This window comes from Rhipicephalus microplus, unplaced genomic scaffold (assembly GCF_043290135.1).
Source record: "Rhipicephalus microplus isolate Deutch F79 unplaced genomic scaffold, USDA_Rmic scaffold_107, whole genome shotgun sequence".
NCBI classification, from domain to species: domain Eukaryota; kingdom Metazoa; phylum Arthropoda; class Arachnida; order Ixodida; family Ixodidae; genus Rhipicephalus; species Rhipicephalus microplus.
The window spans coordinates 1-60438 of NW_027464679.1; the positions used below are offsets into that span (position 1 = coordinate 1).

Here is a 60438-nt window from a genome sequence, read left to right on the forward strand (position 1 = left end):
ATGATTATGAGAGACGCCGTAGTGGAGGGCTCCGGAAATTTCGACCACCTGGGGTTCTTTAACGTGCACCCAAATCTGAGCACACGGGCCTACGACATTTCCGCCTTCATCGGCGTATAGAAGTCGAGTAACGGACACGCACGCACCAGGTTAAAAAAAAGAAATGGTTGTGAAAATTTTGTCGTTGCGTGGTGCCTATGTGTTTCTTTCTATAGTCGGTCACAGCCTAAGAATAAATGTTAGCTCCGCCCACAGCGGTCACAGCCTCATCCAGGCCAAATTTTAATGAATGTTCCTCTAATCGCCAATCGCTTAGGGCATTTCACCTATTCCTGGAATACGAATTGGCCGTGTATAGGCGCGTATTCACTTCGATAGTTCTCGGTCGAAAAATTTTACTTCTTGGCGAATTTCATCAAAAATTTTGACGCCACTGCTCAGCCAAACGTAATGTTTTAACAAGGAACGAACTTTTGATTGATAATATACACAATGTTTGCGTTATCAGCGAAAAAAAAAGTGCTTATGGATTGAACGAAAATAACCAATCATTGCTCTGTTGCACCGGTAAATGACAGGCGTGCTTCAGTACGAGGGGCGGAGTGGTTATTTACTCTTAGGTTGTAACCAACTATAATTAGCAACAGATCATTTGCATTATTACTAAAAAACAAAAATAAACAAACGACCTAACACTCTGTACAAATGGTCAACCAGCGAAAGCTGAAATGTACGGCCCCTGTGTTTAGCAGTGGGTTATCCGTGGTCGAAGCCAACGTGAGACCGAAGCATTTCACAATTATTGGTCACATGTTCGTGCTTCGAATGAGGTCAGACACACGTTTGGCTTGGAATTACCATAGTGCTAATTTCCGATGCTGCACGTTGTGCCTCGCATTATCACAGTCATGCAGAAGTGAGCGGTTAAGTGTCATCTAACAAAAGTAATTCCCAAAAAAAAAAAAAAAAAACGCTAGTGGCAGTGGAGCGGGTCGCACCGGCCAGCATGCTCCATCTCTCTAAAAAACGCGAGCCCCCCCCCCCCCCCCCCCCCCGGGTTGGTGAATGCGAAACTGTGGAGAGCCGTCAAGTAAACGGAGAGTGAATATAAAAAAATGAGAAGGGTTTGTTTGTATATTACTCTTTAATGTGTTCGCCGCACCAGTGGACAAATTCGATCTACGCAATTCGACTTGGCCAGTAGGAGGCATCCCTCTACTGCTGCTCTGCCCTTTTCAGTCATGCCCAAAAGAGACACCCAGGAGCGTGTTAAATGGAGAGCGGGCACTTACTTGCCAAGCTGCAGAATGAATGGAGAGACCATGTTCTACGAACACGGCATAATCAAGGACAATGGCAGGGTTACGTTCAACCGTTGGCGCATTTTTTGTCATCATAAACGATAAATGTATTTGTTTCCCTGTCGTAGATTCGAATCGAACGCGTTTTCGTTCGCAGTTATTTGCATTGATTTAAAAATCTATTGTACATTTACTTTCGATCGTGGAGGCCTGCAGCGTCGTTTTGCCCACCTATTTCTCACGCCTTAAACACATTTTTTTATAGATCCACATCCTAGTAATCACTTTTGATAGGTATATAACAGCAGATATCAATGGGTATAGCACAACTGGCAATTTTTTAGTGAGCTCTGCTACATCACTTTTCTTTAATGAACGACAGCGATCGCAAGACCACATATACAAAGCTGGTGTCACCGTCTATTCACCGCGCAAACCCATTTATCTATCTACCCGACAGGACCAGCCTCAGCCAAGCTTGCAATAAAGCCCCCACACATTCGGTTGGGGGCTCGCGTCTCAGGTATCCGCTATCTCCTCCACGATCACCTGTTATCACCAGCGGTTAACGCAGGTATACCTACACGCTAAATCTCGAGGCTCGCTCAGCGAGTTCTATACGACCAAGATAAGGCCTCGTCGTGGTACTTGGTGTAGATATACTGCCAGCCTGATTGCGAGTTCTTATCGGAGGCCCTCTGGAAACTGTGCGTAATTCTGACTGCCTACGGAGGCAAAGAGCGGACCTGTCTTCTACACTCCGCAAGCAGCTGCTTATGTGACGCTAACAGGTAAGTGAGTGCACGTACATCCAGCGAGGTTGACTTGTTAGTTTGGTTGAAATACTTTAACGTCCTGTTGCTACTGTGCGGAACAGGAAAGTCGTGTCGAATATGATTTTGAATGTTACTAACCATTTATCCCCGTGTTCAGTGCATATTGTACTTTTTTTGGTTGAAATATTGGCGTTTGCTACCCATCGAGGCTGCAGTATGTTGAAATAAATACAATAAAATAAATTCACGTAAACAGCACTTTGTGCAGAAAAATATGGCAGGCAAATTATCGGCAGTGTTTTAAGCTAACTTATGCATGATTTTAAATTATTATGAGTGTACAAGGAAAGAAAATCGCGTGGTCCTTTCGTATGGAACTCTGCGTGGATGAATTGTTACGATTACGTTCCAGCACCCGACGTTTTTCTAACGTGTACTGCTGGTCTAACGAGTGTTTTAGCGCACAGCTCTTAGGCAGGGGGAGGGGTGGTAGTGGTTTCGAAACAGTAGAACAGAAGGGAAAAGTGAGCCCCGCTGCTGTCTGCTGCAAAGTACGACACTTCGGCAGTAGTTTACAAGGGACTGGGACAAAGAAGGATTAAAAGGGATAGAGTGAGAAGTGAAGATTGAGAAAGGCGAAAGATCGGAACGTGGTCGAAGGAGTCCGAGGACGGGGCACCACTCGGCGAGAGCTGCACGGCACCAGGAGTTCGCGGACGACACAACCATTCAGCACGAAGTCCAACAAGCGAGTCGTCCTCTTCGGCGCCCGTTCCTGCTTTGAGATGCGTCACCGTTGGAGTTGGTTGTCGGCGTAGGCTTAACCATTAGAGCGAACCAGGACGAAAGAGAGCGAAAGCGAGGTTTGTCGGCATTGCGAGCCACCGGCCTCTATCCTCGCTTTCTTCCTCAGTCATGCGCGCTGGCAACTCGAGCGGAGCTCGAGTGCACGCAGGGCTGGAACATACAGTGCGGCTGGCTTCGTTTGTTCTAACGGGACTGTCGGCGTTTTGCGTGGTTGGTGACGCCTGAAATGCACAGAGTGGTGTGCACGTAGCATTCGAGCACGGGCAGTATCGATGGATATGCGTAACGAATGTTACATTGCTATACGAATGCGCATAGCCAAAACTACAAACGAAGTTGTCGTTAACCTTACACGAAGCTGAGCTCAGCATTCGCATCAGGGAGTTGTGTAAACGGCGGTGAGTTTTTCGAATTCCGCCCGTGTATGCAATGAGGAGCAGTCACCTACGGAATCGAAGCTCGTGACCTCGCAACGGGCATGTTGCTCTTGGACCACAGTTGCTAGTTCTCGATTTATTGAGTCTATAATCCATGCCGCCTACCGCCTTCAATGTAATTTTTTTCGCCGCTTTTAAGGAAAAAGAAGTCATGTTTGAAATCTGCAGTTACTTCATATCCACAATGTACAAGTTCCTAAAATCCCATAAATCATCGTATTATACGTAACCCGGTTATTTAAACTGGTTAACTGTGTGTTCATAAAAAACGTGCGTTTGCAGGCATCTTAGAATGACCCCCTATTTCTTCCTCCGCTTTGGATGGTGGAACATACTTGTATAAGACATGAGTATACATCTGCACTCTGTACCTGTGGCGGGATGTTTGTATTTAAGACTAATGCAACTGAATGACATGTCCCAATTTCTGATGCACAAATTCCGATAGAGTTTCATGAGTTATCTCCAAGAAGTGACTTACTACTGAGCGGAATGTAATGGTGTCGTTCGTTCGTGGGTCACAAGTCAGAACCACGATACTTAATGACCCGTCACCAAGGCAAGCGCGCAAAACCCAGTGCACCATTACGTACACGAGTACAGACTCCCCACACAATAGCATGGATCACGTCAGTGCGTGCCGAAATCGCTGTCTGTGCCGTCTAGTGGCGAGTCGTTTGCCAATGCTTTCAACAGCAAACGGCTTGTCAGCAGACGGCGCAGACGGCAATGGCGGCACTCGCTCGAGTCGTGGTCCGTATTATCGTGCGGCGGACATTTCATGCACGTCGTGCAAAGAGGCAAGCCCTTCTCAATCGACCTTCTAAGAATCATTTACAAGTGAATGTGGTCTCGCCCGCAGCTTGCCAAGGTTACTCGGGGTGGCCATGAGCGACGTTGACAGCGGCCAGGCGGTCCGAGACCGTCGCCTGGTGCTGGACGTGGACTGTGGCGTGGACGACGCGCTGGCGCTCATCCTAGCCCTGAGCCTGCACTCGACCGTGGAGGCCGTCACCTGCGTCGCCGGAAACACCACCGTGCAGAACGTGGTGAAGAACGTCCGAAGGGTGCTCGCCGTGTGCGGCAGAAGCGAGGTACATACAGTGAAATCTTGTTCACATAAGATTTACATGACAAAGTGGGAAAAAAAGCTAGCATCCTAAAATTGTACTATCGAAAGCAGGTTTGAAAATATAACTTTTTTAAAAATGATTTTCTCCAGCTAACAGTGAGTATTCAGTACAGATGCAACGAATGGCACGGTTTTAAAAGGCCAATAATAAATAATGCTACCAATAATGAAGCATTTTTAAAGGTCTCAGATTAGTATGTTTATTCAATTTTGGATAGGGTTAATGTAGTGTAAACAGTATCACGAAGATATATAGACACCTGTCTAATCCTACGTTTAAGACAGCTAAGAGAAGTATTGACAAAGAAAGAGAGAGAGAGAGAAAGAAAAGCTATGTAGATATGCCTGGAAGAATATACAGAGCTTCAAAGCCGGGCTACTTGGGTAACACTCAGAGTAGAGGCATTTTAACCGCGCTAATGAACACGAACAAGAAAACATGCAAGAATGGACGTGTGCGGACTCAACTTCCCCGATTCTGCGCCGTATACGTCATAGCGACCGTCACGCTCGGGAGCTTTTATAAGCACATATGAATAACACACGTGGTTGTACAAGTGACCCTTCGGTGACAGTCGCTAATTGAGTATTGTCGTTTTTAGGTGCTATTTTGTGACGTCAGCGTATACCTCGTTTTAGGTGACCAGTATACTATGTCATCTTTCATCTATTAAACCTTCAGTTTAGAGCCTGCGCACGATCATTCTACAGTCTTTTTTTCTCCGTCTCTGCGATAGCGCAGTTAAAGAGTCTTTACATTAGGAGGGTGTTGTTCGGGGCCCTTATAGTCAAGAGGCTAAATAGCTGTTGCCACGTTCCGTTCCCGATGGACGAGTGCACGCTGGCTATCCAGGCTGCCGTCACGCAGCATGGTCTTGCAGGGTACGAATATATAGGAGAGCGTTGATACCGCATGCAGTGCCACGTGCGATAACGTCAGTACGGCTCTACAGAAAGGGCACATGTCAGGATGGAAAGTTGAATAAAGGATGCGATGGAAGTGTAAGGTAGGAAAATGTGTTGGCCTGCAGTTGGCGCCCGGAAGCGACCTCCGCGCGTCCACTGCAGGCCAACACATTTCACTTCCGCGCATCAACTGCAGGCCAACACATTTCCCTACCTTACACTTCCTTCGCATCCTTTATTCAACTTTCCATCCAGACATGTGCCCTTTCTGGTGACCGTACCGACGTTATCGCACGTGGCACTGCATGCGGTATCACATCTCGGGTCACTGTGTGGTGTGATGGAGGCCCGTAGTAATTTCATAGCGCATTGGTGTCATAGAAGTGAAAGTGCCCTACCAGATGGCAAAACGTCGCGCAAAAAACACGAGCACTAGAAGGAACACTTAAAACAGATGAGCGCAAAGACAAGTGCTTTCTTTGTGTCCTCCTCGATCGTCTTAAGTTCGACAGCTTTTCTTCCTGATTCCGCGGAGAAAGGCATGCGCAGAACAGAACGGGAACTATCTGAAGCAGGCGTCGACAACCCGCGGAGAAGCTTTAAGCTGCCCCACGGCAGGATATGAGAACGCCTCCCTCTCTCCCATGTCACTTCCTATCTGAAGGTCGATATGACAGTTTTGTACTCAAATAAGGGTTTCGCTTGAAAAGACAGATGCTTGGGCTAGTTGGTGAATGGGAATCAGCATATCTCTTCTTCTGTAGTTACGTCGTAACTACATGTAGTCTTGCACTCTGCAAATATGTTGTTTCGCTTGAAACATACGTTTGCACATTTGCAACCTTCTGATATATGTGCACGCGATGGGCACGGTTTTGTTCCGGTTTCACATTCTTGTCAATTCGAAGCATGTTCTCCGCTTGCTTGGGAAATTTTATTGCACATGCAAAGCTTTATTCTACATATAACTTGTGCATAAACAAACAAAACTAAGAAAACAAGCAAAATCAGTATACACGTTTCAAAATGGGCTCCAGAACACCAATTTGTCTCTGTGCACACGAATGTACACACTTTTTATTGTTGAGGAAGTTTATTTATGCTGTGTAGAAAAAGCAAAAATTTGATGACATTTCAGTAATCAGGGGTACATACACATCGGCACATCTATGTGCCACGACAAACATCACTATGTTGTAGCGAACACATCATTACTGCAATGTACATGACAGACGTGGCATGCATGTGCAAATGTACTCAATGGGACATGATACGATGGATACAACGGTGCGTATAGAAAAACGTGTTCAACGATTTGAAATACTTGGTACTCTATACTATGGGAGAGCATAAAGCCGTCTCCCGTTACGTAAGGTTAAGCAACCAACACGCTACATGGTATGTGTTAATAAAACAAAAACTCGACGATTCGGAGTATGATGTACTCTGCTATGGGAGAGCACTACGCTGTCCCGATAAACGAAGACTTAAAAAATCACAGGATATCGATGGAGTGCATGATGATCAGTGGGGCGAAGCATCCGCCAGTCCGTCCGCGCTTCCACCCGTCCGTTCATTTGTTCTTGCTTCCATACTTTCATGCGTCCTTCCATATGCGTCCGTCCATCCATGCATCTGTCTCTATGTCCATCCGTCCACCCGTGCGTCTGTTCATCCCTGTGTCCATCTAGTGAACACTCCAAGTACCACCATCTCGCATATTTTCATCATGTATTCATCATGCAAAAGTACCGCCATCTAGTGGACATTCCAAAGACTAAACGAGAGGGGGCACGGCTGGACTAGAGGAGCGGCACGCGCGCATTCTCTTACGACCTGCGCTTCGTGTCTAGTTCCTACCTTTCACCACCGCTAGCTCATGGCACTGCGGCCCAACCCACGCTAAACCTTGCTAAAACTAAGGAGGTTACGCCCAGCGAGCTTAACGCAGCCACCTTTTTTGGTCAGATGGTGCTCAAAGTGCGTCCTTCTGTTACTAGTTTCGGGTGAAGCTCCTTAAGGCGTGGGCTGAGCGTCTCGTCGTAATCGTATGTATCCACCTCTCGATAGTTCTTGAACCGGCCGTAGAGGGCGGTACTTGTACATATAAGGGAATGCATATACGCTGAAAAAGGCAAAAGATATAGAGGACGTTACTTGTAGTATGATAATAAATAAACATCACAGCATATTCATGGAGCGAATGATGATGAGTGGGGCGAAGCGTCAATCAGTTCGTCCGCGCTTCCGTCTGTCCGTTCGTTCTTGCTTCCGTCCATCCATGCGTCCGTCCATCCGTCCGTCTATCCGTTCATCTGTACGTCTATGCGTCCATCTATGCCTCTATTCGTCAGTACACGGGTTTGTCCCTGCGTTCGTCCATGCGTCCGTTCGTCCGCCCGTGTGTCCATCCCTGCGTTCGTCCATGCATCCGTCCATACGTCCATCCGCTCACTCGTGCGTTCGTTCATTCTTGTATCTGTCCGTGCATACACCCGTCCGTCCGTCCCTGCGCACGTCCATGCGTCTATTCATCCGTCCGTCCATGCATCCGCGCGTCCATCTGTGAATCCGTGCGTCCGTGTGTTAGTGCATCCGTCCATGCGTCCGTCCGTCCACTTCGACCCACTCGTCATCATTCCCCTCGTGGATATGCTGTGATATTTTTAGTAAGCATCAAATTCAAGGAAAATTTTAATGGAAGATTAAGTCATCAATAGTCGTCTCTGTAGGTTATTTATTCAGAAACAAATATATTTTTAATTATGATTAACGTGCGCGCGTTTCCTCTTCAATTCGAATGGGTGCGCGCGTGCCGCTCCTCTAGTCCGGCCGTGGAGGTGGCTACTTTACTATTACTACGACGACGACTACTACTAATACTACTACTACTACATACATCGCGCGGACGCATGACGCATGACGCATGCATGGCTTAAGGAGCTTCGCCTTTATAAAACCTGCAAACAGCACACAAGGGAGAGCATAAAACCGTCCCGTGGCCTCACACTTGATGAGGCCGCGTCGACAAAAATTACAGAGATTATCCGCAGTAACTGTCCTATACGGATTAAAAACATGTGGTTAACGAGAGATCACAAATTTATGCGAGAGGAAAGCATTGTGATATTGCAATAAAGATTATAAATGAAACCGGCTATGAACTGCATTGAACGGCAAAAATATCTCCGATCAGGGTTCATGATCTTCACCAAATTATTTCTCGTAATTGTTAAAATTCGTCGGTATCTGGTAGATTCTCACGAAACATTCAATTTGCGGCGTATATCTTTCATTTTAAATTTTCTGAGCCATTTAAAAATGAAAAACGATGCCAGTACTCATAACTTGAAAAGTGTACTTTTTTTTTGAAGCACGCCGGGGTCAGTGCTCATTGACGAAAACGACAGTGGAGCCTTTGCACCTCGCCTTGTGATGACAATGCGCAGGTGCTCCAATATTCTATGGAAGAAAAAAAAACGAGGATTCATGCCTTTGTCCCGTGGCCACAGTGACGGAAAGGTTGCCGATGCCTTGGCGAATTTTATTAAATCTTCGAGTAGATTTAGGTCGTAGAGCTAACTGATCCTCCCATTTTCTAAGTAGTCTTTTTTTAATTTCTAAATATTTTTTTCTCAATTACCCAGCTCAGAGTACTATATACGCTTTTACTCATCTATTGGGAGTATTTGGAATTTCGTTTCACTATTACTTCCTTAATATTTAACTAGACGACATTTAATCTCATAATTACGAATTTCTTTCGAAAACTAACCGATTCTTTGCCCATCCCCCAGCGTGGGTGTAAACGTGCCACTGTCCGAGGTTCTACTATGTACCCTACCGTGCACAAGACAATCTCCTCTGAAGCCGCTTCTCCCCGAGTCTGTGCTCATTGGCCATGATGCTCCTGTTTCATTTCCTTTTCTGGTGGGCTCGTGAATAGACAGACAGACAAACAACTTTATTTTAGTCCTGAGAGGTGAGATAGCGTCCACAAGCCGACCCACTCTGACGCCGCTCCCCCCCCCACCCCTCTTGTTCTTCATACGGTGGCCTCAATTTGCAGCATGCTCCTGGTAAATTTTTTAGTGGCTATTATTTAAACATTTTCCCGTGACACTCCCTTCATTTTTTTCTTTTTTTTACACCGAATGCTGTTCTGTGATATCACAAGGGTCGTGGTGCCGTAGTTGTCCGCCGCTGCCCCGGAAATAGAAAAAAAAATGTAGCTTCAAACTCCGTTGCAAACTCACCCTAGACAGGCCTCAGGTTCGTAAAAAAAATCGCGTTAATGTGTGTTATACAGCATTTTAAAACAGCAAATCAGTAACCTGGAGTCACACAGTGTGAAGGCTGCAATCTATTACAGTAGCGTTATAGGAGTAATTCGTCATCGTAGTCAGCCACAGCACAGAAAAACTGCACCGAATTCCTCGCAAGTGTGTAGCGGGTACCGCGAGGAATGACGAAAAATGACACAGCCGACATACTACACAACAAATATTATTTATAGAATAGTAGAGACCGTACAACGGGGCTTGTACACAAGCCCCGTTGTAGCGTATCTTTGGGTAACTGCTATAGCAGTTACCCAAATGATGTAAAAGAAGCCCTTAGAAATGTCTCTCTTCCAGCTTTCGATGTGACAGTGCTGTATACAAGCCCCGTTGTTGCGTATCTTTGGGTAACTGCTATAGCAGTTACCCAAAGAATGTAAAAGAAGCCTTAAGAAAAGTCTCTCTTCCAGCTTTCGATGTGACAGTGCTGTATACAAGCCCCGTTGTTGCGTATCTTTGGGTAACTGCTATAGCAGTTACCCAAAGAATGTAAAAGAAGCCTTAAGAAAAGTCTCTCTTCCAGCTTTCGATGTGACAGTGCTGCGCGTTCCGCGCAGGCTTGGTGTTTTTTTTCTGTGAAGTATTCCATAAACATAGCACACACACGCATGCTTTACAACTAGCTGGTTATCACTGGTTCGGATTACGTCGACTGTGTTATACATTCGCAAAACGCTGTATTGCTGTAACGACTCTTACCGTTTATTTGAGGCAGCGCGCGCGCACCGCGAGTTCCGAAGTTTTTCTCCAGATGACGCTCGCATGCAGATAACGGAAGGACTTGAGTGGTGTAATTGGATCCCGAAATCGCCCATTGCGCTGACACCTTATCGCCACAGCCGTCGTCGAGTGGCCGTTTCTTTGCAAGGAAAGGCGGTTTCGTAAACATTTTCAAGCGGAGATTGTTATGAGTTGCAGATTTCAGTGAAGGACTTGTACGTGAGAAAGAAAAAAAAAAACAGTATTCGGCAGATACCATGTACCTTGAGAATCGATGTTATGTGAAGCATGTGAGGAAAGGTGACTGCGTTGTAATTTTTTTATTGAGCGAAACGTTTCGAAACTTGTGACTCCAGAAATGTGAAAAAATTGTATACGCACTGGCGTGCGTTAAACAGTCACGTGTTTACTGTTGCGTAACGATGACAAGAGCAACATGATTTCTATAACATCAGAAGCGGTAAGCTGATACGTAGCGCTTGTGCCAGCCAGGATGGTGGCCGTGGATACCGCTAGATTAATGAGCATCAGCGGACGGCGCTTCACTATAATTGTCGTTAACCCGACGAGAGGGCTGTGTATGGTATGAGTACGTATGTGTACTGTTTAGAAGATTGGATAGCCAGCACTACAACCACAATTGACGTTTCACGAACATTACGGTCTGCTTGCAAAAGCAGTTTTGCATCCTGTTGTCGATGCCAGCTTTTAGGGGCGAAGCTCTTTAGGACCGACTTAGTTTGCGTCGGTCACGCCCTCCAAAACACAAACCGACACTAAACACCTTTATATTTATTTATTTATTTATTTATTTATTTATTTATTTATTTATTTATTTATTTCACCGCCACTGTGCCTCCGTAGAATTGAGCGCGTCACGCATTGAAGATGGAAAACGACGCCTACCGCGAAACGCTACACGTAATCACCTAGTCAACTGCAAGTGAGTAAAAAGGTATGTGAAAATGATAGGAAGCGCATGCACACTCGCGACGTCAGATGGCGCGGCGATGCAGTTTTATCGTTTTACAGGATCGCGGTCGTCGCTCGTGCGTTCTGACTCGTTTTGCAGACGCGCGTACCTAAAAGCATTTGCTTTAATCGAGTGAATCGAATAGGACGTAATCCGTGACCCACACGAAATCATCTCTCGCCAGATACCGGTGTACCGTGGCTGCGAGCAGCCGTTGAGTCAGCCGCTGGACCTGGCTGACGAGTACCACGGTTGTGACGGCCTCGGAGGAGTCTCGGACCAATTTGCCTGCAGCGACGACGGCGACCTGGAAGACGAAGAGGACGACGGCAGCGTGGCTGGAAGGTGATACAAAATGTTTCATCGCTTACGAGGGCTGCAATGTGCGGGAGAAATGCCTTAGCACAAGTTTTGGTTACCCCTGTATTACGTCGATAGCCAATAAGTACACACTTGCAAACCTTGGTCAAAGCTAACTACGATCATTAACTTCTAGAGAGAGAGAGAATAAAATGAGGGAAAGGCAGGGAGGTTAACCAGAAAATGGAGCATTCGGTTTGCTACCCTGCACTAGGGGAAGAGGGAATGGGGAAGAAAGATTGGAAAGAAAGCGAAGAGGGAAATAGACGCGCGCAAAAAAAAAGGGGGGGGGGAGCTGGGGTGCTACAGTCTATACAATAGGCCGCTGCCACGCAAAAAGTTCAGTAAGGCCTTCACTGATTTTCTGTGAGCACACAAATCATGTCGTCTTTCCAGCACTGATTGTTCAGACAAAGGTCTGTCGTCAAGGCGAGCTAACGCAGCAGCTAGTTGCCGTCTTTGCACGCTGTAACGAGGGCAGTGACAGAGAACGTGCTCTATCGTTTCATCGCTGCCGCAATGACCGCAAGCAGCACTGTCTTCCATGCCGATTCGGAAGGCAAAAGCTAGTCAAGCGTGTTGGAATGGACCTTTTTCACGGGCGCTGTCTGCGCATGAGCACCGGGAACACTTCAACGGCGCCACCCCGAAACAAAATTTGGTGGCTCGTCGTGGCCTCCGAAACCTGTCGGCACGCCATCTCGGAGGCGATGGGTGCAAAGGAACGCGCAAGCTGAGACGCAGTCGCGTTGACCGGAAAGCCACCAAATTTGCTTTTGGCTCTCGCCGCGAAGGGCGCTGTACCTGTCGTGAAAAAGGTCAATTGTGCAAGTATATACGGTAGACTTCACACAGCACGCTATAGGGGGAAACCAAACATTTCCGGCGAAGACAGATCTACAAGCACACACGCAGACACATGTATGAAATCCCCCCCACCCCCCCACAAGGAGGTATGATCCACTCGTCGGACACCTTGTCTTCAGTACAGAATAGACAAAGATACACCGCTAAGTGACACCACTGATCACAAAACACCGATATACTACAATATGCTTCGGTAAGGAAGCATTTGTCCGAGTAATGGTGATGTAAACATGCACGTAATAGCTCCGATTTGAAATAAGAGTGTGGTCTATATTACGCGCGAAGCTCCTTATGATGGGGGCCGTTCTCTCGCAGTACTAGTATGTTGCAGTAGTAGCCATGTCTAGTTAGATTAATAATCGCTCATTAGGTGGCGTTGTGCGTATATGTCCTTGGTATCACTAGACGCCGTCAGTAGTTTTCGTAGAGAAATTCACAGCATGTCCTTCGAATGAATGATGGTGAGTGGAGCAAAGTGACCATCACAGACAGACAGACAGACAGACAGACAGACAGACAGACAGACAGACAGACACAGACAGACACAGACAGACACAGACAGACAGACAGACAGACAGACAGACAGACAGACAGACAGACAGACAGACAGACAGACAGACAGACAGACAGACAGATAGATAGATAGATAGATAGATAGATAGATAGATAGATAGATAGATAGATAGATAGATAGATAGATAGATAGATAGATAGATAGATGCATGCTTCAATCGCCATTCATCATCATTCACTCCGTGGATGTGCTGTTAATTTTTTTTTCGCATTGACCACTCTTCCTTTATAGACCCTTTCACAGTTGACAAACGCAGATCCTTGATGACATCCGGTTTCGTCCACCGATGTGCCTGAATAGCATTGGGGGCAATAAGAGCGTTAGAAAATAGACCGCAGATTTTCTACACTTCTCTTCCTTAATTTGGCAAAATATGTTCAAATAAATGTTCTTTTGAGCTTCATAAAAGCTACGAGAAATTGTCTTGAATATTACGCACGTTCTCTTTGTCTGAAAAACTAATAATTGACCTTGTTTACACTTAAAAAAAAACGCGAAAACGTCCTTTTAGTTTCGCCCGCCGTGGTGGCCTAGTCACTAAGGTATTCGGCTGCTGACCCGCAGGTCGCGTAATCGAATCCCGGCTGCGGCGGCTGCATTTTCGGTGGAGGTGAAAATGCTGTATAGGCCCATGTGCTCAGATTTGGGTGCACGTTAACGAAACCGAGGTGGTCGAAATTTCCGGAGCCCTTTACTACGGCGTCTCTCATAATCATATGGTGGTTTTGAGACGTGAAACCCCACACATCAATAAATCAGTCCTTTCAGTTTCGACGCTACGAGCAGGTAAATCAGGTGACCGGAAGTTCTTTTGGCGCACAACGCTGGCAATCTTGAAACCGTCTATAGAGGTGATATCCGCACCTCCCCACCTATTCCTTACTAAAGTACGCGTGCAGTGTCAGCATTAAGCGTTCATTGAGCGTATAAGGATTTCGTGCTTGTTGGCGACACTCTGTTACCTCCGTTTGAGATGTTGTGAACGCACAAGACGAAGGGAAATCATGCAGTTGGTCACGCACGCTATTCGTTCGAGACAAGGAAGAACGGGTGGGTGATTGCATGGCGAAGCAGGGTAGAAGACGACTCACAACGGATGTATGTCGTATATGGACCAATCGGCAATTACTAGCCTAGTTATACGCCACGTGATTCGCCCTTTTTTGGCGGCACGAAATGCGCCGAAAAGACGAGAAACGCCAGGAGAGAATGACGCGCTTTTTATGTTTTGTGTGTGTGTCTTTCGGGTGGTATTTAGCGGCCCTTTAATGACCTCGCGAGCTCAAAAACATTGAAAGCAGGAAGGGTGCAATCCAGCGTCGATAACTGTTGCAAGGTCGCGTGATCGAACCCCGGCCATGGCGGCCGCGTTTCGATGGAGGTGAAATTCCAAGTCATGTTCACATAGATCAATGTGCACATAAAAAAAAAACGCTAGGTGGTCATAGTTTCCGAAGCCCTCCGCTATAGGCCGCTTGCACGTGACACCATGGCAATCTTGGTAGTTCTCTACTGTTTGAGGCCAGGACGGGAGTATTGCGAACCAAGACATGTCGGGCCAAATACGAAGGGGTAGACACGGTATGCAGTGCATGTGGAGAGGAGGAGGAAACTGCCGAACACTTGCTAAAGTTCTGTAAAGGGCTTCACCCTATAGTTCAGGATGATGGCGCAGTTTTTCGAAGCACTGGGGTTTAGGGACAGGGAGGGCAAAATAGACTTTAAGCGGGTAGACTTAACTAGAAGGAGGTTATCTGATTGGTGGCTAAAGTCAAGGCACGAGTGAAAATCAAACCCTTCACTGCAAGGTACGAATCGTCAACGTCACTATTAAAAGGGAAAAAAAAGATAAATTTAATGGTTAGTTTACTGAGTATTACGGCTAGGTGGCGTTAGCCGCCGCCCGATCTAAAGGGTACAGCCATATCCATCCATCCATCCATCCATGGATGCACAACAAGACCCAAACATCGTGGCTTAGATGTCGTCAAGGCAGTATAATCACGGGCTGATTAACCTGCTCGAGTGTGATAACGTCGTCACTGCAGAACGTTATCAGGCCATGGTGCACGAATAGCGAAATAACCAACATGTGATGTACTGATAGCACTAACGTTACTTCACAGTTTTCGTCACACAATGTTTGTCCGCCAACGTGGCTGTTTCAGTGATGTCAGTGCAAGCCATCTATATGGCACCCCTCATAATCAAACAGTCGTTTCGAAACGTAAAAACCCAACAATTATTATTGTCATTTGTATTACTACTAACTTTTGCAGGCCCGTGCACGCCGCCGAGAAGCTAATCGCAATGGCACGTACAGACCCTGGCCAGATCACGCTGTTGCTGCTGGGCCCGTTGACCAACGCGGCTCTGGCGCTTACGTTGGATCCCCGATTCGGGGCGAACCTGAAGGAAATATTCATCCTCGGAGGAAACGTCGAAGGTGGGGACCATGTTCGAATCGATTCCACCTGCACGTGCCCTGTATTGAGAAAGATTAGCAGATGGCTGGTACCTTTGTACGCGTTGTGTTCTCACTGCTCACTTAATGCTCAAGCGACAAACAGCACGGAAGTCGCCTCACTCGCTGCAGCGGCCGCTTTCCCTTACGCCAGCGCTTTGTTGAGTTAGACCAGATCGAATCGATTCCACCTGCACGTGCCCTGTATTGACAAAGATTAGCAGATGGCTGGTACCTTTGTACGCGTTGTGTTCTCACTGCTCACTTAATGCTCAAGCGACAAACAGCACGTAAGTCGCCTCACTCGCTGCAGTGGCCGCTTTCCCTTACGCCAGCGCTGTGTTGAGTTAGACCACATTGGACGCTGAGTTAGTTGGTAGCCTTGGTTCGCATAACGTTCCAATCTATAGGGCGTACGGGTTCAAGCTGGCGCAGCGCCGTTCACCTCCCTAGCGGAAAGAGGGCAAAGTTCCGGTTGCTCGGAATGGCCTCGCTTGCAGGGTTTTCACTTTGCGCGCGCGGAAAACGTGTTCCTTGGAGCGCTTATCTCGCATTTGGCACGCTACGGGCAGCGCTTCTTCGTCATTCTGGAAAGTAGGCAAGCACTACTGCTGCATTGTTAGCTGCTACAAAAGTTTAAACAGGACGAAGACCTGCAAAGTGTCCGTCAAGTTCTACCGTTTACAGTGCAAGCAGTGCGAGAAGCAAAGGCGTCAAGAGTGTATTATGGCAGTTCGCCGATACTCCGCGGTCTCGTTACTTTGAATTTTTTTCTGTCGTGCGCAGTACTAAAAACTATTAATTAACTAAAAAACGCGAAGACCGGACTCATAATGAAAGAAGCGTGCTTGTAAACAAACTACAGCAAATAGACAACCACTGTACATTTCGCGATTGGCGGCTCTGGCTTTCCGAGACAACCAAGCGTAGTGCGAAAGCGTGGACTTTGCTAGCCTAATACACTTAAAATACCGTGTGAGCCCTTTTTATTTAGCTGACGGCTGTAGACTTCTCGTCGCCACTCAGTGTAAACAGATTTGTGCTGTGGGTTCGCGCTGATCTTTTATACGAACAGGTGTCTTGCAAGCAACGCCCACCGATAAGTTAGCATGATGAGGTGTTGTGATGCTAGGATCGAAGTCATGAGTTTGATTCCCGCATACGCCAGCCGCATTTCCACGGGAGCGATACGCCGTAACAGTGCACTCAGATTTTGCTTCAAGAATGACAGACAGGGCGTGTTGATGTGGTATATTTCAAGCGTACACGGTGGTATGACGCTCAATGTAAACAGAAGTGACACTCGGTGTGTGTGCACTCTCTGTCCGTTATCGTCGCGCCGTATACACTTTAAATAGATTCAGGAGCACGTTAAAAAAGAAAGAAAACCTCAGGTGGCCGGAATCAATCTGTAGTCTCAATCCACGGCGTGCCTCCTAATGATTTGATAGTTTTGTCACGTAAAATATTATGCCCTTCCATGCGCCCGAGCCACGGGTGATAAACAGCTGCCGCTGTGAAAACGAGTTGAAAAAGAACCAAGGCAGGTGTAAAATTTTCGATGGCTTCGCGAAATTTTACGTGGCTATCAGGGCCAAATCTAGGCGTAACTAAAAACATGCTCGATTCTAGTGGGTATTGTGTCATATAACTGATATGACGACGACCAAGTTAGCTGTGAACACAAAAACACATTCGAAACAGTGAACACGCTGCGTGATCAGGCGTGGATATTATCCAAAAATGGAATATGTGCTGCAAGAAACACGCATGTGGACATAAAATACTTTTTTTTGTGCGCATCATCACACTTTTAAAAGATGCAAAAAATCAAAATTGTCATCGAACTTACGATACGACCTTGTTAACATCCGATGAAAACCTCGGCAAAAGGGGAACTCTTATGAAACGGAACACACCGCATTAAATGGTGCCTGGGACTGAACAGGGCAAACGTAAATTCAGTTTCTTCACACTGACCTCCTACTAAATTGAAGGCCGCAAGACAAACTTGACCTTCAATCAATAGAAACCTGAACGCTATATACAAATGCATGCGAAAGCGAGGAGGTAGTCTGCCGACAGCTCCGAGAAGACATGAATGCCTCAGCAAATGCGTGTTTTTTGGTAACATACATATAAAATTCACGCCATCACCTCACTTTTAATGTAATATAAGTGCAGCTGTTCACGGTCGACTTTCACATAGCACTCGCTCAAAGACATCGTGTTTGATTGGTCCCGCAAAGGTTGTGAATGAATCGCTCTCGGTTATAATATGCTCACCGTGAAAACGGTTTTATAACCTTTTTAAACCTTCGGAGCAAGTCACAGATGACGCTGCGCGTGAAGGGCGACCAGATAACAGCGCGTGCAGAGCACGTAAGCGTGCTGAGATAGTGCAGGCAGAAGGCGGGAGCAGAGTACCGAACGACCGGTTTTGCGGCGAAGGATGGATGGATGGATGTATCCGGCTGTGCCCTTTAGATCGGGTGGTGGCTCACGGCACCTATAGCCATAAAGTTAAGTACTATCACTGTGTGTTTAAGCATTGAATTTCACTCGCGCCTCGATTGTAGCCACCAATCAATTAGCCTCCTCCTGGTTATTTCTACCCGTTTAAAGTCTATTTTGCCTTCACTGTCACTAAACCCCAATGCTTTGAAAAATTCGACGCCATTATCTGCAACTATAGGGCGGAGCCTTTAGAGAACATTATCAAATGTTCAACCGTTTCCTGCTCCTCTCGTGCGGTGCAACGCCCCCTGGCCGAGTTTGGGAGACGAAAAGGCACAGCTTTACCTTGCGGTGAAACTGTCTTTTTGCATCCTATTTCAGCTCTAAACAATCGTAAAACGGAGGATCACAAACCTCGCGAAAGAGGACGAGTGACTATACCCCTGTAACACGTGGCAACTTAAGTGCACTTAAGAGCGAGTGTACTTACGCTCACGAAATGTCACTTTGGTGGTTCGCTTCTACACAAAAAAAGTGAAGTGTACTTTGCAAATGATGGCAGTGGCGATTCGTGGATTTGTAGCACAACGTATATTTGTTATTTTTGCGCCTGTGCCTCATCGTCGGACCACGTTGTCTTCGTGGAAGTAGCACCTGTGGCGCATGCCATCTTAAATGATCAGAGAACCACTCACTTACACATGTGCAAGTGTACCTAGATGTAAACAACGCGACGGAGACAGCCATTGCTGTGCATGTGCTGCCGCATCTCCCTAGCAGACGGGGCCGCAAACCGCCCGACAGTGCAAGTAGCGAGGTTATTATTGTATTTTATGACTCGTTTTATACATAATAGTCTCTATCATAACAAAAACAATGGTTTAAATATAAGCTGTGTTCCAATCATCACCGTAGACGGCTAGATAGACAGCTAAATGGACGGCGGCCATCTTAAGTCCCATTCCAATTCTCACGTAACCGGCAAAGTAGACAGCTCCGAGAAGACCGCATCGTAGATAAATACGATGCAGGCTACTTTGTGGTTTAAACAAGATGGCAGCTCAGCGAATCGCTCAGATAGATCAAATCTCGCCAGAATGGCCGTCTGCACACAAGCAGACGCTTTCCCAGACGCTCGATGTGAGGAACGTGTATTTGTTTTTGATTTTAACACGAAATAAGCCAGAAATTACGACTATTACGTTTGTTTCTTTTAGCTTTTTTCTTCTCGACGCGAGATGACGCATCGTCGCGTAAAACCTGTCTAAACGTGTTCCAATTTTCGGACAGCATGGGCTTGGTACGGTCTTTTAAAGCAGTCTGCGTGAACTGTCTACGTGCTGTCTTAGAATTGGAACACAGCCACAGTATGAGCGCCGCTTTAGGCAACAGCGTTTTTCTGTACAAGCCACTGGTACCGAGGCTACACACTTCATCGCAGCCGTCGTAGGGAAGTGAGGTTGGGGAACGCACTTGCCGACAAGTCTACTTTGCAGCGAGTGACACTAAACTTGCCCGTGTGACAGCGCGCAAATGACACTCGCGGCTAAGTGTATTCGCTGAAAGTGCGCTTAAGTTGCTGCGTGTGACAGGGGTATAAAAAAACAGTTGATGCACCGACGCTTCTGCAGGTCGTGGAAACGTGCTCCCCGGTGCCGAGTACAACTTCAAAACGGACCCCGAGGCCGCCAACGTTGTGCTCACGGGGGCCCAGTGCCCCATCACGATCGTTCCATGGGAGGCAGTGGTCAAGTCGCCTATTCCTTGGGTGAGCCTGACTGCTTCGAAGCTGAGCGAGTGCGGCACGGATAGTACACAAAGACATATGGGAATGACGTTGTACAGTCTCAACGGAAAAAGATGAGCTCAAGTGATCGGGGGCCGGAGTCGCAAAATTACGACACGCGGCTCTGCGTTTTTTTTTTTTTTACGATAGCGAGACTGCATGGCAAAACACATTCCATTTTCCGAAGCAGCAGGGGTGGCCTACAGACCGGCGGCAAGCAGCTCATATTGCTTTGGCTCATCTGAAAGCCCACAATAAAAAAAAAAAACACTTGTTCATTGCATATCGGTAGATGTGGCTATGCACACAATATCTCTTTTCGTTTTTTTTTATTCTATCGCGGATGTTGCGATTCCCCGTATCTTTATTGCAGTTGCCTGGAAAAAGCTGCTTGTTGGAGTGCGTTCCGCTGGCCACCTCTTCGTAGGAAAATGGAATGGGTGGGCACTGTCCATAGCGGTGGGCTCGGGAAAGACGCAGCGCTGCGTACTGCAATCTTGCCGCTCCGGCAACCGGCCACTTGTACCAACCTTTCAACGTTGATAATGTATGTAGTACCAGTGCCTACTTTATTTCTTTCAATGCCAGTGCAAACGCGCGCTTCTCAACGGGAGCCGTTGGTCCGCCTTAGTTCAGGGAGTGGTCGCGATGAGGCGCGACATGAAGGGTAGCGCTTGAGTCGCCGTATATGCTACCTTTGTGTAGCATATAAAGTAACTTTAGGTAGCGCTGCTCTCGTCACGCGTGCGTCTGAGCGCTTTCCCCCGTAGATGCGATGACGTGTTTCCCCCCAACAACATCATACGCCCGTCAGATTTGTTCTTTCGGGCTCCTTGCTTGTGGCTCGAAGCGATGCCGCCGCTGCATCGCAGCGCTCTTCAAGTGAGCGCATGCAGTAGCTTTGCAGTGACGCTTCCCCATTGGTTGCCCGCCGCGAACGGTGACGCGCTATCTCAAAACACCGCATCTTTTACAGAGCCAGTGCGACAGCCAACGTGTTGAACACGAGTAGGGTGCCTCGATGCGCGCGCCCCCGCTCAGGGTGCTGCCACCTTTTGTACTGCTCCATCCGCCATTGTAGTGCCTGCAGCATTTCGCCAAGCTAAAGGGCTAACGTGCCGGCTTTTTTTCGGTTAGTATTGGCTAGACGTTGAGTTCGTCAGAGCTAAAATCATTCGCGTTAAGCTATAGTGGACCACTACACGCAAGAACAAAATCTGTACGCAGCGGGAGTGAAAATGGCGGCCGCCCGCAGATGTCTTCACTCTGAGCGGAGGAACCGGCATCGAGGCACACTAAACACGAGGAATGTAAGATGCCACGCCACGGATCTGTACGCAACTGAACGAAAAATTACTTTATATGATTTCCATCGTGAGGCGCTATATGATGGGCTCTCTCTCCCATGACCGCAAAGCACAGGCGAAATGCAAGTGATGGGCGAGAGCAGGAAAGGGCTAGAGAAAACGGTGGTGAACGGCTGGATCGGGCGCATCTGGCTGGCATTGATAAAATAGAGGAGGCACTGGTAGTTCATACATCTGTCACCAACGGTGTGCGGACCGGTGATTTGCCAACAAAAATCGAAATCGCTTGTTTTACTCATCTGTTCATACCCCAGGGGTCTTTAAAACAGTATTTCTTAAAGGGTTCTCGCCTCGAACGGTGAGACTGAGAAAAAAGGAGGTGAGAAAAACGTGAACAGTAATTTACTTGGTGTGAGTGCTGTCGTTCTGTTGCAGGCACAAGCCTAAAATTAATTTGTTCCCATTATTGTTCTAATTGTCACAGGGATGAATAGCACATTTATTATGATGATTTAGGAAGGTCAACATACGACTGACAGTCACACTGCGCCATATTCGCTATGCTTGCCAGAAATTCAGTGGATATTTAGTGCTTACGTGTTATAAGGAACCAAAAAATTTAGTTTTTTTGTTTTACTTTTCCTTTTTTGAAAACACTTGGTAAGCTTACTTTAACTAATCATGCGTGATCATAACTGGATTTCCGTCAGACTGCAAATGAATAATTCTGCATCAAAGCTACTCAAGCACCCTCTGTTCTCATTTTACGGCAAAGGCTGCGATATGCACTCTAGCCTACATTAACTATGAATTAGTGGTGGGAGGCGCAACCCGCCAAACTGGACTTGGCAAGCCAGTTGGTGACTCTTGTCCAGGCCCGGCAAGCCCGCATCAGCCAGTGGGGTCCTGGACGAGGGCCTCTGCCCACAGTAAACAGGGGGCCTTACTTTATTAGTTCTCTCTCTCTTTCCTGCAAACTTCTCTTGGAGCAGGAGGTGTACTCCATGATGACGCGCCAGGACACGGCCAAGTCTCGCTTCGTACGTGCCATCACCCGCTTCAGCCTGGGCTACTACGACAAGAGCGGCTCTTCGGGCTACGAGGTGGGCGACGCGCTGGTGGTGGCCGCGGTGCTGGCGCCGGACTCGGTCGCCTCGGCGCTCGAAGAGCGACGCGTGGCCGTCGAGCTGAGCGGCACGCACACCAGGGGTCAGCTGGTGCACGCCTGGACGCCGGACCTGCTGCCCGACGTGAAGCGAACCGTGCGCGTGGTGACGTCCTTCAACAAGGAGCGAGTCTCCGAACTGCTCATGCGAATGGTTGTCTGACAGCGGCCATTGCGTAGACGGACGGTTTGGTGGAGACTCTCGAAGAAAAACCGTAGCGTAAAACGAACGACGACACACGAACTCGGGACTGGCGATGCTTGTGTAGTGCTTGTTCGTTTTGAGCTACGGTTTCTTCTTCACATGCCATGAACAAACTCGTTGAACAAGACATTTTACTAATGCTGTAGAGACTTAATTTTACCGAGGTAGTCTGCAACGAAAGTATGCTTCTTCTTAATTAGTTACGAATCAGTCGGAACATGTTTCAGTGCAGCCTCCTTCCCCCCCCCCCCCATCCTTCAGAACAAGCTCTAAAGAGAACTAGGTTCGAAATTATTGCAATAATAAAATGAAACTATGACGTGTATTGACCATCAACATGCCATTGGTGGCCGGCTTTGTGGGACCAAATATTTGAAGTAAACAGCCCTTTTAATTCAACACCAGCAGACCACGACAGCCCTCATCGTGGCAAAATATTACTGTGTAAAGGTATGATGGACCAATTTAGATGATAAGGACAGGGGGGGGGGGGGGAGTCGGTAATCCCGTACCTGGCATGCATTGTCAACCATTCTCCTTTCCCCGTCCTTTAAATAAACACGTTTCATCGTCACTAAGATTAAGAGAAGATGACTTGTCTTAAACTCAAAAACATTTAGTGAGAAACATGTAACGAATCTATTTGGTTACTATACGTAGCCTTAGCCCCGCCGCAATGGTCTAGTGGCTATGGTTTTCAGCTGCAGGTCGCGGGATTGAACCTCGGCTGCGGCGGGTGTATTTTCGATGGAGGCGAGAAGACGCTTGCCCTTGGCTTCCTTGCCTCGTGTCTCGTCGGTGTTACCCGCGCGCCATCTGCATTCTCGAACGCGATCGGACGCATGCACGGACGGATGGACACACGGATGGATGGCCGCACGCACGGATGGACACAGAAAGACAGACAGACAGACAGACAGACAGATGGAAACGAATGGACGGACAGACAAACAGACAGACATATGGACGAACGGACGCACAGACAGACAGATGGACGCACGCACGGACGGGCGGGTGGACGGACGCACGAAGGATGCATGGATGGACGCACGGATAGATGGAAGCGTGGACGAATGGACAGACAGAAGCACGGGTGGACGTACGGACACTTCACCCCACTCATCATCATTTACTCCATGGATATGCCGTGATTCTTTTTACTGAAATATTATTTTGCAGTGCGTTTTTTCCATGTACGTGTGTTTATACTAGACGATCTACATTTACTTTTCGCTGAAAACAGCTAACATTTGGGTGACTAGGTCATGGCCCTTTTAAAACATTTAATTGGAAAAGGCTGCGAATTTCGAAGTGACGGTGAAGTCAGTTTATCGCACACTGTATTCATGTAAGACAAGGGAGAATGGGCATGCGACAGCATGGCAAAGTAGAGTAAGTGTAAATTCACAACAGATGTCTTTCGTATATCGAACAATCGAGAGCTTATTTTATCCTGATGTCACGCGAATGAGCCCCTGACGTTACGTATTGTGCCACGAAAACTGGAAACGCTAGCTGGGAGAAAATAAAGCATTTTTTAATGCTTTCGGTGGTTGTTTAGGGGCCCTTTAAAAAATAATTGATAAAAAGAACGCAGAATCGGTTTCATGGCAAAAAATAATCATCTGGGAGAAGTGGGTTGCTCTTGGTGTAGGTTTATGAATAGGTAGTGTCTATATTGCCGGCATCCGGCAGAGTATATCGACAGACAGGGTGCCGGCAGTTCTTTTTTATAGGAGGGTTTCAAGTGACGTTCTCTGGGGAGTGTGCCGAGGCCGGTCTGGTGCTGCCGAACTGCGAGGAGCTGCCCAGGATAGGGGAGTACCGCTACCTAGGTGTAATATTGTCCACCTCAGAGAATTTCGTCTCACGACATGAAGCACACTTGAAACAAGCGGTACTGCGAGCCAGCGGCATACTGTCTGTAGAATGCCTGTGAGACTCGTTAGGTTAGGTTAGGTTAGGTTAGGTTACGTTACGTTAGGTTAGATTCAGTTGGGAAAGCTCAGGTCTTTGACTATCCTTGACAATGGTGATCACTGTTTCGAAATGTTGGAGAGCGAAAATAGCTAAATGACGGCTTAAAGCTAAAAATACAGCAGGCTGACATAACAGGCTCACCAGAAATGTGCCGGCAGATAAGTCACATGGTAATGGGCAGCCAATAGAAGAAAACTGCCGGCAACTTCTTTTCCGGGATAGTATGCCGGTTACCGGCAATATAGGCGCGACCTTATTAATAAAGCAGAGAATCCTACCGGAACCGGCAGGTCGTAGATAATGCACTTGCTGCATAGCTTCCATCAGCCAGCCCAGAAATCACAGCGTTCTTCCACTTCTGAACTAAGAAATCGCGCAGGTTGTCGGGCTGTTGGCCCGGCCGATGACGCGGTAGGCGAAAGCGTGGAGGAGCAGCACTATGACTGAGAAAATGGAGCAGTGCAGCACTGGCTTCTGAAACTTGCCATGACCTAGGATGATGTTTCGGACAGCACAAAGTCCTGCAGGATGGTAGGGGATGTTGTGTTGGCGCTAACGTCGTCGAATATGTCCATCTTTAATGACGTGTCCGAGCCGTTGTGACAACATTAGATGGACGAACGCAGGATAGTTATTTCTCGTAACTGAATTACGGGAAGTCTAATTGGCCAGTCAACCTTTTAGATAACGTCACTATCCCGTTGATGTGCTGTGGTCCTGAGGTCAAAGCTGGAGGAATGGACGACGGAGTTTCAGGGTGGTTACAGAGATTCAACGGCTTCAAGTGAGTGGCATACGCTTCCCACAAGGAGCAGCTTCGGCGTATTTTCGGCAGGGGATGTCCGAATGACAAAAAAACTTAATCGCCAGTTATCCCTGCTTATTCTAGCTGCCACGTCTCACCCACTTGTTGTTTCCGATGACAAGAGCAAGTCAGGTCTTGATGATGATGATGATGACCATCATCATCATCTTTTGAAAAATTGGCACCTACCCACTCAGGAGGAACGGCCAAGAATCGGGCGGATCATACAGACTAGATATATGATTAATAATGATTTGTAAGAGCTAAAATATGGCAGACATGAAGTTATATTGTAACCATAGTCACTCTTCTAGGGGGAAGGAGGGATAAAAAATAGTGGAAAGATATGAAGAAATATAGGACGAGGTAAGCGACAGAAAAAATAGCAGCATATCCATGGGGTGAATGATGGAAAGTGGGGCGAATGATGGAGAGTGGGGCGAAGCATCCGTCCGTCCATGCGTCCGTCTGTGTGACCGTCTGTGCGTCCATCCGCCCGGCCGTGCGTGCGTCTGTTCGTGCGTCCACACGTCCATCCGTGCGTCCGTCCCTGCGTTCGTCCATGCATCCGCCCCTACTTCCGTCCATGCGTCCATCCGTCCGTGCAGCCATCCGTGCATCCGTCCATGCATCTGTCTGTGTGTGCGTTCGTCCATCTATTCAACACTCCAAGTACCACCATCTCGCAGCTTTTCATCATATATTCTCCATATAGAAGCACCGCCATCCAGCGTACATTCCAAGGACTAAACGAGAGGTGACACACGCACACTTTCTTACGGCTTGCGCTTCGTGCCTAGTTCCCACCTTTAACCACCTCGAGTTCATGGTATATACTAGTGCACTGTATTCGGGGCACTGCGGCCCAACGCTCGCTAAACCTTTTTAAAACCAAGGAGGTTACGCATAGCGAGTGTAACGTAGCAACCCTCTCTTGTTGAATAGTGCTCAATGTACATGCCAATGGCCGCTAATGGGCAATGAGAGACAGAAGAGTTTGGCTTTGGCACACGCACACTTTCTTACGGCTTGCTCTTTGTGTCTACTTACCACCTTTAACCACCTCGAGTTCGTTGTATATACTAGTTCACTGTATTCATGGCACTGCGGCCCAACGCTCGCTAAACCTATTTAAAACCAAGATGGTTACGCCCTGCGTGTATAACACAGCAACCATTTCTTATCAGATAGTGCTCAATGTACATGCCATTGGCTGCTAATGGGGAATGAGAGACAGGAGAATTCGGCTTTTAGTTAACGCACACGCTGTGAATTTTTTACTGTTCAACAACGCACAGAAGAAATCTCCCACTGGCACCACCTTGCAGGTCAAAAGTCTTAACCAGTCGTAACCAGTCGTAACCAGTCTTAAGTTTTGACCTTGCAGGTCAAAACTTAAGACTGGTTACGCACTACGATGAGGGATAAACTGGTTAAACGAGGATAAACTGGCTAACCTCCCTGTCCTTCTGCTTCTTACTTCCTGCCTTCCTTTTTCCAGAGCTGAATCTTTCCCTGATTCATTGGTTTTCCCGCAATGTGTGTCAAAAAGCAGTCGCAAAAGTTGAGGCCCTTATCACCCCTGATAAGGCTCAAGTTTTGTCTGACGTCACACCATGCAACGAAGGTTATTCTGTACGTTTATATACGAGTCTCTCGAACTGAAGCTTCCCCTAATGCGTTGGCTTTCCCGCAATGAAAGTAAAAAAAAAAAACTGCCCAAAAAGTTGAGGCCCTTATGACTAAGAATAAAACATTTTGTTGACATCACACTGTGCAACAAAAGATATACTGTACGTTCGTAGTCTCGCGAGCTGAAGCTTCCCCTGATGTGCTGGCTTTCCTGCAATGCATGTCAAAATTGGCAGTCGAAAAATTTAAGGCCCTTATCACCCCGCATGAGGCTCAACTTTTGTCTGACGTCACACCGAGCAAAAAACGATATGCTGCACGCAAAGTCACTCTAAATAGGTCGCGAATGTCGGAATGAAAAGTGGTCCGAAACCTATTGCGACAAACATCAACAACCGCGTGACGACTGAAGCACGACTTAGTGAGGAGGGGACAAATATTGAAAACCAAAAAAAAAAATTAATTAAACCTTTATTTTCAATAGTTTTACTTTTATTTGTTACAGAAAATTAGTAGATTACATTAATAAAACTTTAGTCGTTGTTATGTGGTTGAGCGCCCGCTTTCTTCGTTGAGTTTTAGAAACAGTGGGCACATGCAGACAGTCTGGTAACATGAGCCAACGGTTCTACCTTGTAGCGTTGGTTTAGTTATTTGCCTACTTTATTCGTGTCACTTTATAATTATCCGCACTTATATTCCCTAGACGACTCAATATTTATTTTTCTTCTGCGAAATTTAACAATTCGTCTTCTCCATTACACTAACCGCTGGTTTAATGGCCAATACGCCATAGTGATTACGAGCCAAAGCAAATAGGAACAAGAAAACAAGCAAAAAATAAAAATAAAGAAGTTATCAAAATCAAGCATATTCATTAAAAATTTAACATTTGGAAATTCTGAACATCCCCTGTAAATAGCAAGGCACCGTTCGTTTCATAGCCGATCCCCCATAGTGGGTAGCGCTAGGATAAAAGGGACAAAAAAACAAACAAGCTCGACGTGAAGTGGTAGATGTTTTCTGGACGTGTTCTTTGGTTCGGCGCATTGCCAGGCTATGGCCGCTCGATCAAATGCGCTTTGATTCAGTGACCGTGGCCAGGCTAACGGGGCATCGTTCCCTTTTCCGGGGTGACTTAGTGCGTACCTTCAGCACTTTACTTATTTTTTATGCGATGTTTACTGGTGTGGCATTTCAGAGCGCAACAAGCTCACGGAATGTATCTAGAGCCGCTCCTGCGACAGCCGACTTCTCTCGCTAGCACACGGCCAGCTTGCCCTCGCCTCTGGTGACGGTGAACACGACACGCTAGGCGAAGAGACCCTGTACTCTACGGCTGCGAAAGCTGTGTTTTCAAAGCTTCTCTCTCGCTGTAGTAGTTTTCGACGATTGGGCAACGTGAGTTTTCTAATTATCATGCTGTTGTGTTAGTGAACAATTGTCTCACAATTGCCTTTGTGAGTTTCTTGTGCAGATTGCAAGTACGTCATTTGGCTAATAAAACATTATCTCTCGTATGCAATTAGCCAGACACAATTAAGGCGCAACAAAATTACGTAGTAATAACGGCACGTAAAAGGTCAGCAGTTAAAAAAAATGACAATTTCGCGCCATGTAGGACAAATACACGACGTTGCTACCGCTTCTGGTTATGACGTCATTTTTTATTTTTCATTTTTTGTTTGCTCTTAGTTGTCCCCTCGTAACGTAGATGGCGATGGTGGCAACGAGCCGCGGACTACTGGATCCATGGGCTTCTATGGAAATTACGCTACCAGTTTACATATACGTTGCTGTACGTTTATATTAGTCTCCCGAGCTGAAGCTTCCCGTGATGCATTGGCTTTCCCGGCATGCATATAAAAAAAGCAGTCGAAAAAATTGAGGTCCTTATCACCACTGATAAGGCTCAACTTTTGTCTGACGTCACACCGTGCGACGAAGGTTATACTGTGCGTTTATATTACATTCTCCCTAGCTGAAGCTTCTCCTGGTGCGTTGGGTTTCCCGCAATTCATGTAAAAAAAACCAGTTCGAAAAATTTGAGGCTCTTGTCACCGCCGATAGGGCTCTACATTTGTTTGACGTCACACCTTGAAGTGGCGGACCTAATATTGCCACTTTTTGCTTCGCAGATGTCGGAAACGTCTAAAAAATCTGATGACGTCAGACAAAAGTTGAGCCTTATCAGGGGTGATAAAGGCCTCAACTTTTTCGACTGATTTTTTGACATGCATTGTGGGAAAGCATACGCACCAGGGGAAGCTTACTCTCTGTAGGTTCCAATACAAATGCACAGTATATCTTTCGTCACAAGTTGTGACGTCAGACAAAACTTTAACCTTATCAGGGCTGACAAGAGCCCCAACTTTTTCGACTGCTTTTCGATATGCATTGCAGGAAAGCAAACGCACCATGGGAAGCTTCGTATCTGTAGGCTCTAATGTAAACACACAGTACATCGTTCGTTGCACGTGGTGACGTCAGACAAAAGTTGAGCCTTATCAGGGGCGATAAGAGCCCAAACTTTTTCTACTGTTTTTCGATATACATTGCGGGAAAGCAAACGCATCGGGGGAAGCTCCATCTCTGTAGGCGCTAATATAAACGCACAGTATATATTTCGTACAAGCTGTGACGTCAGACAAAAGTTGAGCCTTATCAGTGGCGATAAGAGCCCCAACGTTTTCGACTGCTTTCTGACATGCGTTTCGGCAAACTCAAACCATCAAGGCAAGCTTCTGCTCGGGAGGCTCCTACACGCACAGGAGGTCCATCTTTGCATGGTGTGACGTCACACAGTTAAGCCGATATCGCAGTTTCTTACAATAAATTTTACACCTAATAATCACCTTGAGCTTGCAGTTTGTAGCCTTGGCACATATCCTGCCTATTTACCCGCACTGTATTACCCGTTTTCTTACTCAACTAACAAAGATGGATTGATGACTTGATTTATTTACACTACTAGAAAAGGAGACTGTGAGCAGAGCTTCTGTATACGTCGATGTCATAGAAGCCACCTCGATAATTAAAGGTGTCTGTCGATCCATCCATCCCTCTGCCATGTAATAGAAATCGCGCTGAATGAACATACATAAAAATTAAATTTGTAGGCTGCATTGAGTTTCGAAACTACTGGATCAGGCTCCAAAGGCGAGTGCCTTAACCACTGGGCAAAAGGACAAGTTGTGCACTGCATCACTATCTCAGAACCTCGTGAATGCGCCATGAAGGAATTCACGTACAAAATAAAAAAATTGCTAAGCTGTGCGGAGATTCGAACCTTGAACCTCATGCTTCATAGGCGCGTGTCTTACCCCCTGGGCTAAAGACCCAGACTTGCGGGACGTGTGTATCTGTCAACCTTATTATTGCGCTAAAGATAAATAGACGTATAAAATAAAGGAAAATTTTGAAGCTGTGCCGAGTATCAAACTCATGGTTCCATACTCTTATGTCGAGTGTCTCCGCCACTAGGATAAAAAAGCACACTTGCAGAAGTTAGACCACACTTTTTTTAGTGAAGATATTTTACCGCGTGAGCCATTTTTCTGTCATGAAATTTTGGTTCAGTAGGGTAGCCCAATGACTGAAGCCCTAGCTTGATGATTAACCTACCTGCCTCTCTCCTTCGTTTATCTTTCTCTTTTTCCTGCATTTAGAAAAGAATCAGATTACGTAGACGAAATCGTCCCAGTTGAAAAAAGAATTTGTCCTGGTCCGGGAACCAGGACGAATTTTCCTGAAGGTCTTAGTTCCGAGAAATCGTTGCGGATTCCCTCGTGGGTTCATGCTACAAATGAATGGCTGTCAGTTCTCCTTTTCATAAGCCTTCGATACTTTGCGGGATTCCGCAGAACTCACTCGCTGTAACAAGGCTCACCGATAACCACACCGATTTAAAAAGTAGCACCTTTAGGTAGCTCCATATAGCGCACTGGTCCACGTGAACATTTTGCAATTAAGTTTCAAATTCCCAAGCCATCACTAAATAGAATGCTTCAAATTGGACTCGTGTGTTACCTGTGTGATGAGTACCCAGAGTTAGGCTCATTACAAACACCTTTCTTTGCTGTCACAGAATTGCTTGTTGCGGAACTCGCTCAAACGACCCTCTAATGACACAAGGGTGCAAGAATCACGACAGCAGCAACAAACTTGTCATAATCTTTCAAACATATGTATTTTGAACAGGAGAAAGTGAATAACTTTAATACAGTAGGTCATGGAACAATGACATCGCGACCTTATGTAATGACCTTGATGGTGACATATACGCCGATGATATTTGCCTCTGGAGTGCTGCAGTTACTCGACCTCAGGTGCGTGCACGAATACAGCGGGCAGCAACCCTCACAACAGCCTACCTTCAGAAACAAGGCCTAACTATAACAACTGTGAAGTGCGCGTTGATAGCGTTTACACGCAAACCAATGACGCCATACCCTTTTTACATCAATGGGCAGAGTGTCAAATATGCACGGACGCATCGTTTCCTGGGCATAATAATCGACAGAAGTCTTTCGTGGAGCCCACATTGTGCGTACTTGAAGAAGAGACTGCTATCTATTGTGCATATAATGAAATTCATGTGCGGGAAAGCATGGGGAACTTCTGTGGCTTCCATGCTACAGCTGTACAGGGCCCTATTTCTGGGTCTATTGCGCTACAGCTTGCCGGTACTGACTAACACTTGCAAATCCAATACTCATTCATTGGAGAGTTTGCAGGGTCAGGCACTGCGTATCTGCCTCGGACTGCCCCGATGCGCTTCTACTTATGCCACAATCATGCTTGCCAAAGACCATCCGGTCAGGACATATAGAGTTGTGGATTGCCTCAGAGCGCACATTCGACATGCTAGCCGTGTCCCCGACCACCACTTGGCCCTTCTACCCTCCGGAAGACCACGTGCTACGTTTTCAGACGTCATAGCCAAGCACCTAAACAGCATTCCATCAGGCTATACGCCAGCTGCGAGAATGGCATGTCCTTTGTGGTGCCTCGACCAGCCGCAAGTACGTCTAGAAATTCCGGGAATCAAAAAGAAAAGCAATCACTCCAGAGTAGCATTGAAGCAAGCAACACTGCTATTATTACATGAGTTGTACTTAGACCGAACGCAGATATACACTGATGGGTCCGTCTCGTCCAGCAGCTCATCAGGTGCCGCTGTCATTCCGGCTGCAGCAATGACAATCAAGTTTAAGTTGTCGCATATGACTACACCTACGGCGTCAGAGCTTGCTGCTATAAGGGCTGCTTTACAATATCTCGTTCAAGAACGTCCAGGAAAATGGGTCATATTCTGTGATTCGAAAGCAGCGCTTCAGAGTTTGCAGTCTGCCATGCGTAGGAGGAGTCATGACCAATTGGTACAAGAAATAAGACATTGCCATCATGAAGCTCTAGCACGAGGGCATGATATTATATATCAATGGCTGCCTGGACATATTGGTATTACCGGAAATCAATTAGCCGATGATGCAGCCCGCTCAGCCCATGAAGGAACCCATGTGGTCCCGATTCCTCTATCAAGGAATGATGCAGCAAGACAACTTTACCTGCTGGCTCGAGATCTCACACGTACGTTCTGGTCGTCTACCAGCTTCCAAAGGTGTCAATTTTATGAACTGGATCCTTCTCTCAAGCTAAAGCTACCATCACAGTTTTCCCGCTCCGATGCGACACTGTTATGCCGCCTTTGGTTGGGTGTTGCATTTACAAAGGTGTACTCCTTTCGCATTGGTATGGCAGACACCTCTACATGCGACATCTGCGGAGCTGAAGAGACCATCGAACACGTCCTGTGCAGCTGTGCCTGCTACGACACACATCGATGCCAGCTCCGGATGGTTTTGAATAAACTTGACCCCGGACCATTTTGTGTGCAGAAACTAGGACCTTGGGCATCTGCCTCAGTTGCGCAGAAAGCAACTAAAGCACTGCTACTTTACCTAAAGTCAACAAACTTGAGCGACCGCCTGTAGACTGTGTGTGCTCCCCGAGTGTGCTCGTGATTGTGTGTACCTTCTCATCCCTCTGCAACCTCTTTTCTCCCCTTTATCCCTTCCCCAGTGCAGGGTAGCAAACCAGATGCGCGTCTGGTTAACCTCCCTGTCTTTCCTTGCATCTTTATCTCTCTCTCTCTCTCTCTTTCTTGATGGTGACACAAATAATCGCATATTCGGTTCTTCATTTTACGAGCACACTTGCCATGGGTTTTACTCATATACACCACGAAATATTATTGGGATATTTTTTTATTATAAAACCGTCGCAACGAACAATTTATGGCGAACATAGAATCATCGCTCAGTTTAGTTGGCTGCATATCTCCATTTGCTTGTGGAATTTATGACACAAACAAAGCCTTCACAATTATCGTTAAGATCATCGTGAATAAAACACAACGTGATTCAAGCACACTGTTCAAACTTGCACAACGTGACTCAGACTGTTGCTCGGTTACACCTTTATTCACCTTTACCGCGAGTAGAGTGGTGTTTCGGTATATCCCGCGGTATCACAGCTCACATCATGTCGCCAACGCGGCTGCGTCGACTAGACTTATCGAATATGACGTGATGCGTCTACAGAACCGTACCTCTATCACTTCCAACTGCGTTTCAGCCAAAGCCCGCATCAGATCATGTGCCTTCGAGGGCTCACAGGCATCGACTGACACTTTGCAAAGAAAATGACAAAGACGCGAGGTAAATCAGACTATTGTTTTGCTTGTTTTACGATTACAGTACAAGCAGCTTCTAACGTGCTCCAGTCTGATTTCAAGGGATTTCTACCACTGTCAGCACAATGCTTCGTCACAGTGCTCCTTTGTTAATCTGGTTCTGAAGCCTGCCATTCCAACATGTGTGCGTTTGCGCATTCAGGGAACGCACAGCAAGGCTATAAAGTTTATCTTAGCGATGCTTACGAAACGGATGTATGACATGGTTCCACGTCAATCTGTGGACAGGGAAATAGTGGAGCGCAACCGACATCGCTGTGCAGGAGCAGAACTCGCTGCTAAAGCACATGAAGCCTAAATAATAAAACCAGCAGTCGACGGCAAGCACGCCACGTGCATGGTTTACCGCGAACAGCGCTGGAAGAGATGAACGTCAGTTCCTTGAAACGTTTCCTGCTGGGTCAGTCTTTACCGAAGCTTGACTTGGAGTATTGTGTGGTAACGTACACATATTCGGAGTGAATACAGACTGGGTGCAATGTCTTCGCATTAGTGTCCATAGATGCTCTATTCTTCTCTGTTCGACGCGAGAAACGGTTCACGAGAGGTACGCGTAGACAGGAGTGGGAACGGGTGTTTCAAGGCAAGGGCCATGACATTCCACTGAGGTCCACCGGTCCACCAAGTCCAGCGTCTGCTTCCAGCAAGCTCATGATGACTGCCATGGCCACCTCGTCCTTTTCTTCACTTTTGCCCTGACTTCCGGCAGTGAGGATGTCCCGACTAACGAAGCTGTTCACCAGGTCCAGATCTAGGATGAAGAAGCAGAACGTAAAACTACAGGCAAGATCTCTTACCGAGGTAAGTATACGCGAGTGCACCACAGTCTTATTTGAGCGAAAAACGGTTGATACACTTGTTTCACTTATTTGCTATTCCATAATTTTTGTGCTGTCAGAATAGTTCGTGACCCTTCAACAATCTTGTTGGGTTCTCGGATGCAAGTAATGCATCGTTCAAAACAATAAAAATTAGAAGCAAATTTTCACTTTTGTCTTGGAAGCCACAAAGAGTAGCCGTAGAAAACTATGCTATTACACGTCGTGTAAAGAGTCTTTGTTCGACATGTTTTTTTTTTAGCCATTACTGCTAATAATAATAGTTCTTGAAGTTTAACATTCCAATACCACCATATGATTATTAGAGACGTACACCGTAGTGATGGGGTCCAGAAATTTCGACCACCCGGGGTTCTTTAACGTCAACCTCAATCTAAGCACACGGTCCTGATGCATTTTCACCTCCATCGAAAATGCGGCCGCTGCGGCTGGTATTCGATCTCGCGACCTGCGGGTCAGCAGCCGAGTGCTTGTAGAGAGTGCTTGTTGGTTAAAGACTTGTAGTCTTTAACCTACTGCCCCCCCCCCCCCCCAAATAAAAACCTAATTTGGGTAGCCCAGACCGAAGGTTGAGAACACTTCGAATGGATATTCACTCAACAGTGTGCGCTCTTATTTTCTACCCTGCCTGAGACAGAAAGATTGCGCTTGACCAAGCGCTGCAGGCGATTTCATAGCTTCAGATATTCGCTACACAAATGAGAGCTATTAGCGAGGTTTACTATTTGGCATCCTCAGCCTCCAACCTTGCAGATCCGGCATCCTCCTCTTCTCAGTCCTCCATTTCACTGAAGCAAGAAACGCTAGACATTATAATTGTGCATTGCTGAGTGGACGGTAGTACATATGCACTGGCCACCGTTCCGTTACACGAGCAGCAGTGACAAAAAAAGCAGAACAGCGGTACGCTTGTTTTGTTTCGTTCTGTCGTCATTGTGCAATTTTACCGTGGCCAACCCAACCGGGCAAAGTTCCGGCGCAATCACTCGGACCAGTGACGTCATTAGGAGTAAGCCATTATAATATTACGAGTTTTCGACGAAGCTCGCGTATCAGCGCGTGATACTTTTTATGATGTACGCATTCTACGTTCACAACAAGAAGAACTGATCTAGCCGCGACAGATAAGAACCAGATAAACGTATACACAAATGAAATCATTGCGATTGGACGTAGTGTTACTCGTTCTCTAAAAGCAATGCTTTGATACGATCTACACTGCAGCATAGAGCCGTTCTCCAATCCTATAAAAAAATGTTGTAGCAGCTGTGGCAGGTCTGAAAGTAACCTGTGGTCATTCCCTCTCATTCATTGCAGGATACCACAAGGTTATCTTTCAGTTCGCAGAGAGAGAGAGAAAACATTTATTGAAATAAGCTTGTGAGTGAAGGTGGGAGGGTCCCTTATTCCAGGAACAGCTCGAGCTCGGCGGGCTTGGACAGCCCGCCGAGCTCGAGCGACGAGTTGACGCTGCTCGACCAGGTCCGGTTGGGAGATCGCAGCCTCCCACGCTTCACTGAGGAGGTCTTGGTCCGCATCTGGTGCTGCTGCTCGTAGTCTTGGGACGCTTACTTTGCACTGCAGTAGGAGGTGCGCCAGAGTGTCTGCCACATTGCAGTGAGGGCCGATGTAGCTGTGCAACGTTGGCCTCATATGGTGCAATAGTACGCCGTATGTGAACGTGTTGCTTTGAAGACGCCTATGGTCAGTCCCTTCGTCTCTTGTGAGTTTTGGATGTGGCGGGGGGTATAACCTGCGTTCGAGCCGATAATGTTGCAGTAATGCATGGTACGTTAGTGGTATGGCTTCTCTTGTCTCTGATTCTGTTGTTGAGTGGGAAGTGCCTCGGATCTTGTATGGGAATGCCCGGTTGACGCATTCGCGGAAAAAAAGAAGGTATGTGCTCAACAGAGAAAGAATGGTGTGTTCGAATTTCCATACTGTCCACATGCTCAAGTATCTTGTAAAATAACCGTTTCGGATTGAACGTGTACCTCAACTCCACAACGTTCTCTTGGCGCTGGCCTCGCTTGAATAATGGACTCTTGAGTCCAGTGGACGTTCTACGTAATGCCCCCCCCCCCCCCCCGAAAATGTGAGGAGAGCGCCAAAAGTATCCCCCAGGGTAACTGAGCTCTACTACGTATCCCGGGCTCAGATCCAACTTCGAGTATAATCAGAGCACATGTTATTATCTAAACGTGCACGTGTGTCAACCTGGCTACGCACACATGCATGTGGAACTGAAAGCGATACATATTATTTGTCGTTATGTATAAGCGCCGCCAATTGACCGCACGTGTACCGTTGTTGTGGAAGAAAATGGCGTAACATTGCTTTCGGCATACGAACACGCCATCTGCTTTGTGAAACTAAGCGTTAATAAACACCTAAACGCTGAACATAGACGTCATACAAGGTCATTAATGTCTGCGATACCTGTTTTCGAATTAATTTTCTTTTGTCCGGGAAGATACTACTGCTCACAATCGTTGCAGAGAGCAAATACTTCAGAAACGAAATACTTCAGGAGGGTAAAATACTTCAGAAAGGAAAGATGAAAAAATCCTTGAACACGGGTGTCACCGAAGCCGACGTTTGAACAAGTGTATTTTTCAAGGCTTCAACTGCATTCCTTAGCGCGTGCGTGTGTTTCGTCTACTCTTCACGAATCAATAAAAACAGAAGAGGAGGAGAGGGCAAGCGCAAAAACGAGGGTGGGACAGAAAGAAGGAAAGGACAGGGCGCCAACTCACTTGCCCTCTCCTACTCTACCACTTTCGTTGGGCGAGAGTGGACGAAACCACGCACACACACACAGGCGTGCTATAGGCACACGCTACGATGAAGCAGACACTCGTCGAAACCTCAGCTCCAGAGACCCCCCCCCCCCCCCCCCGCCGTGTTCAAGAACTTTTTAGCTCTCCAAGCGTCCGTCTTCCCTCAAGCGTCTTCCAAGCGTCCGTCTTCCTTCTGCCTTATTCAGAGAAAAGAGAACGAACGTACGGGAAACCATGTGACACCGGCAAAGAAAGCTCCACTTTTATGAAAACTCGCCAGCATCTCCGTTGTGTCGTCATTGCGATTAACGCAGTAGCTGTGAATATCGTACCTTTGAAGCGTAAGCGCTTTTTGCAGCAGTTTCCAGTCTTGGAAGGTGTTTCGCACTGGTGATGCGGATTATGCTGTCTGTAATGCCTGGCTGTTCACTGGACGGGGCCGAGGTGGTTCCCTCCTCGATGCCGCTGGTGGCACGACAATCCGGCGTTGCTCGGGTGGCCAGCGAGCAGTGGTGGGCGCTCAGGTGGTAGCCCCGTCGCTGGACGCACTCGGCTGTCCGCGGCATGGCATCAAGGCTGCCTGAGGGCACCCATCTTGGTCACTCAGGGCACCAGCAACAACCGGAGACCTTTTGCTGGCTCGAATGTAGACAAGAAACCAGGTCACCGCCGAGGCCTACAGCCTCTGATGGAAGAAAATAATCCCTAAAGACGCCCATGCAACTCTTTGCCCAGTAGCTTCATTAAATGAGTTCAGCGCCTCACGAATAAAGTGCCGCAAAAACTTTTTTTGATGCGCCAATTGTGAGCGCAGACACAGGAATCCAGATACAGGGATGGAGCTAATTCGGCGCACGAATTACCTTCAGCGGCTTACCTTTGGCGTGGCCAAAGCGGAAGGTGCATCAACCTTCGCCTTAGAAAACACGAACGCTCATTATCGGAGCCGAAACCATGCTTCCTCGTCGCTAGTTCTCAGGAATGCGTCTGCGTACCTTTCTTCTACGACACAATGATACTTTCGCATCACGAAAAATTAGTTAGCAAGGGAAGTGATTGAAGTCTTCCACATCCGTCAAAAAAAAAAAAAAAAACGATAAATGTGTCCGCATGCCATCAATTGCACTGAGTGACGCAGAATTCAGCTATCTTTCCAGCTCCAGCAGATGGTACCACTGTATATATTTTCCCCTTGGTTGCGTCGTGTTTGAATGTATTGCTGTTTGTTAATTTTTTTTTGCATTTTCTGTTAAGTTGCACTTCACCTATATATCGGCTGTTCTTTCCCAAATAAATGTTAGTTGCGAGTCCTGTTTGTGTCCTTGTACTTCCTCGTCGTCTCGTGGGCGCTGTTCAACCAAGACGAGCCCCTAATGGCGGCCACGATGAGACTGAAGTCGGCGCGGGCAGAAAACGCACGGGCGCTGCGCCATCGTTCACGTAATGTTGGCTTTGCCGCGTGAAATTGAACATTCGACGTCACTTTGCACCACGTGACAGCGCTCGCCGAATAGCGGCGTGGGTGGCGAAAGGAAAAGGTATGCGCAGCTCTGCTACCTAAAGGTAGCACATACAGTAACTCCAGATGAGACCAGCCCACCTGCTGACGTGGTTTGAGTTGAACGGGTATAAAACTAAGCCCTCCTCCTTTTACGGTCGGTGTTTGTTACGCGTGGCCCCTAGACACTTATCCAGTGAGGCAAACTATGAAGCCCGGAGAAATGTTCGATGCCTGCTCTACCAACTTTTTTATGTTTAGTTGCCCCACGTTTGGCGAATGTTTGAACTCACATAAAACAACTAGACTTTTTATTTTATAAATAGCACTACCACAAAAAAAAAAAAAAATGCCTGCGAGACTTATGATTTATTGAAAGTATTTTGTTTGAAGCACTGGGTTGTCAAGTTAGTAAGCACAAGTAGATACAAGACAAAGTGTACACCTACTAATGTGCAATAGGCGCTGGTAATTGGCGTCTAAAAGAAAAAAAAAGCCAGTTTATACGGAACATGGCAGCAGTAAAATTACCTAAATTCATTGCTGCCTTCTAGGTCCCCTAATAAAGACAAAAAAAAAGTTTCTCTTCACAGATTCTTAGAAAGGGGCCTGCTCTTTCATTATAACGGAGTTCAGAGTATCATCTTGTGTAATTTTGTCGCTTCTTCGGTAATGGGTAATCAAGTACAGCCATAAACTGCCGAATTCACACAATAATTCGTCAACTTTTTGTCACAGCACAAATAACCGTTGCATGGTAACAAAGTGTAACGTAGTGTACATAACCACTAAATATTATGGTCCTGCTTTGAAAATAAAAAAAAATATACGCACTCGCAAGCTTTCATTATTTTGCCCTTTTTCATTGGAGCGTAAATACATTACTAAGTATTTATTATTTGATATATTTTTTAGACAGCTTTAATAGCACTTAGTCTAAAGACGCAGTGAATTTCGCTTTGTTATGTTGAACAGTCCCGCCGTACTCGAAGTACAATATAGGCCTTGTCAACAAAAATGCATATTTGTTGCTCACACTAATTTCATTACTATGAGGTGACGCTTCCGACCAGGCATTAACACCAGATGCCATTGGAAAGTGCAGATCATAAGCTTTTTGAATTAACACAATTCATATTTATTCGTCAAGCGCAGCGAGCACAGTGTGTCTGCAAAACAATGCGTAAAATGTGGAGCGGTTGTCGCCAGATTTGGAACGAAGCACGTGGCGCTGCGGGAGTGTTTTACCGAAGTAATTATTCAAGTAGGTTTCTAAATGAACGTGTTAGAATAAAAGTTACTGCCTGTTACCACGCCTTCAGGAGGTGGCAATCACTGCCAAGACTAACGCTCTTTCCTTTTGCATTGACATGTGCTTGCGAGCGTTGTGCACATCCGCCGGAGACGAGGTTGGTTGGTTTATGATGATATGGCTGGAACGACTACAGGGAACAGTGCAGTTTTCTGGGCCAGTTGGTACACGATGCGAAAGTGAAGGGTTCCAGCAAGTCTAGCCTTGTCCGGTGCATTCCTCTCATTTAGTGCTCCCGTTTGAAGGTTCTGCAACCCTTCTTTTCACTACAAGGAATCTGCCATGAATTGTGTGGCAGTAGAAGCTGTGAAAAAGAGCTTTCATGTTGACGTTGTTTCGTTTTGTTTGGTCACTTAGAGAAACTGGTTCCTTACGTCGACATGGCAAATCCACCCTCAATTTTTTAGGAAGAAAGCCTACAATGCTTTATCAAGCACTAAACTTGACCGTTGGCGTCGGCATCGCGGGTGCTGTCAACACGAGGAATCCAAAAGGTCAATTTGTGATTACGTCACCTTGTGAAGTCATAAATATATGTAGTCACGTGACATGCTAGCTTCGTAGTAAGCTACGATGCCTCGAGGCATTCAAAGTCACGTTATGTTCAGAAGGTTTTTCGTTGAGGGTGAGGAGAGAAGGGGAGGGTTAATGCATGGACTTATAAGATGGCTCGCGCCCTTGAGCCGTCTAAGGCGATTGCATGAGAAACCGTGCAAGTTTTTTCATAGTTTGTACAAACAAACAAAAAGGAGAACTTCACCCTAAGCAGCTTCAATTTTCAATTTGCTCTTGTCATTGCGGGCACTGTTCAAAAAAAGATACGTGAAGAAATTTTTATAAATATAAAACAATGTTCACGTGATTCGCTACCTCCTATGAGCGTGTCGACGCCAAATATCAACAACTCTCGTTTGGGCAAGACAGTGCATGTGCTGTGTGTGTGTGTGTGTGTGTGTGTGATTGAATCTGTAGCCTCTATTGGCACTTCAAACAATAATAAATCAAGTCTGTATTATCCACCCGACTCTTGCCTGATCTCCTTGAGTAGGTAGGGACCAACTATCTAATCATCATCATCATCAAGCTGTGTAAGCTATATGGGGTGTACTAAAGGCGAGGGGGGGAAGTACCTTTACAATGTCATATTTAAGGCGTGATCATCATCGACAAATGTCTCTGTATAGGCAGTGCGATAAAGCACGCGAAGAAAAAAGGGAGTTGTGTATGAGCGCATCCATCTGAAGCAGCACTGTCTATTTTGGGTGTCGCCATACTGGGACAATCGGAAGTATTTTCGCGTTATCAGCTTCAATCGTAGAAGGTGCGTCAGCACGCCTACTTATCATGCGAGGCCTTCGCACTCAGAGGCCAAGCGGATGTGACAGTTATCGTTAGCTCACGAAGTGCTAGCCCAGTGACCCCTGCCCCTCCCTCCCCCGCCTCTTTTATGAAGAAAACCCACAGTCACTGGAGCATGGGGTCAGCTGTTATCCCGCAGTGTCAGATAAATAAGAAACCCGACAAAAACGAAACCTTTAGAGATAACGTGAAGGAGATGGTGCGCTGCTATAGGATAAGTAAAAGATGATTTTTGTTTCCACTGTATTCTAGGTCACAGTAGCCAGGAAGCCACTACACGGTGACTAATATTATCTGGGATTTTACATCCCAAAAGCTCGATATGATTACGCCGTAGTGGAGCTAGTGCTCCGGCAATATCGACCATCTGTTGTTCTTGAACGCGCGCTGACATCGCACAGTACGTGGGCCTCGGGAATTTCGCCTCCATCGAAGTACGACCGCTTCGGCCGGTATCGAACCAACGACTTCCGTTTACGCAGCCAAACATTCCGACCACAATACCGCCTGGGCGGGCCTACCGTGACTTATTGACTGTTTCCGCTATCCTCTACTCCGTGGCCTATGAACTGCGCTGATGTCCTGGTCAGGCCATGTTGGGACAGAAATCTTGACTTTCGTCGAACGTCGACGAAGCACCGACAAGGTACCGGATACTGTCACAGATTTCTGAACTTCTGCTAAGTTTTACGGTTGCTCCAGTTTAACGAACTGTGCTCGATGACTCCAATATAAGAGCCAGGCCGGCCTGAGTAACATGTTACCGACCGTTCAGTTAAGACTAAAAGGCTGGACAAGAAAATCAGCCGAGCTTTTTCTTCTTGTCAACGTCCGAGTTCAAGACTACTCGTTCTCACGCAATTCTTGTATGTAAATCTCCTGTTGGTGAATCCTAATATTATAATTTGTTCGTTCTGTGTTGATAACGTCACACGAAGTGAATGACGTGGAACATCGCGTGGTTCTTCGTCTTGCCGTTGGCAGCGTTTTGTCACGGCAGTGCATCGGCATTGAATGGATCGACCACGCTCAAGCGCGCCCTAGTGTTGGACGTGGACACGGGTGTGGATGATGCACTGGCCATCGGTCTCGCCCTGAGCTCTGATGCCGAAGTGGTGGCCATCACTACGGTGGCCGGCAACACTAGGGAGGACTTAGCGAGGGACAACACGCTGCGAGTGCTTCGGGTATTCGGCAGGACGGACGTAAGTGTGTCGCATGAGTTGTTTTTCCCGTGACGCGGCGCTAAGTCGCAGCTTGTCGCCTCACGCAGGTTATGCTTTTTTTTCCAGCATCCTTTCTAGTTATTATAGTTTGTTTCGGTATAAGACGTGCATGCTTACATAAATATACAGAAAGAGCTCCCAGAGAACTTGGAGGAAGGGGGACCTCCTGCCAGAAAATGTGGGCTATATGTACTGGCAGATCGCAACAATGTCAGCAAATTGATATAAGTTATAAAAAAATTAGTACACAATTGTGAATAGCAGAAGTCGAACTATTATATGTACAAAAAAATGTTGCTTACACTTAACTGACCAGTGTACTTTGTGGTTGCTGATTAAGGCTCTAGCACGTGATCTTTGCAATAGATACATTGCCAGCCATATGGGCTACGGATCGAGATGGTCACTGAGAAGTTTTTGTACATATTTTCAGTGAAAACCAAAAATCATTCTTCTTCTTATGCCTTGGGACGCTCTGTAAGTTTTAAAATGACAAGGTGAATACCACGTTAGATATGACGTTCAAATATCCTGTTTACGTGACATTGAAAGTCACGTTCAAGTTCACGTGGAAAACTGTGAACCTCCTTTTACGCCATGCTTCAGATTCCCGTGTACCGAGGAGCAGATCGGCCCCTCGATGGAGACTGGAACATCGAGGAGCACTACTTCGGCCACGACGGGTTCGGAGAAGTGTCCGGACACTACGGCGTGGGCGCGAATGCCGCAGTCACCTCTGGCCCCGGAGAAAACGGCACGCCGGCAGCATTGAAGATTATCGAGCTCACGCGGGCGAGACCCGGGCAACTCACCCTGGTGTTGCTCGGACCGCTGACCAACGCGGCTATCGCCCTCCTGGTGGACCCTCACTTCACCGGAGGCCTGCGAGAGGTGGTCATCTTGGGCGGCAACAGACAAGGTATGCTTAGCAGATAGAAAACATATCCTGAAATCTTTCGAAATATTGCAAGTCAGCAAGTCTTCGCAGTCACTTGCAGTCTTGTCGACCGAAAGAGGGAGCGAGATGAAGAGAGACAAAAAATATCTCTTTGATGAAGAGCAGACATGCAGGTCTGCCGGCAAACAGGGTATAAGGGAAGGGAACTGAAGAAATAGCTGCTCTGGGAGATTGACGGCAACGAAAGAAAATAGAAAGCAGACATATGATCGTGGCATTTACAAGTCAGGATAAGGTGGTTGGAACGCAAGCCACGATAATACACTTCCCATGTATCTCTATATCTCGAAAAAAAGACTTAAACTTTGCGTTCTACTTCTAAGCAGGGTCAAATTTCAATTTTTTAAGTGTTACTCGAAGACAATAAAGGGCTCTTACACGAAATTGAAATAGTATTGTATTGTTGCTAGTAATAAAAGTACTGGTGTCATGAACACTGAGAAGTATTCTGGGGTCGCTCAAAACGCACTTGATATATATATATATATATATATATATATATATATATATATATATATATATATATATATATATATATATATATATATATATATATATATATATATATATATATATATATATATATATATATATATGCTCCCTTAAGAATTCACTTTCGGTTTCTGTATCGAGGAAGTGGTGCCATACAAACAGTAAACGAAATGTGGCTATAGGTCTAAGTCCCTCAGGGAGAGCAGCTCTTGACGTTCTTGCAGCACCATGTAGTTTGCCGTTATATAGTTGCGCGTGTTGTGAGTAAACAAATAACCGTGAATAGTCATCCGGGGCTACCAAAGCAATGCAATCAAATAAAATATACTATTCGAGTTTCCTTGCTCCGATGTGCGGAGAGCGTCAACATTACAGGCCGAGGAAACAAAGATAGCCACTTTGCGATGCCTCAAAATCGAGCCAGTACCGAGACATACCTGTGGGCATACATATGGGGCAGTTCGTTGGTGCAGTTATGCAAACGTTATGTCCATACGGCTAATCTTCATGCCTTTTCGCCTTTTTTATTCTTTAGTCAGAGGAAGGAAAAAAAAGAACAAGCTGTGGAAAACATGTCTTTGCATGACTGTGTTTTCACAGATTCGTCATGAGAAGGCTAGTCCCCCTTTAGTACAGTTCCATCGGTACTTTCAGCAGCTTGTTTCATTAGTGTTCTGCCAACTACAGGAGAAAATAAAATTCGTTAAGGAATTTCGGGAATTTCATGCTTTTAATTGTTTTGGTAGTAATCTTAGTACTACCAGGCCGCACTTCTTTTCCTGTACGATTAAACTTAAAGCATCAAATCAGCAACGTGATGAGACCAAAAGTGAGTCCTTGCATATAAAGTAGCCGGCCAATTTAAATGCCATAGTTAAGGGTTTGTCCTTCTGGAATATCAGCGTAACATATACAAACGAACCACATTTATCTAACGGAATGTTAGGCTCAGCTGTTAATGTATCGCAGCTGTCGCGCGAGCAGTAGCGCTGGCTGAAGTTCAATAACCAGAATTTTGACAGGTGACATGGGAGAGCTGTGTGGGTGTGCGTGTGTGTTTGTTGACGAGCGTGCATGCGTGCGAGCGAAAATATAAATAAAAATTTCGAAACATACGCTTGCTTTGGAGACTGACGAACCTTTTAAGTTGCTGCACTATGCGCGGCCTAATTTTTCATCTAATTCATATATATAAACATGAATATGAGCCTTTGGTTATTCCGAAGCATGAGTACGGGTCTGTAGACGTAGTAACGGCTGGTTATTTAAGACGCAGATGCACAGGGGCAGATTTTCATTCCCACAGCACTTATTGCATTATGATACCACTCACTTACAGCCTTTGACTGACCGCAGGCCGAGGAAATGCTGTGCCTGGCTCGGAGTTCAACTTCCACACAGACCCGGAGGCTGCCCACATTGTCCTGCAGAGGACGCAGTGTCCAGTCACCATCGTACCATGGGAAACTTCCCTTATCTCCATACTTCCGTGGGTAAGAAACCTAGATTCAGTCAAAGCGTAGCATACTACTTTAAAAATTACCCTCGTCCTCACTCGCAATGCACGATCAGTGCACCGCAGGCTTACAACCGCACACCAATGGTATGTCAGGATGTCTCACTTTGACCATTACTAACGGCGGTAATATATGGATGTGTGTTCTTTGATAAAGACCAGAACGCCCCGCCGCGGTGGTCTGGTGGCTAAGGTACTCGACTGCTGACCCACAGGTCGCGGGTTCGAATCCCTGCTGCGGCGGCTGCATTTCCGATGGAGGCGCAAATGTTGTAGGCCCGTGTGCTCAGATTTGGGTGCACGTTAAAGAACCCCAGGTGGTCGAAATTTCCGGAGCCCTCCACTACGGCGTCTCTCACAACCATATGGTGGTTTTGCGACGTCAAACCCCACATATCAATCAATAAAGACCAGAACGCAGTGCGCATGTGCTTCTGACAAAAAGGGTAGATGGACTCGCGTGCAAGCCATCACTTTTTTAAATTTAGTTTGAAAGCCTTGTCTTAGCAATGCATGGTAATTCATGGTATTAAAAGTACACAAGCAAACTTGCTTCATCATCCGCAAATCCTGCAGTCAAGGCCTGTTGGCTTGCCACGCCTCAGGTATGTTGCACAGAGGTGGCAAAGAGGTTTAATTGTAGCCCGGTAGTATTCTATAACATGTGTACCACGTAACATTGCGGATTGGTGCGTCACAAAACGGCCATGATGTACCATACAGGCCGCTGTAACGTGAACCGGAGAGTATACTCACAGGTGGGGTAAGCGTAAACCCGACCTGAAGTTTCCGCAACGTAATTTTGTCTTGGTGGTTTAAATTATCAAGGGGTGTCCAACCTAAAGCTGTTGTTATGCTACCTTTAGGTACCACGTGTTGCACTTAGGTCTGGCTAGAAACCACAGCTATGTGACGACGGCGCCCTGAGTTTTGATGACGTCGTGGCTAGTGTATCTGATTAATTTGTCTGGCGTTTCTAAGGCCGGTGATTACCCTCCCTACATGTCAGTGAATAACACAAATCCAGTGAGAAAGTGGCCCGAGCTTTTAGCTTCTCCGCCGCACACAATTGTTAGTGGTGTTTGGAAGGCACACAGGCAACTCTGCTGCCTATAGCTGTAGCATAAATAGTAACTCTAGGCTGACCATCGTGGGATAATTAGGGTGAACAGCGGAAGTGCCTAGGACAGTCTGGCCAACGTTTCGATAGGAAGACCTATGTCAAAGACGCCTTATCATTCTTGGCGCGTTAGTTTTGGGGATCAGTAGTGACGTCATCTCCTATGGTGGCGCGTGTATCTGTAGGGATGGTATTCCTGTTGGGATGCCATTTATAGATAAATAGGTATGACGTATAAAAAACGCAGGGACAAAATGAAGACACGAACTTACAGACCCGGGCGCCTGTGCGTGTCAGTTCATGTCTTTACTATTTCACCTTCCCCAATTTTGCTGAGGGAATGTACCAACTAGCTCAGCACCGAGCCCTGTTAAATACACCAGATACACGCCGTCCAAAATGAGTCCTTTTTAAAAAGAACCTTTTTTTCTCATTTATTCTTAACGAGAACATTGTAGGTTGTCAGGTTGTCCCTGGTGTCCATCTCATCTGCAGTAGCTCCAGCGTGGTTGACAAGGCATCGAACAAGGAAGTGGGTGACCTCGTTGAGGTTGGGGAGGCGTGGCCACGTGGACTGGGCCTGCGTGGGCAGGGATCTATGTCAGGGTGATCGTGTTGTCTTCGGAGTGTTGTGTCTGGCAGAGGATGAGAAGCGTTTGGGGAGAAATGTGGCCTTTGCTGTTGTTAGTGACTGCTGAGCGAGAGTCACATACGATGGTGTCACAGGTGTCACACCGAGCCTTTCCCCCCCCACCTCAACCCAAGCTCAACCGGGCACAGGCCACCACTTCGCGCCTACTTCAAAGAAACACGTATCCCTCACCTACCCGCCTTCACATCATATTCCCGGACTTGTACAAAACCTCCCACTACCGGTGCTGTGGCCCTCACCAGGCTACGCTTCCGCATATGCTGTGGGAGTGCCCGGCACAGTAGAGACATGCTAACACGACGACCCTTTCGTCGAAGCTTTATGAGGCTCTGCGGAGCCCCACTCTCGATGACCAAACCTGGGCGACCCAGCACGCTCGTGAGGCGGTGTCGAAGCCAGCCTTTGACATCCCCTCATGGAAGGCCTAGGCCCTGTCACCTGGTTTCTGACAATAAAGTTTATTTCTTCTCCTCCGCCTCTCACTTGTTCTTGCTCGTTTCACTACACTTGGTAACGAGTAAGTGGGATTTGGGGCACCTATAATAGGGGTTACCACGTTTACCGCCCTAAACTTGATAACCCTTCTATAGCTGCACGAAATCGCGCCTATCCGTTACCAAGTTTAGAGCGTAGGTACTGCCCTAAACCGTAGATCTCAACACTCGCGCGCGCATGTTCGAGTTACCTCGAGGGCTCACTTATGTTTTTCTGCATTGCAGCCCTCCTACCACCACGTGGTCCTCAAGAACAGCACGAAAGCGCAGTTCTTGGCCGATGTGACCCGGTACACGCACCGCTGCTGCGAAGCTGGCAATGAAGGCTTCAATGTGGGCGATGCCCTCGCCGTCCTGGCGGCACTGTCCCCGGCTTCTGTGCTCGACTCGGTCGATCGCCGCGTCGCCGTCGAACTGTCTGGTCACCACACCCGCGGCCAGCTGGTCCAAGCCTGGTCGCCTACGATGCTGCCGCAGGTGCGTCGAACTGTGAAGCTGGTCCGGGCGCTGGACACACGGCTTTTGGCTGACTACCTGACCAGGGCGTTCTCTTGACAGCGAAGAAGACCATTTGCTGTAACACGTTAAGGCTCTAGCACAGCCTTAACGATGCCCGTCACTGTTGCATTTCATGCACCGGTGGTCGTGTGACTTGCGTAGAATGGGGAAGGAGAGAGAAATAGAGAGAGGGTGAGATGGAGGAAGAGAAACAAAGATGAAGAGGAGGAGAAAGATAGAGAGAGAAAGATAAATAAGGAGACATAAGTAGAGACAGAGAGATAGAAGGCGTTTGTAGTGTCTTAACTCAAGCGAATCAAGTTGAAGTGCTCACCTCGTTTTTTTTGTTTTTTTCAGCTCTCGTGTCATGTTTGTTCTATCTTTCGCGAACGCGGCTGTGTTCACCGACCGACTTGCAGGGAAATTGATACAGCTTTACACGTGGAGAGCGTCCCTTGGTGTTGTCTGCACGTTGCCATGGGGCTGCTTCTTCTATTGCGGAAAGGCAACTTGGCACACGAGCACGCCAAGCTGACCGCACGGCGTCGAAGTTGCCCGCACCGACTGGTAGTAGTGGTTAGAAGATGAGAAAAGGCACCTAATTTCTGCAACCCGGTCGGGAGCACGACGCAGTGCCTGCGCCGTGCTCCCGACTGCAGAATGTGCTCCCGCGTTTCACACGCGCTCCCGTTTCGGCGAAACATACTGACTCACTTGAGCCCTCTCCCACGCCTATCCCCAAGTTTTCCGGAGCTCGCCGCCAGAGCCAGGCGTGGCGTTGTCGTCGCTCGGCAAACTTGAGCAGTGGTTCCCTATAGTCTTACCCTTTCGGAAAAAGATACAGAGGCAAAAATACAGAACGTGTCACCGCTCGCCAGAGCAGTCGGAGGATGGAGGGGAAAAGAAAATCACGCTACTGTGTCCTGTGTTGCGAACAGACGAGGCACGAAAGTCCCATGATCAGATCTCGGTCGGGCTCCGAGATCAGAGTGAGATCTTAGAGCATCTGATTTGCAGCGTGGTGCTCTTAAATAACATGTCGAACGTAGCTAGAGTAACTTGGTTTCAATCAGCTGTACGTGACGCCCGTCGCTAGAGTACTCTGGAGCACTCAAAGGAACCCACTCGAATGTATACTATATAACCGGTTAGCTGTTAAAACAGAGAAGTTCGCGGGGATGATGCAAGGTTGACCTTTTTTCTAATTTGTGCTATCTTGATATGCCGTAAACGCGATGCATAGAAACGCGCTGCGAATATCGCCATGCGAACTTTTTTCCCTGCGATAATTTCTTTCTGTCTTTCCTTCTCTCTCTGCACTCGCCTCACCCATCTGAGTTACTGCATTCCGCACCGTGCCAATCTGTGCTTGTGTTGTAGAAGCGAAGCAGAAGATGAAGACGGCGACGATAATAGAGAAAAAAAAAACAAAGAGTGTGGTCGCCGTCGCATGAGGATGATTGTCTGGTGACACCGCCAATGCTACGGCATGCTACAGCAGTTTTGCTGGTAAAAATACTGGCGGTTAGAACAAAAAAAAAAAAAACTTAGGGCTTTGCACAAAGTTTGAAACCTGGGCAAGAGTTTGCACTCACGAGCCTCTTTTTCGACCCGCCATGGAAGCCTGGGGGTCAAAGTGCACGACTGCTGACCCGCAGGTCTCGGGATCGAATCCCAACCCCGGTGGCTGCCCTTCCGATGTAGGTGAAAATGCTTGAGGCATGTGTACTTTCATTTTGGTGTTCGTTAAAAAAAAAACCCAGGTGGTCAAAATTTTTGGAGTTCTTCACTAAGGCGTCTCTCATATATAGCACGTTTGGTACGTTAAACCCCGACAATTATAATTATTGTCATGACACTTTCTGTTCCCTCTTTGTGTGCCGTCTGCAGCTCAGTGTCAAAGATGATCTCTGGCACGGACGAATGACAGCATCGCCGCATTGCTGTGTGCGGGGCTTGTACTTATTGTTTGGTTGTCGCCGACTAAAATTATTAGAATGCGCACATGGCTCGAACACCGCACAACTTCGGCGTTGCTTACCTATGGTTATATCGTCTAGGTATGCGAATCTTCGACACACAAACGTCAAGGTATCTGCGTGCCCATATACGTATAACCATACTCTTTAGTAAAGGGTGCCCATTTTTAAAGTAAAACGCGCTGCTGTTGTGAAACGCGTTCATTGTTCTGTCCACTACGACGTTTTAATCGGCGGCCTTTGTGTGAAATAAATAAAGGGTGCCTCTGCAGGCATGGCGTCAACAGGTGAAAAAGAACAGGATGACTTATGCGTGACTTACGTTAATGGGAGGCCAGAGTAAACACCTTTCCGAAAACACTGTCACCGCTTAGACCTTAACGAGGCACGAGGTAAGCTGTTTTAACATTTTGCTTCTGAATTTACTGACGCAAAATTTATATTCACGATTTTGTATTTTTCAAAGAAAAGCAGGGCGACCTTCTTCGAAAGCACCGAAGAACAGAAAGAGACAAGTGCTGCTAAGACGCATATGGCATAATGTATTGCAAGAAGAAACGAAAAACTTGAGGAGAAACTTCACTTTAAGAAGGTAGACGAGCAACAAAGTGGTTCAGCTCAAGACACCGAGCTGGCAAATATATTCCAACCGCCATCGATTACTGATCTCGCCACTAAGTTTTAAATGTGTTTCCTGAAGAACCCTCTTGAATATAACCATCGCCTTTCGAATGTAAGACGGGAGTACTTATAGGTTTGCCCAATTTCTGTGTCGCGTACGTATCCGTTCGCTGACGAATGTAGTATGCAGCCTTGTCGTAAAAAATACTGTGGCATGGAAATACATGACGATGGAGTATATGGAAAGTACAGCGCAAGATATAAAGAGAAAACAATGTCCACGTGATTCGCTACTTCCTACGAGCGTGAAACATTTCATAAAAAAAGTACAACGCCGTCCGCGATAAAGACCATCACTGTTTACTTCTGCTTAGTAGTCATCCACAAAGCGCAATTATGCGTCGTGATCATGGTGTAGGAAAACTAATGGTCTTGACGTTGCCGGGAGGGGCACCTTTCAAGTTTATCTCTCATTCCCCCCGACTTTGTAAAGAAAACGAAACAAAGAAAATGCAAGGACAAGAAACAAAAAGCTGCACAACATCAGCTTGACGGAGTTCTTGCCCCCTCGATCTGACAAACTGCGTACAGCATGTATATAAAAAGAGAAAAAATAGAACACAATGATATTTTACGCACGCCTATATCCAGATTTATGCGTACACAACACTTTTACATATTCCCATTTATACATGCATATCACATAGATATCCAAATCTGTTCAGATATTAATTTTCACGTATACATCCGTACATTTGCGTCTCCATAAATATATAAATAAGCAAGCAGTTACGTGCACGCATTAAAACCTCGTCAATGCAGAAATGACCTCGACCAAATTCTTAAGGTACGGCCAGCGCTAACAAGGTTTTATTTTGAAATACTGGCTCTGTTCAGTGGAACTAGAAAACATTGATTGATGATTTATTTGTGGAGTTTAACGTCCCAAAACCACCATGTGAGAGACGCCGTAATGGAGAAATCCGGAAATTTTGACCACCTGGGATTCTTTAACATGCACCCAAATCCGAGCACACGGGCCTACACCATTTCCGCCTCCATCGGAAATGCAGCCGCCGCAGCCGGGATTTGAACCCACGACCTGCGGTCAGCAGTCGAGTACCTTAGCCACTGGACCACTGCAGCGGGGCAGTATCACAAATCTCGTAGAGAGAATTGTGGGAAGCAATAATGGGACGACGGAGGTCGACACGGTACGCCCTGTGCAGGCCTTCGTTCTCAGTCGAGTCACTTTCGCCATTAGTATTTGAAGTAATCGATAGACTGAAATAGACCATCTTGACAAGCTCACAAGAATAGCCTACGAAGCTGCACTGTGGCTACCGAACAGCGTGATTACACGCATTTCTTATTGTAAGGTAAAAAAAATAAATCCTCGGCCCGCACTATGAAGATATATCAGACAGTGCAAATTCGAAAAGAAAAATGAACAGAGCAGATCCAAGTGGAATTTTGAGGGGGAAAAATGTAGAGGAGACGCGGACTCCACCCCCAGTCACACGAGTACAGAAAAATGGCAGATCCCACGTAGAGTGCGTATCGATAATATGCGATACACGAACGAGAAAGGTTGATATGTCACTTTAAAATCAGCACAACGTTACGAGGTGGAGGTAAACGATGCCGTACATGATTTATTTGTCATGAATATCATGTTTCGATGTGTCGTTTACCTTCGTCATCTGTTCACGTCACGTGATACAAAATTTTAGTATATGTGGAGCTAGCAAAGCGGCCTTGAGCGCCCTATGAGCGTGGCATGTTGTCATGTTTCTATACATGACACGCGTATCAGGATTATCATGCTTGCATCAGTCATATACTTTCGTCATCCATTGACGTCTCGTAACACCGAATTTGGTAAATGTGGAGTGAGCAAAACGGCTGCGAGTGCATCAGAAAGGGCCGCATATAGTCCAATGTAGCGGGACGCCGGACGTGCTGAAACGCGCATGCGTCAAAGCAACGCAGCGCGGCGCGCGCTGGCGAGTGTGTGGCAGGACTGGTGCCTGGCGTGGCAACGCCGCGGTGACCCGACGAAATGAACGCCGGTGAGCACGCGCACCGAGTCACGTTGAAATGTATTGGCACCTTGACCGTGGCATGTAATCATGTTCTCACATGACACGCATCTTATGATTGTCACGTTTGCACCAGTCAAATACCTGCGCCTTCCATTCACGTACGGTAATACCAAATTTGGTATATGTGATGCTAGCAAAACGCCCGCGAGCGCATCGTGAGTTTGTCATGTAGTCATGTTGTTACATGAAACGCATGTCATGATTTTCATGTTAGGGACTGTCACCTGTGTTCGCCATGCAATCATGTCTGTTACAAGCTGCCACTCTAGCGCCGCCAGCGCGAAGTCGGCGACGGGAATGACAACAGGTTGGTTCGTTCCGTACGCAAGCAGAGACAGTGAAGAGATCAGAGACGTGAGAAAACAAAACAAACTTTACTCTAGTGATATTGCAGCACACCGAATCTAATACGACACTTCAATAAAGCTAACAAATTACATCAACACTTGATACAAATACATATAAAAACAATAAATCAGCTTACGCGAGAGAACTATTATAAACGACACAAACTAACACAACATAAATACAGAGGAGAAAGTTCGAAGATATAAACAGGTGAAGGCATACGTGTGATGACCGGCAGCGTTGCGTCCCCGACGATCGGATGCGAGAAGTCGAAGACAGTTCTGGCACGACTGCGATGTCGGCGGTGTTGCAACGCTGGTGGCTCCGGGAGGCTAGTGCTTGCAGGTGACTTCGAGCAGGTTGATGAGCTAACTCGAGGCGAAGTCCCGATGTCTACGTTGCAGACGTTAATCGCGTCACAACTAGACGAACGGCTAAGTTTAGGTGGCCAGCCGATACAGAGCCACACTAAAAACTTCTAGAAGAGATGCTTGTTGATCTGTTTCTACACCATCTTGGTCAGCGACTAGTCTGCCTAGCAGGGCAAAATCCTGCGCTTAAATCCCCCTCGTGTCTCCTCGCTCTCTTCCTTGGGGACAAGAGACCTCTACCTGGGTCTACCTGCCTACATTTGACGATGTCGTAACGTACTCTTGAGGCACGAAGGAGGTTTCCAGCATCTTACTGGGCCCATTAGGGCTGCTGGCACTCTCCTCATCCACGCAAGGAGCGTCTTTCAACATCGTCTCTACCTCTAGACCGGCCAAGGCCTCGTTCTCAGCATACTATACCTTGATGCCTTCTAGAATACGCGGGCCCTTTTCTGGCGCGATCTCTGGTTCTAGCACTTCCTGCCACACTTTAACGTTCATCGCTTTCCGACGCGCCTCGCTTTCAGACTGTTGTCTTTCTGTTTCGCGCTTTCTTTCAGACTCTTGTCTGAGCTGCTCATCTTTTGTCCAGACAGACGTTCCGAATATCCGGAGCATCTCTGCCTTAACTACCTCGTTGTTCGCGTTCTGCTGACTGAGTCGCGCAACAGCTTCGTTTGCCTAGCAAGGCAGAACCGTGAGTAGCCCTTGACACCATGTGTCTCGCTCAAATGACAGTTTCTCGCCGGCATCGCCGTGCTCACTGCTGGATCGGCTAACCCTGCTACCCTCACTGAGGCGAATCTTTAATTGCAGTAACTGCACTTCCCGTTCTCCGGCTTCCCTTGCCGCTTTCCTTGCCGCTTCTCGTTCTTTCGCCCTTTCTTTGCGCTCTCTCTCCTTTTCTTGGCGCTCTCTCTCCTTTTGTTTTTCCTCCCGGGCCAGTGCGCGCTCTTCTCTGGCTAGCGCCTGTTCCTGCTGCTCCTTAATCCATTGTCTCAGTTCGGTGCCCTCGAGGCATGCGCTACCGGATCAGTGAAGTTGAAGCAGATAGAGGAAGCGATTTTCTACAAAGGCGCTCTGTAATTTTCGTGGGAAGATGTCTTCTATTGAAATAAGGGTAAACAATGCTATAGGCCAAGACGAATGGAAGAAACACATGTAGTGCTTGGGATGCATTTCTATGTGTCGTATGCATTCCTTCTTTTCGCCTTAACTTCTTGCAGAGTTTAGTCTTCTAAGTCCACGTGCTCAGCACGATAGAAAACGGCCAGGTGATATTAAACACTCCGAAGAGGCTTAGAACATACATGGTTTGTGTTATTTCCAGCTGAATCTAAAAAGAGTCAAGTCTCAAGAATGACCACATGACAAAGCGTCAAAGAAAGGGGCTGGGGCCACACGCCCCTCTTATTATTTTTTTAACCGGGCCCTCCGCACTGTTGATCTGGCCCTGACAAGCAGGCAGATATTGGAAAACCAACACCCTAAAAGACAGAGGTACGCCCCTCCACACCCCAACTTAAGCAGCCAGAAAGCCAGGGACCATGACGCTGCCTTCAAACAAACTCATACTCACACATATAAAGACGACTCGTGATGATTCCTCAGCTTTACACAACAGGAATATGCCCATGTTGTAGCGATCACACAGCCCGACTTCCACACATCACTTACCAATGTGCAGAGGTACCGGCCCATGCAGTATCTAGGCTGGCGCGTCCACGCGAAACACTCGCAACGTGGTCATGGGGGGCACGGCTTTCCGAGCTGGCACGGGGGAGCCAACTGGACCAGCCCCGGCACGCCACCGTGGCCAGTGGGGCTCTACAAAAAGGCTCCACCCGGGATTAAACCACGGACTCTAACATTGAAATGAAGTTTATTTTCTCTTTGCCCCCACGGCGTCCCACATAGCAGTCGTAGGCAGCGTCTGCTAGCGAGCTTCTTGATGGAAAAAAGTGGCTGCTCAACCGTTCACTGGTGTTAGGAATGAGGTGCGGGGACATGCCACCACGTCCATGACTGTGGCGACCTTGGGTAGCGTGGTCGTGGCTGGAGCCATTTGAGTCTCAGGAGAAGACGAGTCGAGGAGCCGGAGTAGATGAAAAGAAGCGTTTATGTACAGTATTTACATGTTTATAGTAACGTGAAGCAACATGAAACAGATGAAGCACACCCGAGCGTCTCTGCGCTCGGGTTTTTACACTGTTTTCTCAATATTCCCTGCGAGGGAAGACAATTGAGTCCAGGTCCCTCCAATAGGATTGTCCTCCTCCACTCTGCCCCCGAGCATGCAGTCATACCTGTTTGTAAAAAAGTGTAAGGGCAAGGACACATTATTGCACAGGGAGGAGTAATACGGCAGTGCCGTATTACTCCTCCCTGTGCCAGCGGTGAGTCAGGAGGGCACCCTGGCCCAGGTCAGTTCCAGGTCATTGAACTGAGCCTTAATGGCACCACTGACTCAGTTCAATGACCGAGAACTCCTCACGTAGACTCCTCCGGTGGGCGAGATTCCAGCTTGACTCCTCCGGTGCTGCTAGCTCCTCTAAGGCCCCGAACACAATGCACCAAGGCACGGCCACTGGCCCAGGAATGTAAAAAGCATTTTCGCGGAACAAGTCCAGATGCGAGGCTCATTGTCCGGTGTACAACGCAGCGGATGTGGCAGGTCAGGCTGTAATCGTCCCTACAGGTAGTCAGGTGTGTCTAGAGGGTGTTTAGGTCCACGCGTTCCGCAGACTCGCCGCACCACCACTGTATAATAGTTGAAGCTGCCTTGGAATGTCGCTCCATCCAGGACGACGATTTCCGGTAGAGACTTGCGAAGCCGGGGCACAACACTGGCCACCCCGTATACATAGGCACTGGATCTTCCCCTCCAAGGAAGTGCCTGTGGGAGATTTCTCCGGTGCTCTGTTGAACAATGAAAATTCGCAACGTGTTCGTTAACTAAAACCTCGAAGGTGACCATGGTGTGATGCGGAGCATCGGGGGAGTTTCCAACAACACGTTCCCGCAATGCGTGGTAACGAACCAAGAATTGTAATATAACAGGCAAGGTTCACTGCAAAGGTAACGCCCCACATAAGTAAACACCACAATTAAAAACACCCTTGAAACTACCCGCGATGCTTCGCATCAACACATCGTCCCTTACGGGGAGATGGTGCAATTTTTCTCAAGAGTTGACTGCATTTTTTATGGATTGACAGATCGGGGCGGCTGCACGCGAGTGCGAACCGTGACTTCACAATCGCCGAGGTGCATGCGCGGTGCACGTGTTCCTGTCCTCCTCATTCCTTTCTCCACGTTTGATTTCATCCCACTCTCCCCCTTTCTTAAAAGCGCTGATGCTTACCTCGGCTGGGAGCTTTGTTCGCTGCCCCCTCCCTCCCCCCTCTATCCAACAAACCCCGCTTTTTATAGGCGAAGCTTCTTAAGTCGTGGGTCTGTAGTACATGCAGGTCTCTCTTGGTACGTGTCCGACTAGTTTAATGACTCGCTCTGAAGCTGTGAACGGTCGGATGGAATATAGTGTAGTTTCGATTCCTGAAAGTATAGTATTGAGAACCTATTATAGACGGCCGTCCTTTAAACGAAAATCTATGCACACTATAGACAAGCAGGAGACCTCGTAGGCATAAGGTATTTCATTGCTTACTACTACGATGCAACAGATATCAAGTGTTGGTTAGTGTAACAACAAAAAGTAAACAAAAGAAGCTGACGCAAATTATATATATATATATATATATATATATATATATATATATATATATATATATATATATATATATATATATATATATATATATATATATATATATATATATAACGGTTTTTGCGGTCCCGTGCGTTTACAGGTGCGTTGGTCGACATCTGAGCAACCTTGCAACCTTCCTCCCTTAAGTCGCCTTTCACCAAGGATGCATTGTTCGACTTCTGAAGCACTTCACTGAAATTGAAAGGATGGGCAGTGAAACAGAAAGTAGTCAGTCGCGTCCTCACACAGCAAAACTTTCATGCCACGCTGTTAGCCATTACTGCAAGCAAAAAAAAAAACAGAACTTCGTAATTGCCACGCGGAATCACATTCTGTAAAGATTTTTCCCACGACAGAATTAGAGTTTGAGTGACAAACAAAGTCTTGAATTAGGCTCGAGAAAACGCAATTTAGACTAGGAGAAAACAGATTAATGCGATTGTAGAAGTGTGACCGGGTGAGGTGGCTCCAAGTGGTTATGAAATCAGAAAGTGAAGAGAAAAGCGCTGACCCGTAATTGTTTCTTTTTACGAGGACACCTCAACAGGTGGCACAGGAATTGAGAGTGGACAGTGAAAGGTAGGGAAAGGTACAGAGATGATAGGAGAAAAATAAATAAATAAGGAGCGAATCTGCCGACCGCAAGCTATCTATAAGAGCTTTCCCGGCGTCTCCACTGTCTGTACATGTACAACGCAGAAATAAAGAATTTGAATTTGAAAGCGTGAGCCCTCGCACGCAACGAACACTACAGCCCACTGTAAAGGCCGCCAAAGAGGGTCTTGGAGAGCTGTCTCAAGTGCTTAGATTGTTGCCGCTTGGTAATGACTCAGGGGTGTAGCTTTGTCGATGTTATCCTCGCCGAGCATTCTTGGAAAAGCAAGAACGTCAACAGCAAGGGCGGCGACCATTTAAAGGGAACCTACACTCACGACCCATATTTTTTTTTTTACTTTTACAGCGAAAGCTGTCATGAGACCAGAACACGGGTCATGCGCGGCACCGTAGTGTTCCGCCGCCGCCGGTGTCCGTAACCGGTACTGCAAGAAATACAATGTAACTAAAATTCAACAAGAACACAATGGGATTTGAAAGTCGGGTCCGCTGCATGCCAGCACAGTATTCTACCACTGAGCCACACCGGCGCTTGTAACTCAATTCCAAAGCGGCCTTAGGCAGACTTGATATCGGGAAAGGAATCGCGGTAATGTTAATTATAAAGCTATTCATAAAAGCAAAGGAACAAGCAGCCATCACACAATATGAATCGTGAAACGAGTGAGTCGTCCAATGCTCCAATACATTGCAAAAACGTGTTCTTAATCACCTAGTAGCTTTGGCACATACCCACGTCCAGCGTAATTCTTCATCGTCGTGAGCCACTGCATGAAAAAAATGGACGAATTTCGTTGCAAGCGTTTCGCGGATACCACGCTTCTCTGAAGAATGAGGATGGATGGCGTATACTGAATACCTGCCTATTACACAAAAAGATTATTTATGGCGTATAGTGGGGACCCAGCAAGTGTGTTTGTAGCAGTTACTCAAACATCACAGGTGGGTTGCGCCAAGGTGTTGAGGAACCGACCGACCGACCGACCGACCGACCGACCGACCGACCGACCGACCGACCGACCGACCGACCGACCGACCGACCGACCGACCGACCGACCGACCGACCGACCGACCGACCGACCGACCGACCGACCGACCGACCGACCGACCGACCGACCGACCGACCGACCGACCGACCGACCGACCGACCGACCGACCGACCGACCGACCGACCGACCGACCGACCGACCGACCGACCGACCGACCGACCGACCGACCGACCGACCGACCGACCGACCGACCGACCGACCGACCGACCGACCGACCGACCGACCGACCGACCGACCGACCGACCGACCGACCGACCGACCGACCGACCGACCGACCGACCGACCGACCGACCGACCGACCGACCGACCGACCGACCGACCGACCGACCGACCGACCGACCGACCGACCGACCGACCGACCGACCGACCGACCGACCGACCGACCGACCGACCGACCGACCGACCGACCGACCGACCGACCGACCGACCGACCGACCGACCGACCGACCGACCGACCGACCGACCGACCGACCGACCGACCGACCGACCGACCGACCGACCGACCGACCGACCGACCGACCGACCGACCGACCGACCGACCGACCGACCGACCGACCGACCGACCGACCGACCGACCGACCTGATCTTCTTTCATTTGGAGTCTCTACTCTGGGTTTCAGCCACAGGGATGTTTTATTCGCCGTTCTGGAATACATCACTGTGACTAAACGATTTTCTTGCTAAAATATGGTCCCATAATTTCTTTCTTTCTTTTTTTGAAAATTTGCAATTGGCATTTCAAATCAGAATTAAATAACAAAAGTTGTTTTTAGTAATGACGCAATGCTGAAAGTATCGGGCAAATTCACCTTATAATCAGCCAAACCCCTCCTTTGGGTACGAGCCATTTGCACAGGAAAACAACAACAACGACAACGACTCTTAAGAAATGGCTGTGAAAGGCCGCTCCTGCAGCTTTCGCTGTGACAGTGCTGCGCGTTCCGCACAGGCCTGGCGTTGTCTCTCGTGTCCTTTGTCACGCACCGACGAATAGGACAGGTGCTCGAGTACCAGGAACAGTCGTTACCCACCTAAAGTTTGACACTGAACGCGAAAAAGAAAGTGTTCTGCGCGGGCTAACATCCA

At 47.2% G+C, this 60438-nt stretch overlaps 2 protein-coding genes across 2 annotated transcripts; both read left to right on the forward strand.

The window, feature by feature from the left end:
- Positions 1–1963: 1963 nt before the first annotated feature.
- On the forward strand, positions 1964–22913 carry LOC119180922 (nucleoside hydrolase). The gene is made up of 6 exons (XM_037432062.2): positions 1964–2092; positions 4184–4415; positions 11577–11737; positions 15473–15639; positions 19746–19882; positions 22200–22913. Exons 2-6 carry the CDS (start codon positions 4209–4211, stop codon positions 22533–22535), a joined length of 1008 nt encoding a protein of 335 aa, XP_037287959.2. The 5' UTR covers positions 1964–2092; positions 4184–4208; the 3' UTR covers positions 22536–22913.
- Positions 22914–41814: 18901 nt separating this feature from the next.
- Positions 41815–50772, forward strand: LOC142790448 (nucleoside hydrolase-like). Its single transcript, XM_075885273.1, has 4 exons — positions 41815–42744; positions 43372–43684; positions 45572–45708; positions 48223–50772. Exons 1-4 carry the CDS (start codon positions 42481–42483, stop codon positions 48550–48552), a joined length of 1044 nt encoding a protein of 347 aa, XP_075741388.1. The 5' UTR covers positions 41815–42480; the 3' UTR covers positions 48553–50772.
- Positions 50773–60438: the final 9666 nt, after the last annotated feature.

Bases quoted from the DNA above. Each gene is read 5' to 3' on its own strand.
- LOC119180922 (XM_037432062.2), top strand. From the start codon at position 4,209: ATGAGCGACGTTGACAGCGGCCAGGCGGTCCGAGACCGTCGCCTGGTG. The intron at 11,738-15,472 runs GTGATACAAAAT...TAACTTTTGCAG, and splicing joins GACGGCAGCGTGGCTGGAAG to GCCCGTGCACGCCGCCGAGA. The intron at 15,640-19,745 runs GTGGGGACCATG...ACGCTTCTGCAG, and splicing joins CCTCGGAGGAAACGTCGAAG to GTCGTGGAAACGTGCTCCCC.
- LOC142790448 (XM_075885273.1), top strand. From the start codon at position 42,481: ATGACGTGGAACATCGCGTGGTTCTTCGTCTTGCCGTTGGCAGCGTTT. The intron at 42,745-43,371 runs GTAAGTGTGTCG...GCCATGCTTCAG, and splicing joins GGGTATTCGGCAGGACGGAC to ATTCCCGTGTACCGAGGAGC. The intron at 45,709-48,222 runs GTAAGAAACCTA...TCTGCATTGCAG, and splicing joins TTATCTCCATACTTCCGTGG to CCCTCCTACCACCACGTGGT.